The following is a 72,089-nucleotide window of genomic DNA, read 5'->3' as shown; positions in this document are numbered from 1 at the left end:
CTGGTTAGGATGAGCTATTTCTATTGATGTCGCATTTGGAAAAATGATTGTCCCATTGGTTGGCGTTAAGGACGTAATGTAAATTATTTTTACTTATTTTTTTTAATATTTTGGGGGCTGCCATTAAATTAGCCCCCTTTTTTATCTATTATTGGTCACATAACAATCTGGTTAGGAAAAACTATTTCTATTGATGTCGCATTTGACGAAATGATTGTCGCATTGGTCCACGTTAACGACGTAATTTATTTTTAACTCTTATTAATCTTACTTATTTATGAATGGTTTGAAACGAATTGAATTTCTTATTTTTTGACTGGTTCGATAATTTTAAAATTTGAACAATTAAAAAAAAATGAGCTTTGAAAACATCAGATCAAAAAACTTAAATTTATTGAATTATATAATCGAAATGCAACGTATTTGATAGTTTGCTTTTGAATTCACATCTGCGATCACACCAGCAAGGGAAGACATTGGTCTGTCATTCGTTTAAATCCGTTGAGTCCTTGCCAGTCACACGAAAATTAGAATTTTCTTAGTTTACTACCGGTGTTGGAAGAATGGTATTTTAAGTATTTATGGCTTAAACTATAAAACTTAAATAAACCTGTATTAAAAATAGCCAATGAGTATTAATTTCGCAAAAAATAATGTTTCGTAATGTTAATCAGTTATCAAAAACGTTTAAAGCTTATTTATGCTAATCTTAATCACCAAAATAATTTAACTAAATTACGATAATATATTCAAGTTTCTTTCGATTCTGAAATTGAACTAAAATTAAGAGCTTTTATCGGTCAGAAAATAAATGAAATTTAACCAACGTTGAGCAGAATTGCTACACGGTATGCTATACTGTATTTATAAAACGGTTAAGCCTTGCAGATGACTGAGAAAATATTTTAAATTAAAATAATTATTTTCCATCGAAGAAAAAATATTGAAGATCAACTAAGGGTTTTAAAATTGAATTTAAAAAAAAATTACGTCATAGGGACCGTCCTAGAGGAAGATTCTTAGCGGAAAATGAAAAATAATTGAGTTGGCAAAGAAATTTGGTAGTCAAAGACGCGCTTCATTTGATGCAGATCAGCGCTAAGGATCGACCAAAAGTCTCCTGGGATGAAGGTTTCGAGTCGTACTAAGCGACGTCTTTTAACTGAACTCTAAGATCAAACATTTAGGACTATATATTTGAAAATTTCCGAAAATCATTGTTATATCTTTCAAATACCTTTTTTTTTGCACATTATGCACCTTAAGATTTCCAATAGCTTTACTAAAATTGCAGTAAGAAGCGAGCTACATGAATGTTATTTTATATGATGATGTAAAGGATTTCCATTTTAGCAAAACTACTAAATTTGTTCCAAAACATTTTAAAATCTTGTCGGATTACGTTTATTTGTGTGATCTCAACGCTTATTTTAAAGATCTATCGGATAAATAAATTTGTATGTGTTAAAATTTTAATTTTTTCCAGATTTTCAATTAAAATTTCTTGATTTGATACTGTAAAAATGACGGTGAACATAACCCCAAACGAAATAAGACTATCAGCATTTCCGGTAAGTATTTTGGGAACGATAATGGAACTTAATATGTCAAAGATGAGTAAATTCGTACGTAACGCCCCAAATGCACCAAGTCTTAGAAATTCTTTTAGTTGCCATCTTTCCAATATCTCGATATTAAGTTGACTTATTTCGTTAAACACTTCGTCAAACGATTTATTTTGAATAATAAAGGAATAATGAAGATCCACTACAAGAGTGACTACATTATTAATCATAAAGGTTTTAATGGTATTAAAAGTCAATTTTTATTTGATATAATTCATAATTTATTTACTGATTTCAAACTGGGGTTCTACATATCGAGCTACCAGGAATTGCTAAGTACTACACACTTGCATCATTTCAGCGAGAGGATTGAGAGAATCGAACGAAGATAGATATGAACTTTTCTAGCAAACCACCGCATAAAAGAGAATATTGTCTCTTTAAAAATGGTTATTCGTAAAAAAAATTATAGTGCAGAAAGATATAATTAACAAGCTGTCGTGGACAATTCAAGAATTACATTCCCTTGCATAATAAATTTAAAATAAGCTTAATAATAATAATAACAATAATAATAATAATAACAATAATAGTAGTAGTCGTCAGTAGAAGTATACGCGTCGCTTTTCGCTCCGCGTTTTTTAGTACTTATACCTAGTTTTTCTCTGTGTACAGTGCCGGATTTTATATCTTTTGAAAGAGGAAACTTCCGTGCTTTCGGAGCATGTATTTTTCATCGTGTTCCGTTATATTTTGAGTAACTATCATTAACTTTACAGTTGTTAGGTTTTCCGTTTTTTCCCCTTTTTAGGCCCGAAGGCTTTTGAAAAGTCGGTTTTTTTTATCTCGCGAGTGCGCGGGCGCGAGAATTGATTTTTCAATTATCGCGCTAGTGTCGTCTTTTGTCCGCGGTTTTTTTTAATTTTAATAAAGTGCTACTGGTTACGTGACGGCGTATTTCTCAACTTTGGACTATTATGGCTTCGCATTCCGATACCACCAAATCTTCTGGTGCCTTTCCACAGTTCACCAACAGTGGACAACACTATCCTCCACAACATTTCACCGATATGACTACACTTAATTTCAACAATAAACCTTATCACAACATTACCCAGAAGCCTTATAACTACTTTCAAAACAAACAACGACCACAGTTCAACAACAACGTTATTCCTAATAAAATTCCTCAACCTCAAGCAACCTCTCGCCGCCAGGCCGTGGTATTTGAAGGTGTTCCTCAAATTCCCAAAATTGACTACTACCGTGCCATTAACTCAACGCTACAAACTCCAAACGCTGCTGTCTTTATTCAAAAGCATTCGAACAACAAAGTTTGGGCCTATCTAAAAGATGAATCTCTCGTCACTGAGTTGGTTGCTTCGGGTTTTGATGTCCACGGCATACATACATCGTGCCGCAGCCTAGTCAGAACCTCCACCAAACTCACCATAAGTGGTCTCTGCCCAGAAGTACCCCACGATTTTATTACACCAATGCTCGAGCGCCACGGAAAACTCACATCGGATATTATTTATATCGCTTCTACCTCTGACGTCCCTGGTGAATTTTTTTACACGGGCAATCGCCAGGCCTTCTTCATTCCTGATCAAGACAATCGTTTACCCACAAATATCGCCTTCGAATACGATAAAATTCCATATACAATGTTCCTTCTCTTGGGAGAAGAGAAGTGCGACAAATGCAACCGCAGGGGTCACACTGCGGAAAGATGCCACTCTAAATTACCTAACATTGCTGATCACGATGGTAATACATCGGTAAAAAGAATAGCTTCCAACCCGGCGGATGAACCTTCCATCATTCCCGAGCCTCAATTACCTACTGACGGGGAACTCGGGACTTCTTCAGCCGAAAATGCCGACAGTACATGGATCACAGTACCATTTCGCGAAAACCAAAAATCTCGGTTGATAACTCGTCCGACCGTTGTTCAAAATATAACGCAAAATCCGTTTGCGCCTCTCAATAACGCCCCCTACGACACAGACACGGATCTCTCCGTCCAACCTATTGACTCCAAGTATCCCCAACCAACCGACACCAAACCTACCGAACGTACAACCAGTACTATTGAACTCAAAAACAAAAATACCGAACCTAAAACTGGAACCACTGTACCCGAACCCAAGACTAACGAACCTGAAGCCAAGACTAACGAACCTGAAGCCAAGACTAACGAACCTGAAGCCAAGACTAACGAACCTGAAGCCAAGACTAACGAACCCGGAAACAATACGTACGAACCCGCATGCAATACTAAAGAACTCGACACCCAGACCACCGACCCCGAAATCAACACCTCCGACCCCGAAACCAAGACCACCGACTCTAAAACCAAGCCCACCGAAACCGAATCCATCGAGTCATCGCTCAGTACAACTCATTTTCAACTCTCCGCTTCACAATCAACCACACAGGACGGTCAACTACCTCGAGCCCCGGAAAATCCAACTTCGGCTGACGATATGCCGCCCTCATCAAGGATATCGCGCTCCACCCGGCATCCCTTAACTAAGGAACGCCTCGTCGATTTCCTGGAGAAGAAAGTTGAACCATCACTCGATTCCTCGTGCCCTCAACTATCTCTATCTCAGACCCAACCACCCTCAACGTCGGATACGCCAATCTCGGCACCGACCTCCTCGAAGAACAACATTGCGGATACTTCGCCTCCTGGGAATTTCATCGCGAAAAAGAACGCTCTAGACCCTGAAACTCTCGAGGAATTTCTCAACACGATCAAAGGAAAAAATAAGAACTTTCGCGATTTGGTTCTTACATACACCAAGAACATCCCCGGTTTACTACTCCAACTGGAGGAAAAACGAAAAACTGTTTCCCCCTACGATTCAAGGAGACTAGCGACCTTGATTGAGAACATCAAAAATAAGTATTAACTTTAAGCTCTTCATCTCAACCTCTCTTTCTTTACTTTTACACGAAATTTATCTCAATTTTACTTTATTAAATTTTAATGAACTTTAGTATAGCCACACACAACGTTCGGGGTCTACGAAACCCCATCGAATTTATTAAAGAAATCAACTTTCTAAAACTTCACAACATAAACGTAGCTTGTTGTCAAGAAACCTATATTACAAATAACTGCACAAATATATTCCATTTAAGCCACCCATACATCCTGACCTACTCCTGCAACAGCAACCACCAGGCTGGTGTTGCAACCTTTGTAAGAGGCCTCTCAAACGGTACATTCACTGTGACGGACTTCTTGGATGTTTCCCGTGGATACGTCCAAAGGTCCATAATAAATTTCCCCACCTCCAATCTCGCTGTAGCCCTCTACAATGTTTATATAAGTCAGTCTGACAAACAAGCTATATCTGCCCTTCAATTGATTATGTCCGATATTCGGGACAACCATTTTAATAACTACATAATTCTTGGCGATTTTAACTGTGTCCTAGATGCTGTGAATGACCGTGTGAACTTGGTGGAGCATCGCTCCAAACTCTCACGTGAACTCTCTGCCCTCATTAAATCCCTAAATCTTATTGACATCTCGTCCACCCAACGCGATCTATATATGACTTGGACAAACCCAGCAAATGTCTCTATGAAAGCTCGACTCGACCGTATCTATGTCTCCTCGTCTCTTGTACCCTTTGTTCACGAGATTAGGACTCTGGATGGAGGTTCAAACTCAGACCATAAACCTGTCGTTCTTACATTAAAAATTCCTAACCTCACCCAAGATTTTAAAAATGTCTCAGATCTTTGGGTTTTCAATAACTCTCTCTTAAAAGATGATACTTTCCAACGCCTATTTAACCAATTTATAATCTCTGAGTCTCAAACTTTCCCTGGACTTTGCCAGGAAAGTTTACACTGGTGGGATGTGCTCAAATCGAAAATTAAAATGTTTGTCAAAGAATACTCGTTTAAGTCCAGTCAGAACGATACTAATGATTTGATAATCATCCAAAACAAACTTCTAAACCCAAACATATCTATTAACGAACGAACCAAACTAGAAACACAACTTCGCTCTCTTGAAACCAAAAAATCCGAGGCTTGTCTCATTCGCTGTAAAATAAATCATCAAACACTCTCCAACACACCATCCAGTTACCTTTTTAATCTCGAACACTCTAAAAAAAGTATTAACAACATACAATCCATCCGCAAACCAAATGGGAACCTAACATCCAACCCACTAGAACTACTACAGGAAGCCTCAAAATTTTACGCCAACCTCTTTGAAAAATCAGACATAAGCGATACGCTCGTTACAAATTACATAAACATTCTCCCTAAGATTAATAATATTAATCAAATAGATAGTAACAAGGACTTAACTCTAGAAGAAATGGATAACGTTGTCAAATCGTTAGAACTAAACAAATCACCTGGTTCGGATGGAATCACGAATGAACTCTTAAGATTTATGTGGCCAAACATTCGACTAATTTTCTACACAATTTTCCAGGCTTCTATTAAATTTAACAAACTCCCAGAAAGCTTTACAACCTCAGTTATCACACTAATTTACAAAAAGGGAGACCCCCATAATCTACAAAATTTCCGCCCAATTTATTTACAAAATAATGATAGTAAACTGCTCTCTAAGTGCTTCTCCAATAAATTATCACCAAGCCTACACAAATCATACATGAAAATCAAACTTATTCACTACCCAATAGAACCATTCATAGTAACATAAATAGCATGAGAGACATTCTTGATTATATATCAGACAATCCAAATCAAGAGTTGGCCGTTGTCTCGCTCGATCAAGCGAAAGCATTCGATCGAGTAGACCACGGATATCTCCTCAGTATTCTCTCTCATATTGGAATCACCGGACATCTCCTCCAATACATACAAATGAGCTACAACAGCGCGGCGGCGCGTCTTAAAATAAATGGTTCGCTTACCTCTAAATTTCCAGTTAAATCGGGAATTAGACAAGGAGACCCTCTCTCTAGCCTACTATTTATACTTTCTTTAGAACCTTTCTTGTGCCACTGTAGAGAAACCCTAGCCGATTTCAGCTTTAGACCTCCAATACTATCCACTGCTCTCGTCTACCTTGGCTTCGCCGATGATCTAAACATCTTTATATCTAAGAATGAAGGCTTTACCATTCTTAAGAATGAGATCTCACGTTACTGCAACGTCAGTAATGCGCGTTTTAACATGCAAAAGAGCAACGGATTATGGCTGGGAGGTTGGTTTAATAGAACCGACACACCGTTAGATCTCATTTGGTCCAATGAAAAATTAAAAATCTTAGGAATTGAATTTGCACCATTTAAAAATTGGCAAGAAAATATAATCTTAACTTTCCTCGACAACCTAAAAACCAACTTAATGGCGAAATCCAACATCGTTGAGAATCTTTCCTATAAGAGTAGAGCACTTCTATGCAATAATGAACTTTCGAAATTATGGTACTTCCTACCATGTATCTTTCTTCCACATTCTTTCGAAACTAAAATAATTTCAACCTGTAGCAAATTTATATGGAATGATAAAAAACATTGGCTACCCTTAAACGTAATTTGCCAACCGAGCAAAAACGGTGGAATCGGACTATCAGACTTACCAGCCCAAAAACACAAATTTCACCTTCAAACAATAAAACGTATCCTTTCTACTCAGTACCAAGCCGAAACCGAATTATTCATGTACAACGTAAAACAAAGCAACCCCCATCGCTACGACATTGAAGCCCTACTTTATAAAATGCCTCTCAACAAAACAAACACTCAAAAATTCTATTGCTCTATCTTAAATACCTGGAGAACCCTTGGACCAATCACGCGACCCCCAAACACCTTCGATGAAATACTAAAAGAACCGCTCTTCAATAACCCATATATTGAGATAAACCTCGGTATAAGCTGGTCAGAAGCAAACATACGCCATGTATCAGACATTATAAACCACTCTGAACGACGCATAAAATCTGCTGAAGAGATATTTCCTAACACCTCACATAAGACCAGAAGCGCCAATGCGCAGCTAGTTACTATAGCCGCACAGCTAAACCGCCTCTGTCCCTCTATCAACACTAAGCTCAGAACCCAAATTCTCTCAAATCAAAAAATAAATATTCACAATCGTATTTTTCACGAAAAAACAGACCACACACTTATCCCATTTCTCACTACCTCAAAATCCCAAATTTCTAAATCATGTTCAAAAAATTCCCCAACCTTTGACAAAATCCCCAAGATAGTACATATCGAAGAATCAGATTCTATAAATTGGTTTATAAGCTGGCTCAATACCTTTAACTCGCAGGAAAACAATCTAATTTATAGACTTTTCTTTGGAAAAGTCATTACCCCAAACTCGGCCTCCCATTTCTTTACTGACTTCTTAAAACATTGTCCACTTTGCGAAGATTGCGTAGCAGACTTCGAACATATTTACTTCAAATGTAAAACAACTATAAAATTTCTCAACTACATTGAAACAATAATACGAAAATTTGATACTAGCTTCTATCTAAATGAAAAAAATTACTGGCTTTTAGACAACCGAAAAGACGATAAATTTATCATTAAATGCCTAATTCTAACCACCGCAAAACTCACAATCTACTCCCTCTCTCTATGTAATGAAACACTAGCTAACCCAATTCACTCACTTAAAAATAGATACAAAAACAAAATCGATCACTTTGTCATATCGGAACTATACAAAAAGAACCTTAATCTAAAAAATGCTTTTCACGAACTAAACCGTCTAGGATACGATGAAATTGATCCTGGATAAGGATCAACTCAGACAACCTAAAAATCGCTTCATTAACCTTTCTAAATGAAATAAGTCTCTCAATCAAAATATTTTAATCCTTTATTAAGTATGTAGTATAAGAATCTTAGACGTGGAATATTAACTTGAAATGTGTAAAAATATTAACTTAAACGATGTAAAACAATTTAAACTTTAAACTTAGAAAATGTAAAACTTTAAACTTAAAATATGTAAAACTTTAATCTTAAAATATGTAAAAATGTAATCTTCAAAAATGTAAAACTTTGAATTTGTAAAGTGTAAAAATTTTACTTAAAAAGTGTAAAACTTTAAATTTTAAACTTTAAATTTGAAAAGTGTAAAACTTTAAACTCAAAATATGTAAATCTTGAATTTTAAAATGAGTAAATATTGAACCTCAGTGTGTTAACATTTAATATGTGAATAACGAAATTGTAAACTCAATATGAAAAACTACAAACCTTGAATATGTTTAGGTTTATAATTTAATAATACGAACTGTAAATATGCACCTCTCCAACACTCAATAAATGTAAAGCCCCCAAATTGAAATAAAAGACGTCATAACCTGAAAAAAAAAATAATAATAATAATAACAATAATAATAATTATAATAATAGTAATAATTATAGTATTCATTTGGCAAAGAAACAAAACCCGGCAGACAACCACGGAGGCAAGGCCTATACGTGGTGGTTAGAATGATTAGAAAGCCAAATTTAAAAAAAAGAATTCCCACACAAGCGAACTAAATAGCGGAATTGATATCAGAGCCGCATTTTCTCGGATGTCCAGGTTCTAGCGCTGCGGATGAAAAATGAGTGCTCCAAAGCCAAACATCTCGCAAACTTGATATAGTACGTAGGGCAAGACTGCCGTGTACTAACGGTCAAACAATCGCTGAGGTTGAACGTCTCCGCCCTGGTCAATTTCAAGAGCGTAGCCATATCACAAACTTCGCAGCGAACAGATAGTGGTAAAAGAGGAATGTACGCCAGTCGTTGATCATATGAGACATGGCCGGGTAAGTTTGCTTGCGGTGACCTCGGGTAAAATCTAGGGAACTAACGCTGAACACGTTCCAACGCAGCGACGTCCTTTCTGAGATAAGGATTCCAAACTGGTGAGGCGAAGTCCAGGACATCGAACGACAAAGCGTGACGGATGCGAGAGTAGAACCAGAAGTTCAACGAATAAGACCACTTAAGCAACGGGCTCGATTACAAGCATGGCTAACGTGAGACGCCCATCTAAGGTCCATCGAGACAAAAACGCCGAGGTTCTTCATAGTATAAACACGAGTAATAGCACGCCATTGATCTCATAGAAGACGTTTACGTGAGATTTCCTTCTCGTAATTACCATAAAGTTGCATTTCATGATGCTCAGGGAAATGCTATTGGCAACTCCCCATTTGAAGACACGAGAGACATTATCTTGCATCGAAGACGTGTATATAAAACGAACGTTTATTTAGTTAATTAGCACATTATAACAACCTTGATGAAAATTTCACCAAAATAAGCTTTATTTAAGAAAATTATGCAACATAATAACAAAAAACTTACTTAGAAAAAGTAAATATCACGCGATTTGCACCAATATTTTAAACTCAGTGGAAGGGCATAAGAGATAAAAAATAAATCACAAAAATGGAGCAGCCTCGGACAGGCCATACACTCCTTCGCTTCTAAATCATTAAAGTGTTGGTTGCACAAAATTTTAGCTATGGCTAATTACTGATTCATTAGAAAGAGCAAACATTTTTTAGCAAGTACAGAAAATTTCATCAAAATTGGTTAAGCGGTCTTTGATTTATTGTAAAAAGAAGTCAAAATGGTGGAAATCGAGTTTTCCGGCGAATTTCCAGACTTTTAAAATTCTTATCGGCACCGATGACGAAGCATATCATTGGCTAATTGTCTGTAATACATTTCTTTACATCTGGGATTAAAAGCAGGTTGATTTAACACCCAGGAATAAAATCCTACGCAGTAGTAATTGAAATAGGCATACACAAGGCTACGTAGTAAACAAGACGTACGACGGTCAGAATACACACAATCCTTCTAATGTGTTAAGTTTGTTTGAGTTATTCAGAGCAGCCTGCAACGCCGATATCACAATCAATATATATCCATACCTATTTACTTATTTGTTACTTCTATTCATAATTTGAAAGCATCGAAGATTTCTTTTACTTCTGATAACACTTATTTTTTACTTTCGATCACACTTATTTGTTACTTTGGATCACACTTATTTGTTACTTTGGATCACACTTAATTGTTACTTTGGATCATACTTATTTGTTACTTCAGGTCATACGTTGTAAGCATCACGTATTACTCCGATAAGTGTCACACTTCTTTGTTACTTTTGGTCATATTAGAACGGCCTCCGATAAGTGTCACACTTATTTGTAACTTTTGGTCATATTAGAACGGCCTGCGATAAGTGTCACACTTATTTGTTACTTTTGGCTATATTAGAAAATATCTACCACATAAAGGAAATCACCGAAAATAGTAAATGCCCAACTTCTTGGGCTTCGATTTCAAAAATATATGAAAGGATATCAATGGCGATGCATGTACATTCGAACGAGATATCATTGACTCTTCTAGCCCTAACCATTGAAGAGATATGCGCGACACGGCGCCATCGGCGGCATCGGCATCGGTAACGGCTACACTGTACGTGAGACTAATACACACAAATCCTTAGGATTGTGTAAAAAACGATATGAAACCGGAGGCTCCTCGCGCCGCGCCGCGTGATTTTAATAGATAAACGTTGTGTCGAGCGCGCGTAAAAAAATATATATTTCGATAATAAGCCTAATATTACGGAGGATAAAAATTTTGGGGAGCGAAAAAAGTCAGTTTCGGACTCAAAATTAGTATGTCAACACTTATTCTTGGAAATTTGTTTCGACAATGACATTTTTGGAAAGAGAACGTCTACGGCTTCTAAACAAGCCCGCATTCATTCGTTTTCATTACTATCAAATTTTCGTGCAACCAACACTTTAATTATTTTCTAAAACGTTCCTAATCTGCGTATACAGTATATTTTGACCTTGAACGACCTCTGGTGGCTCATTCGGAGCGCCACACTTTCGCCTTATAAATCTGCATTTATTTAATGTCTTTGGAATATATTTTAAGGAAATACAAAACTCTAATGTTTGCATATCTTTTAAGATACGAGATGTAACTGACACTGTGCATGCTACTTAATGAATTGGTGTAAATACACACTTAAAGGGTTAAGGCGGATGATTATGTTCATTGAAGTTATAAAGCTTAGATTTTTTATTTTTTATTCCTAAGTGTGATAAATTAAAAACCAAATACGATTATAATATATTTTAGTAGGATTAAACTCGATTAAACGGTTCCGCATGTCATCGCAAAATTTTCTTCGTTCAAACATAGTAGGCTATGGCACGCCAAACGGGACAAAATTATAAACCGCCTGGTGGAGAGATGCTTTTCTCTCGTGGGGAGATGTCTAAGTCTCGTGGGGAGATGTCTTAGTCTCGTGGGGAGATGTTTTAGTCTCGTGGGGAGATGTTTTAGTCTCGTGGGGATATGTTTTAGTCTCGTGGGGAGATGTCATAGTCTCGTGGGGAGATGTCTAAGTCTCGTGGGGAGATGTCTTAGTCTCGTGGGGAGATGTTTTAGTCTCGTGGGGATATGTTTTAGTCTCGTGGGGAGATGTCTTAGTCTCGTGGGGAGATGTCTTAGTCTCGTGGGGAGATGTCTTTGTCTCGTGGGGAGATGTCTTTGTCTCGTGGGGAGATGTTTTAGTCTCGTGGGGAGATGTTTTAGTCTCGTGGAGAGATGTTTTAGTCTCGTGGGGAGATGTTGAAGTCTCGTGGGGAGATGTCATAGTCTCGTGGGGAGATGTCGAAGTCTCGTGGGGAGATGTCGAAGTCTCGTGAGTAGTAGAGAATAACTAAATATGAACCCTTTTTTCCAAGATGGCCGCCAAGATGGCCACCAAAACAACCCCCCCACACCCCCAAAATATTTTCCAAAAATTTTTGTCCTTGGAAAAATCGAAAATATTTTTGTTTTCAAATTTCACCTTGAAGATAATCTTTGACCTCGACGCCTGACACCTGTACACAACCACTAAGCCTCGGTCTATCAAATCAACAAGTTTGGTCACGATCGGGAACCCTTTTTTCCAAGATGGCCGCCAAGATGGCCACCAAAACAACCCCCCCACACCCCAAAAATATTTTCAAAAATTAAAAAATTTTTGTCCTTGGAAAAATCGAAAATATTTTTGTTTTCAAATTTCACCTTGAAGATAATCTTTGACCTCGACGCCTGACACCTGTCAACAACCACTAAGCCTCGGTCTATCAAATCAACAAGTTTGGTCACGATCGGACAAGGTCGAACCGAGATATGGTTGGTAATATGTGACCCCCACGATTACGTCAACTTATTTACTTTTGGTGTCATTTTTTTCGTTTTTTCGTTTTTTCGTTTTTTCGCCGTTTAAAATGCTAATTAGTTATTTGCGAGATGGGGAAACGAATTCGCGACCTTCGCTTTATACCCTTGGCAACTTTTGGCCACAGCCAATCACGTGATATCCAACTTACCCCTGTTGAAAATTAAACTTTATTTACTTTTTGGAAATAAATAAATAAACAATCAATACATAGTTTGCATCCCTACGTCATCAATGACGCAGTTCCAAGTATAGATATAAGAACCAAGAATAAATATTTAATTTGAGCTAGAATGAACTATGCCTCCATTTTGCCGGTGTAGATTTCTTAGTAAATCGGGAGGGTTAACAGTTTCAATCGTCTGTTTGCGGATTTTAATTATTTTCAAATGATTAAGAAATTAGTTTCTGCCTGGTTAAAAATTGTTCGAGTAGTTCAATTACCAAGGGGAGCGAAAATTGTTTATTTTATTCGATAGCGAAGGTAATTGTAAAAAGGATGACCGCAAAGGCCTAACTTTGATAAGCTTTGTCAACTTCTTTTCGTAGATATTTCTGTCGTAATTTGATATTTTATTTAAATAACCCGGCCTTAGAATCTTATCTGACTTTGTTTAGGGCCCATTTAAAATTTGAAAGCATAAATCTAATTAGTTTTGTCGCTTTGACGAGATTACCAACAAAATGGCTACCTATTTAGTAGCTACGCGCGAAATGGTTTGAATTTTTGATCACCCTCCCAGTTTCCTTGGAGACCATAGGCCCCTCCCTTCGGTGCAAACTATGTATACACATTTTAAAACAAATTACAATGGAGCTGGTCAATATCCGCCCGAGATATAGCCCCTTATGTATAACCCCGGTCGAAATAAAATACAATTTAGCTTACCCCTGTCGAAATAAAATACATATTTTAAAACACAACAAATAGGTCTGATTGGTCAATATCCGCCCAATAACTTATGTTTTACCCCTGTTGAAATGAAACTTTATTTACTTTTGGAGATAAATAAATAATACAATAACGACATAATAAACAATCAATACATATTTTAAAAACACAACAAATTACAATGAATAAAAGCGGTATTTTTTTAAGTAATTGATGGTTTTTATTTAAATAATAGGCTTATTCACTTTCAATTATTTAAACATTTTGCAATTTTTATTAAACTATTAGTTATTTAAATAAATATTGAAATATAGCCGAGCTTATTTTATTCATGGATTAATCTACTGCCGAGCACTAACTTTTGCAACTCGAAAGGCTATAATTTTACCCAAATAGATGTCTGATTAATTTTTAATAGTAAAATAATATATTCTAAAGTTGGAAAAACATTTTTAAGTTACATAATCAATAAAAATTCCAAGAACCATTTATTGAAAATAAATAAAAAATAATTAACTTTTTTAAATTAAAAATAGCAACATTGTAGATAGAATTTTCTCTGACTATACACAGTAAACGAACGGCTGATTATTGGTGACTATATTAAAACAAAATTAAATTTATTAATTTGAATTATTTTCAAAATTAAACATTACTTACATTGATTGATAATTTTAACTTTCTGCTGAAACACGTTACCAGAAACACGGTCTATGAAATTCTGCCGGATTGCGAGCTATATCTTTAAATTCATAAATAAAAAACTACCTCTAGGATATAACTGGTTCAACATTGTAACCTTGTAAAACTGATTTGATACCCACCCTTAATTATCGTCACGTGTAAACGTTATCAACTACAGTTACAGCCTTCTAAAACTAGTTTGGATTTTTCAACAATTGACTAATTATATCAATTAAACGCAAAAATGTTTATTAACATCTGGTATTATTGATCCTACTCTATTTTTTCCCAACTTTCGCATTTCCGCGCCAGATTGAATTAATCAATAAAATTATAAACGCAGATCACGTTTTGCCAGGAGACATTCCACAGAGCCAGTGAGAAAAAAAAACTGGTTGCTCTAACAAACGTTGTATATATTTAATGTGAATTAAAAAACGGTTTTTTTCAAAAAATTCAATTTTATTTTGTATTGCTCTGTTGTTTATATAACTTTTCTCTATATAATACAAGAAATATTTATAAAAAAAAGATTTATTTCATTTTATACACAGTGTTTTTTTTAGATCGAGGATAAATACATACCGAACTATATTCAGATTCTATACAATCTGTATCTCTCGAACGTCTTCTATTTCCTCTTACACCACATATTATACAAATTAAATGTTGAGGAAAGATTAATAATGCATCCGATGGAATTCTCATTGATAAACAATTGCCTTGTCTAAAAACAACAGGTTTGTAGTAAAATCGACATTGTTTATTCCAACAATAATACAGGAGTCCACCATATGTTTCTAACGACTCAGTATATCCAAAACAATAAGGACAACAAATAAAACCATCTTTTTGTGCTTTAACAGAACCTCTTTCTAACAAATTTTTGCAAGAACTCTCGTCCACTGTATAAAATGAAGAAATAATTAAAAATATAATTAAAGAATATTAAAATTACTAAATAACATACTTTTATCTCCAAAATTGAAGAAAAACTGTATTTCTTAATATTCAACTCTCTCGTTTACACGGCGAATATATTTCTAATGATTAAAGGTATAATTCAAGTTTTTATACAAATTATGTATGTGTAGATATTAGTATTATCATAAATTAAAAACCCCGAAGATTTCAGGTTATATAAAAATAAGTCAAGGTAAAATCTTTTTTCATAATATAGTATATTTAAAATCACCTTTAGAAATAATTAATCAAATAATTATGTTTCAAAAATAATTTATATTTTGTAATTATTTTCAACCTTATTAAACGATAATTATAATACAAATTTATCGTAAATACATGTACTTTTTATATATTAAAAAGGGTGTTCGTATCGTTGGAATGTGCTTTCCCCCATCAATACACAAACCTGCTAACCTTGAGGAATTTAATATTTTTCAAAATATAAGTTATTTGTTGAGTTGTATAATATCACTGTAAAACCTAATTGCGAGTAAATTTTTTTTATTATATCACAGTTGAAATGGGAAAACGCGAGATGTCTCAAAAATCGCCCTCTTTAAAAGTTAAAAAAAAATGAAGTTATTTATGGGGAAACTAGAAATTAAATGGTTTCGATTTCCTCAGATTTGCAATTCAATCGGAAAATTTAGAACATCCAATTAACATTAAATTTATTAAAATTGATCAGTTAACTGTTTAGACGACATGTTCTACAACCTGTGTCATATAACCGTTTTATTTATGGATTTCAGTTTAAACACAAAGACAATTCAACTGTTAAGTACATAGAATTCAAAATAGAAATATTAATTGCAGAAGCATGTTCCTTAAAAAAAGAGGATATTTAAATCGATTATTTTTTTAATTTTAAACCGTTATTAACGTTTCATTATTAATTCTGTTAAATTCACAATGCGCTTCGGATTTCATCTGTTAGTTATTAAAAATTTAAATATTCGGTTTTTATGTTTGCAGAGCGAATTTTACATTTTCAACTAATGTTAAATATGTTAGGAATTCTATTTATAAAAATATTTTAAAAATTAATTTAAATTTTATTTTTAATATTTGTAAAAAAAAATTCAAAACAACCATTTACTTTCATTGAAGATATTCAATAATAATTATAATTTATATTAACCAAAACGAACTTTGCAGATAAAAAAGGATGTTTATATATGTTGGTAAACAAGACAGCACAAACAAATATACTAAATTAATATTGAGTTAATTAAAAAATAAAATTAAATTAAACCAAAAACAAAAATAATAATAATAATTTAATAGAAAAAATAATCAAAAGATTCATTAAAAATAAGTTTGAGCTATAATTAAAGAAAAATTAATTAGTTTATATCAATTTAAATAACAATGTTATAAATTCCTCTATCCGTAAATAATATTTGTATCTGTTGTCAAATAGTTGAGATTGAAATTTAAAAAAAATAAGTTTGATATTTTGAAACAAATGTTAGGTTGATGGATAAAAATCATTAAACAATCGCTTATAAACCCAATATCATTTTTCTTTATATGTGCACGGTAACTTTCCACAAACTATTTTAATTTCTATTACAAACATTGAAGCTTTAAACAACATTAGCAATTGGTGGCTCAAGGTTTTAACATAAATAAATAAATAAATAATAATCAGCTAGGCTAATACCCAAGGCACCACCCTAGGCCTAAGTCATCGAGCGACTTTTAAAGCCTTTAATTCAGGTGTCCGGGTTACAATGCGTAGGAGGGTGGTGGCCAGCCCTTCACGCGAACCAACAGCTCCCTACACTAACTATTACCGTTAACCTCAACATTACAACCATTTTTCGTTCCGAATACAAGATCTTTACGACGTTCTAATTCTATAATAAAGAAAATCTACAATTAACGTGGAAATTGTAGATATCCTTTCCAGTACCAAGATCCACATTTGGAAAAATTATAATTTTATTTAAAATCTATTTTTTTTGGACAAATATTGATGTTTAGTGTTATTTAAAACTTTGAATGCTTGAATTAGTAAAATATTTCAAACCAGGCAAGAATAAGTTCCACTTAACCGAGCGAAGAGTATATGAATCGCAAAACACATTCTAGCCGGGGGCCACACTATTAATGGATAGGTAATTAACTTCTAGTAGTTTTACCTGTGGGTAAAAGTGATGAAAATGGAGTCAATCGAACCTGTGGTAAAACTGGGGTGTTATCATGTTGCCGAGCTTGTTCACCTTGGTATTAGGTATTATTTTTACGGTCTGTTATTGAACGTTCACAATTCACTTCTCTGTGATTCAATAGGATTTATTGACCATCACCTTGATTAATGTGTTACAATTATTACAATCAGTTTAATTTATTCCGATAGTTGGATTTACCACATACTATACAAATAATCCTTTAAAGTTGATCATAGCAAATTTAACATATTAATAATGGTGTCCTAGGTAAAATATTTACATGCCAAAAGAACATTATTAGATAAATAGACCGAGCTTAAAGACCATTTTCAATATAATAATATATCAAATGGGCTTTGAATTTTAAAATGTAAAATATATTATAACAGATTTGACATACTATGAATTACATTATTTTTGCGGTATTTATGAAGATTATAGTAGAATATCGCATTAGGAAACATTTCCATAATTTTAGTTTTAATGTAGTATGCAATTGTCAATTTAAAAGTAACAGTCCATCAGTTTGATATTTAAGAACATTTTGCAAATTATGTGATTATTAAATTTTAGAATCATTCCAGGTGAGATAATATTAAATTATTTTAGAATAAAGTCTTTATCTTTCAAGATTTACTGGTTCTATTAAATAACATGGAACAATGACAACATTTTTATCATCAGAGTAAATCAATCCTATTTCTTTTGAACGAAATTGTGCACCGTTTTTGCAAAATAGCGCAAATTAATGTATCTTTTGTTGCGATAAATTCTATATTATTAGTGATTTGAAGAAAAAACCCATGGACAATTTCATATAAAATGGGTAAATTTGAATACATTTCGGCTAAATCATATTAAATTGGGTAAGTTCTTATATTATTGGATTAACTGAAATTATTATGATTGACTTGATAATAAATTGAAAACATACATTTTGGTAAATGCTTGTATCTTGGGTTAATTGAAATAAATAAATTTAGTAGAAACAACATTGTCTACATTTATATAAATTTTAAGAAATTCAAATGTTATTTTTTATTTGAATAATTTTTGGTAAATTCCAATGATATTGCGTAATTAATATCATTTTGTTTAGTTTTTTAATTTTGACTAAGTTCAATTTACTAAGTGTAAGTTCATTTATCATTGGGTGGTGCCTCAGGTATTAACTTAGGTGATTATTATTATTAATGGGAATAATATCGATACATTTATTATCTAATTAAAATAAATATTGGGTAAATTTATGTAATGTTTTTGTAAATAGATGATTGCTTGCAACGAACAAATAGACCGAATTATTGAAGAATAACTACGGATTTTATCGGAACATGAGGTATTTGGTGGCAGGTGTTTTGAAAACAAATGGCATTAACTAGCTCAAAAACAGGTAGCTGATTTAAACAGTCCTATAATATTACAAATCTTTGTAAAACTTTAGTTTTGGGAAATACCGCTAGAAGACGCCAGTCACATTTAACCATCATGTGACTACAGCAACTTTTTCTTGATTTTTATAATCATCCAGCATTTATCAACGAATCTTTTCCGATGACTGACAGTCAGTAAAATACGTAAAAAATACATTTTGAAAGTAAAAGGATAAAGAGTTTCAACTCAAATTTTAAGGCAACCCTTTTTAAATGTAAACGAGTTGGCAGTTGTAGAAAGGGTGATCATCCTTTACTAATTCATATACAGCGGTATCCGAATTGCAAATATGTTCAGGATGAATCTACAGAAAATGTTCCCGTGCTACGCATAACGAACAATCCTTGGGAATTTAAGCCCAATGCGATCTGAATTCGTACGAATACAATCGTTTAAAAATTTCCCGCAAAATATTACCCGAGATGTAAATTTGTTTTAAAGCAGAACTGTGGTAATATACCGGGCGAGTATCGTTCAAATCAAAAACCCTATTCTAGCTTAAACGAGAAGGTTTTGGTCTATTGTTTAATTAATAATTTAATTAACAGTCTAGATCGAAGGAAATCTAAACCATTTTGTAGCATTTTATAATGAATTTTTTAGCAAAATATCGGTCGATCGAGTACTATAAAAAATATTATTTAGTTAACATTTAAATTAAAACAAAAGATAAAATAAATATTAAATTGTTTGTAATTTAGACTAAAAATATTACGTTGAATAATAAAAAAAAGGTAGTATGAGTTTGAAAGACTTTTATTTTTGAACATGTTTTCAATACTTATAATTGTTTCTAAAACACTTTTTAAATATTGTACGTCATTTAAACAATGATCCATTAATTCCCTTACGTCAAATGGGCAATAACCTATAAATTGATCCAAAAAATCTTCTTCCTCTTGATAATCCTGTGAAATACGAAAGGCAGCGTAGATTTCTACGAAATCACAGAGTGCTTCTCGCTAATATAAATCAAAACAAATTAACGATGTTTCGTGTAATGAAATTGATTTCTTACTATTTTGTATGATCGCTTAAATGTATCGGCTCTTTCCGAAAAAATTGATACTGTTACAACTAGTCGACTGTCCGACCTAAATTTTAAAGATACTACAACAACAAAAAAAACAATTTTAAAACAATATAAGTTATTTTAAAAATACACAATTTTTGCCGAGTTAATTAGAAATTCAACGTAACGGCTATAAAACACAGTAAATTTAGTTCTAGCTAGATCGAATAAAACGTGTAGGAATGTTTTAATAGAGAGCGTTTCTCACCGTTCTTCCTTATCGTAAGGTTTTTTCTCCCGGTATACCCTGGAGTTGGTGCGCGTAACGTTTTCCCTCACGCTAAGATAGCCCGCCGGCTAAGACAGTTTGGGGAAACTCCGCCTTGATGAGGGTTGTTTTATCTGATTGTTTAGTATGTAATAGTATTATGTAAATTTATAACATAAAACTCAAAAATGAATAATACAATGTTATAAAATAATTTTCAACTCTGAACCTGAAATTAAATATGTTTGTAAAAAATTGTTATAATTTGTTTTTAAATTATCTTACATCCTTCTAGCTGTCACACTCTAAAATAAAAACTCTGATTTAAAATTAAAAACTTTTATTAATATTTTACAACATTTTTTGTTGACACAAAGGAACTATCGTTAACAACATTTAACACGCTATCTATAAAAACCACTAAATCGTCTATCACCTTTAAGAACCCAGTTTTTGGGGCTCCTTCCAAAAGCATTTCGTGATAATTATGCTCTTTTTGAAAATATATCATTCTTTGTGCAATTAAATCCATTTCAAGATTTCGATTTAGATTTTTCAATTCTTTATTTAAATGTTTAATCAGTTCATAATCCTTAAACGGTTCCTTATTTTCTTTATAAGTCATTATTCGCCAACAAAAATCAAAGCGAAACTAGTTTGTATAGAAAGCGATGTGGTTTGTTTTTTCTAACAGACCACGTAATATAAACTACATTAACAACCCCGATTTTAAACAGGTTACACAAAAATATTTTATCGTTACACCTTGAAATAAAAATTATAAATAAAAAATTTTTTAACTTTTTTTTGTGATATTATTTTACATTTCCAATTTGGCAAGAATAAATGGACACAAATGAATCTGATTACCGCGAACTATTAACGGTACATCACAATCTTTCCGTCTTTCAACAATTAAACCGTAGAAAGGGCGAAAAAGCTCCAGGTGGATAATTCATCTTAACTCAATAATCTTTTTCTTCCGAAATCCTTTGCAAATATTCGTTAGATAGGTTCCTTTCGTATGAAAGGTAACAAACTTTCAAGGAGTATTCTCTCTGCTATATATTCCGCTTGAAGTTTTCGTTTCTGTTTTTTCAATTCTATAATTGTATGTTGTAGTGACAACAATTCATTCTCCTTACACAATTCCTTATTTTGTTCAGCACTCATTTTTTTCGACTGTCGTCAACAGATTTTATTCTGTTATGTGTCAAAAGTAATGAAATAGGCAAAATCCATAAAAATCAAAATTCTTGGTATTTGTTCATAGAGTGCCGGTTTTAAATAAAATTCTTTTTTTAATCATCACACTAACATCATTATGGAAAGCACGTGCCAGTTCTATTATTCCCGCCCTTTATTTCGTTTTCCATGAAACCTAACGATCGTTTTGTCGTTATAAAATACCAACGAGCTTGTGAAAATGATAAATTGACTAATCTAAGTTATATATATATTATATTTGCTGTTGCCAATAACTAAATCTTTAAACCGATCTTGTGACGTATACGCTAAAATATAAAATAATAATAGATGTCTGTATGTATTAAAAATGCAATATACATACATTTTTGTAACGAAATTTTCCATTATTTAATATTTGTACCCAATTAAATTAATTATAAATATAATTAAAATGAAGCATAAGCAAGCAACAATAAAAACCATTGACTGTACGCTTAATAAAGAAACCATTCAAATTAAAAATACAGCCCTCTAGAAATTATAATAGTGGTAATAATAAATGTAATTATAAATGTATTTCATAGTTTACACATAATATAGGTTGTTTACATTAAAAGACGGGAGATAAATAACTCCATATGTCATCTTCAAAACTTATTGTAGCCTATTGAACCAGAAAACGTACAAATACAATAAACAGACTAAGATACGATAAGAACGATTTATTCTTAATTTGTTACGTTTATTCAATACACGAAGATAAACGTTCACGAATGCAAATTTTTTCACGCGGACAAATACATGAAATTAAGTTTTAATACGCTTATAGTAGTTAAGATACCTAAAAATTCCAGATAATAAGACGTACGTAAATTCTGGTACCTTTTAATATTCATTTACCTAATTTTAAGTTTAATTTACGCTTAGATTTATCTTTGTTGTCAACTTATTTCAGAAAATTCAAACTGATCCCAGTTTTTTACAAACTCAGTTAAATATTTCATGCTTCACATTTATAATTTTTAAAGCTTTTAAATAATTTTGTGTGGCAATATAAATTTAGTTTGAGGTCGATGCTATCAATTGTTAATAAAAATTATACGTTATTGAGTTTTTATTACTAAACTTGGAGATACTTATTTTATCAATAATTATATTCATCAAACAATCATAGTAGGGATGATCTGATTTAGAAAGAATTGGTCATATATACCCAGTTAATTTTTTAATCGGAATTGTATTTATACATTGTTGTTTTCTTGTAATAAAATTATATTAACTCTATCTTAACAAATTCTATATATAATCATATATACCAATATTTGTTTATATAAAAAATTAAATAAAACATTTTTTAACTGTTGGTTAAATATTTATTTAATTATTTTACATAAATTAAATTATAAACATTAAGTTGTGTTAGTTGGTTGAACCGAACCCATGACATCCTCTTTCCGTTTCTTTAAATTTCTGTTTAATAACAAGAAATAGTATATTATGTCAAAACTTTAGGTAAAGTCTTGGTTAAACATACTTCACACTCTACTACTGATGGATAAAATATTCTCTCACAAATCAATTGCGCTATTTTATCACCTCTTAAAATTTTATAATCAACTTTCCCATGATTGATTAAAACAATACCAATTGGTCCAGTATAGTCTATGTCAATAACTCCGGCTAAAACATCAATTCCGTAATGAAGGGCCAAACCACTGCGAGGAGCTTTTTAAACATGGTAAATTAAGAACTCATTTCTTAAATTTTTACAACATTTTGAAAAATTTTACCAATACGACCATAGGTGTTTTCGGGAAGTAAAATTTTTAAATCTGTTTCTATTAACATCCTGTTTCCAGAAACCAATATATAATCATATGCAGATTTTAAATCTAAGCCTGCTGAAAATTTGGTTGCGCGAACTGGATCGAAAGCATTCTTTGATATTTTTACAAATTTTATTTCCATTTAAATCTAGTTCACTTTTATGTAAGAAAAATGTTCAAACACTTGTCTTATTTGAACTACGTCCCCGGAACGAAACAAATTTGTCAGTCAGTGTGCTTTCCTACCATGGAAAATGTCACCTTTTTATACAGAATGTGACTGTATGTGTAATACTATTAACCGTAATTTTTTTAATCTGACAACGCCCTATTTTTATAGAAAAGAATACGCATATCTAAAAAAGATAATTAACATTTAACTATACTTAATGTATAATATATCCAAGGTTAGTTTTATAATTTAAAAAATAAGTATAGTTCATTTTTGTTTTAAATTTGAAATCACCCTTTTAATATGTTTAAAGGATATGTATTTACGAGAATGATGAATTATAATTTACGTTTGATATTAAGTTAGAAGGTTACACCTATTATTTATAATTATAATTAATTATTTTTGAGACATAGATATTTGATTAATCATTTCTAGAAATGTTTTTTAAATATGTTACAGTATTAAAAAACTGCACCTTGACACAAATTAGATCAATATTTTTATCTCTCAGCATTCTAATTTAAATTCTTTACTAATTTATATATTTATATTTATCTCACAAAATAAATAAAAACTTGAGAATTTATCTTCAATTAGTTAATAGCAAGATATTTTTGGTTAAAACAGTTATAAGTAAATAGATATATTACCTCATTTTTTAGTTAAGAAGAAAAACTTCTACGAAATAATGTAATTATAAATATTTTTAATTATATCGTTATAATATTTCTAGTTTTTTACAACCATTATTTTTTTCATATTCCTAATAATTGGATGGTTTATTTTGTACAGATTTTTGGAATTGAATTATTATTAAAATCTTTATAAATTGTATAATTTATTTTGTAATTCTTCGCAAAAAATGATTTTATTCGAGTAAAATTTTATTTATTTTAATCTAATTAAGTGGTTTGTACTAGGATGGTATTCGTTACATACAGACTTTCTGTGGTCGCCTACAAATTTTGTCTTTGGCAAAATAAATATTATTAAATATTATAAAAAATTGTATCTTCAAAAGTAAATTGTTATTGAATTTTGTTTGATGTAAGAGGAAATAGAAGACGTTCGAGAGATACAGATTGTATAGAATCTGAATATAGTTCGGTATGTATTTATCCTCGATCTAAAAAAACCACTGTGTATAAAATGAAATAAATCTTTTTTTTATAAATATTTCTTGTATTATATAGAGAAAAGTTACATAAACAACAGAGCAATACAAAATAAAATTGAATTTTTTGAAAAAAACCGTTTTTTAATTCACATTAAATATATACAACGTTTGTTAGAGCAACCAGTTTTTTTTCTCACTGGCTCTGTGGAATGTCTCCTGGCAAAACGTGATCTGCGTTTATAATTTTATTGATTAATTCAATCTGGCGCGGAAATGCGAAAGTTGGGAAAAAATAGAGTAGGATCAATAATACCAGATGTTAATAAACATTTTTGCGTTTAATTGATATAATTAGTCAATTGTTGAAAAATCCAAACTAGTTTTCCAAGGCTGTAACTGTAGTTGATAACGTTTACACGTGACGATAATTAAGGGTGGGTATCAAATTACCTGTTCTATCCTAGAGGTAATTTTTTAATTTATGAATTTAAAGATATATAGATATTTTTTATAGTTCACAATGCGGCAGAGTTTCATAGAGCATGTTTCTGGTAACGCTGTTCAGCAGAAAAATAAACTTATAAATCAAAGTAAGTAATGTTTAATTTTGAAAATAATTCAAATTAATAAATTTAATTTTGTTTTAATATAGTCACCAATAATCAGCCGTTCGTTTACTGTGTATAGTCAGAGAAAATTCTATCTACAATGTTGCTATTTTTAATTTAAAAAAGTTAATTATTTTTTATTTATTTTCAATAAATGGTTCTTGGAATTTTTATTGATTATGTAACTTAAAAATGTTTTTCCAACTTTAGAATATATTATTTTACTATTAAAAATTAACCAGACATCTATTTGGGTAAAATTATAGCCTTTCGAGTTGCAAAAGTTAGTGCTCGGCAGTCGATTAATCCATGAATAAAATAAGCTCGGCTATATTTCAATATTTATTTAAATAACTAATAGTTTAATAAAAATTGCAAAATGTTTAAATAATTGAAAGTGAATAAGCCTATTATTTAAATAAAAACAAACAATTACTTAAAAAAATACCGCTTTTATTCATTGTAATTTGTTGTGTTTTTAAAATATGTATTGATTGTTTATTATGTCGTTATTGTATTATTTATTTATCTCCAAAAGTAAATAAAGTTTCATTTCAACAGGGGTAAAACATAAGTTATTGGGCGGATATTGACCAATCAGACCTATTTGTTGTGTTTTAAAATATGTATTTTATTTCGACAGGGGTAAGCTAAATTGTATTTTATTTCGACCGGGGTTATACATAAGGGGCTATATCTCGGGCGGATATTGACCAGCTCCATTGTAATTTGTTTTAAAATGTGTATACATAGTTTGCACCGAAGGGAGGGGCCTATGGTCTCCAAGGAAACTGGGAGGGTGATCAAAAATTCAAACCATTTCGCGCGTAGCTACTAAATAGGTAGCCATTTTGTTGGTAATCTCGTCAAAGCGACAAAACTAATTAGATTTATGCTTTAAAATTTTAAATGGGCCCTAAACAAAGTCAGATAAGATTCTAAGGCCGGGTTATTTAAATAAAATATCAAATTACGACAGAAATATCTACGAAAAGAAGTTGACAAAGCTTATCAAAGTTAGGCCTTTGCGATCATCCTTTTTACAATTACCTTCGCTATCGAATAAAATAAACAATTTTCGCTCCCCTTGGTAATTGAACTACTCGAACAATTTTTAACCAGGCAGAAACTAATTTCTTAATCATTTGAAAATAATTAAAATCCGCAAACAGACGATTGAAACTGTTAACCCTCCCGATTTACTAAGAAATCTACACCGGCAAAATGGAGGCATAGTTCATTCTAGCTCAAATTAAATATTTATTCTTGGTTCTTATATCTATACTTGGAACTGCGTCATTGATGACGTAGGGATGCAAACTATGTATTGATTGTTTATTTATTTATTTCCAAAAAGTAAATAAAGTTTAATTTTCAACAGGGGTAAGTTGGATATCACGTGATTGGCTGTGGCCAAAAGTTGCCAAGGGTATAAAGCGAAGGTCGCGAATTCGTTTCCCCATCTCGCAAATAACTAATTAGCATTTTAAACGGCGAAAAAACGAAAAAACGAAAAAACGAAAAAAATGACACCAAAAGTAAATAAGTTGACGTAATCGTGGGGGTCACATATTACCAACCATATCTCGGTTCGACCTTGTCCGATCGTGACCAAACTTGTTGATTTGATAGACCGAGGCTTAGTGGTTGTTGACAGGTGTCAGGCGTCGAGGTCAAAGATTATCTTCAAGGTGAAATTTGAAAACAAAAATATTTTCGATTTTTCCAAGGACAAAAATTTTTTAATTTTTGAAAATATTTTTGGGGTGTGGGGGGGTTGTTTTGGTGGCCATCTTGGCGGCCATCTTGGAAATTGTCCGATCGTGACCAAACTTGTTGATTTGATAGACCGAGGCTTAGTGGTTGTTGACAGGTGTCAGGCGTCGAGGTCAAAGATTATCTTCAAGGTGAAATTTGAAAACAAAAATATTTTCGATTTTTCCAAGGACAAAAATTTTTGGAAAATATTTTGGGGGTGTGGGGGGGTTGTTTTGGCGGCCATCTTGGCGGCCATCTTGGAAAAAAAGGGTTCATATTTAGTTACTCTCTACTCTCGTGGGGATATGTTTTAGTCTCGTGGGGAGATGTTTTAGTCTCGTGGGGAGATGTTGAAGTCTCGTGGGGAGATGTTTTAGTCTCGTGGGGAGATGTTTTAGTCTCGTGGGGATATGTTTTAGTCTCGTGGAGAGATGTTTTAGTCTCGTGGGGAGATGTTGAAGTCTCGTGGGGAGATGTTTTAGTCTCGTGGGGAGATGTTTTAGTCTCGTGGGGAGATGTTTTAGTCTCGTGGGGAGATGTTGAAGTCTCGTGGGGAGATGTTTTAGTCTCGTGGGGAGATGTTTTAGTCTCGTGGGGAGATGTTTTAGTCTCGTGGAGAGATGTTTTAGTCTCGTGGGGAGATGTTGAAGTCTCGTGGGGAGATGTCATAGTCTCGTGGGGAGATGTCGAAGTCTCGTGGGGAGATGTCGAAGTCTCGTGGGGAGATGTTTTAGTCTCGTGGGGAGATGTTGAAGTCTCGTGGGGAGATGTTTTAGTCTCGTGGGGAGATGTCGAAGTCTCGTGGGGAGATGTTTTATTGTCTCGTGGAGAAATATATTTTTTCTCGTGGATAAATATATTTTGTCTCGTGGGGAAATATATTTTGTCTCGTGGGGAAATATATTTTGTCTAGTGGGGAAATATATTTTGTCTCGTGGGGAAATATATTTTGTCTCGTGGGGAAATATATTTGGTCTCGTGGAGAAACATATTCTGTCTCGTGGAGAAATATATTTTGTCTCGTGGAGAAATATATTCTGTCTCGTGGGGAAATACTTTAATGTTTAGTTTTAAATTTCGAATTTGCCGCGCCGAGAGCGCATGACTATTCCCCACGAGAACTTTCAAACATCTCTCTCTGTAACTTCGAAAAGTTTCTCTCTGTAACGTTTTAAAATTTCTCTCCACAACGTGCGTATTTTTCATACCCCCACGAGACAGCGTAAGCTTTACCCGAGGCCTTCACCCACCGTGCCTCTCTCCGTGTCTCTGGGTGGGGGTAGGAAAAATACGTTCGTTGTGGAGATATTTTGAAGTTTCGTGGGGAGATATTTTGAAGTTTCGTGTAGAGATGTTTGAAAGTACACGTGCACTCTCGTGGCGCCAATTTCAAACACAAATAAGGAATTTCCTCATTATTCGCTTTTATTACAATAGTTTAATTCCAAAACGTTTTTTTCGGGAATTTTTTTTCAATTTAATCGAAACTCATCGACTGGGATCCCGTTGGGGCTTCAAGGCCCCCACTGAGTGGCGTAACGACAAATTTTGGGCCCCCCGCGGGATATCAAAAGGGCCCTTTATAAAAGAGTTTTTAATCGTTCTGATATGTAAAATGTGCCGATATAATATATTTGGGCAGTGGTGGACTGGGTTTAGAAATATTGGTTGTCAGATTGTCATGTGGAACACGTTCTCTTATATTTAAGAGGAAGGGGCATTCCATGGGAGCCAATATGGCCCACTTGTCATCGAGCAGGCTGAGGGTGTCCACCGCTGTATTTGAGCTTTTTTTCCAAAATATATTTTGTTTATTAACAATTGGTACAATTGGAGGTTTTTTATGACAATATTCAAACAAGGAGAAACTTAACAAACTTCAAAGTATATACACCAAATGTTATGTTATTCAATTTATAAGATTCATAAAATATTTTTTAGATTTTATAGAAATATTAATGATAATAATAAATTAGCTTTAACTGGATATTCCTATATTATTACGCTTTGTAAATAAAATTGATGATCCTATTTTCTCCGACTCAGATATTAATTAGTATTTTAATATTGTTGCGTTGTCTCCTTTTTCAATGCGTAATATAAAATATAATACTGTAGGACTCGTGAAGAACGCACTAACATTTAAGAGTAAACTAACAATTCAGAGCTGCCAGTCAAATACTAGAACATTTATACATCACTTAACTTCACGCTCGCCATCTATCTGTAATAAATGGAAAATCTTTAAATTCAAGAATAAATACGAGGATGACGTTGTCAAGATCAAGGATGTATTTATTTAAAATTAAGGTGAATAACCAAATCGAGATGATTTCTAGCCTTTCTCTCACGGCTCCCCGTCCCAGCTTTGGGGACCCTGAACCAACACTGTTCTTCAAATTCAGTCTATCAATGGCTCGACTCAGCTGAACATCGTTAGGGGCCTAACCCAACAATTTTATTATAAAATCGCTATTTGACCTGTCAACTATGTGTGAAAAAATATCCGACCACATTTGGAGTTTAATATTTCTAGGCTGAAACTTTGAGCAGAAACGTTTACAAATTTAATTTCATACTCGATTATGTTTTCCAAAGCACTACTTTCTGATTGGAAGTTAGAATATCTTATCTCCGTGGCAAAACCTTCGTCGTCTGCTAATCTCAGTTTTGGGTAAAGTTTTAAAATAATTCATACTTGAGTTTAAGCGGGAAAACTTTAATAAAATAATTTTCAGACTTTTTTTCAAGTAGAAATCGATAGAAAGCAAGTTATTTACCGATTTCAGTATCCCTTTAAAATGAAATTAAAAAATTAGAGTGGGTTGATCATAGAAATCAGAAAGTAACTAGAACGATTTTTGCCATGGTTTACCACGCCCCTAGCGCTTCTAGCACAAAACAGATAAACTGCAATATTCTGTATCCGATCAGTCTGCAGATTATCGATTTTTTTTTAACAATTTACAGATAACAGTTACCAGTTAGTGCTTATCTGAACAATTTTACGTCATTCGATTGGTATCTGTTTTTTAATTTGTATCTGTTTTAAAAATCGGTAACTTTTCCGATAGATAATTCAGATAAAGAAACAGGATCATACCCTATCAGATAAACTAAGGGGCAGATAAGCCACAAACCCCCTTCGATTAAATTAATAAATTGGTCCGGAAAAGTTTGAAACTGGTCATTCTCCCATTGCCACGCCCGATTTCTTAACGATTTTAAGAGGCGCCGATAACACGAATTTAAAACTCCGATAATATATTTTTAGGGTTGATTGGAAGCGCCCAAGGTTTCGTTTGGGGTCGCTGAGTATTCCCTCGCGTCGCCTGGTCTATAGGGCCTGAGGCACATGCGTTTTTAAATATTATATCACCCCTAATATTTACAAAAAAAATGCCATCGGTTTGCCCCACTGCCTTTAGTTTCCTCTGAACACTACTTTGAAGACAAACGAGGAAGAAACACGTGCAGGAGCTCAAAAAATGGCTTAATCCGGCCCTGCAAAACAGGCATTGTCTGCTTACGACTTGCGCAGTCACTAACCGAGTAGATAAAGTATTATCACATATGCCAATTCAACAAAAACCTCCAGTGGCGGATTTAGAATGGAGGCGAAGGGGTGCCCCCCCCCCCTTGACGCGAGTTTTTCTTAGGCTTTGTATATGACTTGATGATTTGCTATTACACCCATAACATAATAGCGCCCCCCTATGAGTTTTGTATGTATCCGCTACTGCGGCCCTCAAGGGGTCGGAGTGTGCAATAACTGGTGGCTTTACCGGGGAGTCGGGGTCCGGCTCTTGTAACCCATAAGGGCGGTGGCGCACTGGGAGATGTTAGCTCCGTCCAAAGGTCCTATCTCAACCTCCGACTTCGGTCAGGTGTGGGCTGGATACTGGGCTTCGGCCCAGGCTAACGGAGAGGGGCTGGGCAACCTGGCCGCCTCGGCGGATTGAGTAGCCTGCTGTAGGGCTGCGGGCCTCCGTATGAGGTCACGGCGGACCCATCTCCCGGCCTTTTGGAGTTCCGCCGGGATATCCGGTGCCAGCTGTGCCGGGTTATGCGGGCTGCCGTGTGCCCGCCGCTCCCCTCTAGGAGCTCTCTCCAAAGGGCTTGGCTCTCTAACTTTCTCGGTAGGGTGTCGGCTTGCGTTGCTAGAGCATCCGTTCTCTATCCCACTGCTGTGCGCGAAGTGGCGAGCTGGTCGACCCATTGCTATACGCCTTCTGCTGGGATGAGCGGCTTGCGTCGAGGGTGCGACCATCAGTAGTGGGGTTCTGCTACCGATGCTGGTTTTGTCACCTGTCCGGGCTTGTGGACGCTGGTGTAGGGCATTCTGATGAGACCACCGGTGTAGTAGGCTGTTTGATCGCTTGGAGCACCGGTATATAAATTTCTGACCCCGTGTATCCGCTACTGCAAAAACGTCACGATACTTAAAATTTTTGCGGAATAAAATTTTATTAAAGCTGGAGATTTTTGGTTTATTGGCTTCGCTTCAAGATCATCCCCATATAAATCAGAAGGTTCCATTGTCGGAATACCCACCGATTTGACTTTACTAAAACTTAGTGGAATCCGCCGGGGTCGGCCTCTCCCATTAGTTTTGTAACTTGGGGGGGGGGGGTCAATAACTGGTAAAATGTCAAAAGCACAGCCGAAAGCAATTAAATAAAGCTCTGGTAGGAAGTCTGCCGCATCCGAGCCGTTCGTTACGAATAAAGTATATTGTTAATAGACGGCAGTGGCGTACACAAGGGGGAGGGACACGGCGCACGGCCCCCTCCAGCAAGAAGAAATTATCATATATGTCAGATTTAGCGACGGACGGAAGAACGTTGAAGTTGACTATCTAAACAAGTTTTGGAACTCACCCCCCCCCCCCCCACTGATAGACGGCGTTACTGCCTAATACGCCAGTTTCCAAAACGTCGTTGGTAAAAGTCATTTCATTTCACAGACAGCCACAGTACTATTGCGAAACCGGTCTACTGTTGGATGATTTGGCTTTATACTAATTTTTAATGTTTTTACTCAGAGTTTCGCGCATTGATTTTTAGTTCAAAGACCTATCGGTCCCAATACGTCGCATCCTTTTATAATGTTTCCAAATTTGTTAGGATTTAACTTTATAGCCCCCAATTTTGATGGACGTTTTATAATTTTTTTTTACCAAATAGCAGTCCATCGGTCGTTTGTATCCACTTTTATTCAAATATATATAGGTTTAGTGCGTTGTAGAAATTTTGGGGAGACGTAACGACGTCTACCAATCGAGTTTGAAATTAAATTTGTAAACGTTTCTGCTCAAAGTTTCAGCCTAGAAATATTAAACTCCAAATGTGGTCGGATATTTTTTCACACATAGTTGACAGGTCAAATAGCGATTTAATAATAAAATTGTTGGGTTTGAACTCGTACCTTGACAGAAATGTAAAAAAATAATAATTTAATTTAGAAAATAAATAAATATAAATTGGTTAGGCCCCTAACGATGTTCAGCTGAGTCGAGCCATTGATAGACTGAATTTGAAGAACAGTGTTGGTTCAGGGTCCCCAAAGCTGGGACGGGGAGCCGTGAGAGAAAGGCTAGAAATCATCTCGATTTGGTTATTCACCTTAATTTTAAATAAATACATCCTTGATCTTGACAACGTCATCCTCGTATTTATTCTTGAATTTAAAGATTTTCCATTTATTACAGATAGATGGCGAGCGTGAAGTTAAGTGATGTATAAATGTTCTAGTATTTGACTGGCAGCTCTGAATTGTTAGTTTACTCTTAAATGTTAGTGCGTTCTTCACGAGTCCTACAGTATTATATTTTATATTACGCATTGAAAAAGGAGACAACGCAACAATATTAAAATACTAATTAATATCTGAGTCGGAGAAAATAGGATCATCAATTTTATTTACAAAGCGTAATAATAGAGGAATATTCAGTTAAAGCTTATTTATTATTATCATTAATATTTCTATAAAATCTAAAAAATATTTTATGAATCTTATAAATTGAATAACATAACATTTGGTGTATATACTTTGAAGTTTGTTAAGTTTCTCCTTGTTTGAATATTGTCATAAAAAACCTCCAATTGTACTAATTGTTAATAAACAAAATATATTTTGGAAAAAAAGCTCAAATACAGCGGTGGACACCCTCAGCCTGCTCGATGACAAGTGGGCCATATTGGCTCCCATGGAATGCCCCTTCCTCTGGCGCACGGGAAAACGACTGTACACACGGACAAAATTTGCCGGATTTTTCCACCGTCAGCGCTGCCGGTAAACGAGAAAACGGAGAAAAAAATGTTGAAATATCTCTCCTTTTTTTCCCGGTTTTCTGGAGCACTTTGAGCTCGACTAATCAGCGAGCGTTTCGCTGTCACGGGATTTTGAAATTCTTTAAAAATAGGCTTAAGAATTTTTGCGTCTACCACGTGACGGCATAACGCTCGCTGACTGGTCGAGCCCAACGCCCCTCAAAAAAAGGTTATCCGTTTAATCATTCCCCGGCAGCGCTCGCTGTGATAAAATCCGTTTAATTTTGTCCGTGTGTACAGTCCAGAACAACGGAAAAAGGTGGTAAAACGAGAAAATTGAGAAAATCAGGAAAACAATGCCCGTGTGAACCAGCCTTAAGAATCACTGGTAAGTAACTGCACTATGTAAATAAAATTACTCATAATAACAATCATCAAAATATTTTACAGAGTACTCCAGTGTCGAAATTGTCAAGTTTTTACTTGAAAAAGGAGCTTTATTTATCTTAACCGCAAAATTAAACCAAGAGTTAATAGAAAACTACTTTGGCAGACAAAGAGGGTGTTGTGGTTCCGGAGAAAACCCAACCGTTAGTCAGTATGGCCAATCAACTAAAAGACTTAAACTAATGAAATCTTTAATACCGAAAGTACAAAATGGAAACTGTACAAAAGAAAAGAGAGCTTGGAGGAGAAAAGCAGTTAGAGATAAAATTAAAAACCCCTCAAATAAACACCTTTTTAAACTGTCTTTGTTTTTTTTTACTACTTTTCGTCTGTGTTAAAACTTTAAGTAATTTTCTCTCACCGCTACTTGCTAGGCTGTCCTTTTTAATCATTTGAAATTTTTGTTTTAAATTCATCGTTAAGCCCTTTAAATTACAATTAATCAATATCTGGTAATATTTAAGCTTCGCACATTGGGAATTTTCATTTTCATTTCCCCACAAATGGTGCCACATTTCATTTATGAAATTGACTTTCTCTAAAGCGTCAATAATGCCACTATTTCTTGTTTCGTTGGCTTTTAAGGGTACATCTAGTTTCATAAAGCGGATAATTACACCGCAAACTTTCTCAAAAAATTTCAAAGCTTCATTTGTAAGAAAAAGGCAACCCCCTCTATCTTGCTTAACGGTCCATTTATGAAATTCTTGATTGGCCTTTTCCTTACTAATTAAACAGTTTCTGGAAAATGTTGAACACTCATAAAGGCCTATTATTTGGTTAATTGTGTAACCAGCAATTTGATGTATGGTGTTGAGCTCCTTCATTTTTATTTCTTCTGGGCTTAACACGTCCTTATTTTTTTTTCAATTTTAGAAGAAGCTACCTTAGCTGTTTTAAGCACTTTGCCCAAACAGTAAGACTTAATTTCCTTAAACAGGCGTTGACAAAAAACTGTTGTTAATAAATCTTGTGCGCTGCGGGTTAAAGCTTTAAAAGGGTTAATAACACTTAGTGATTCTTTAATTTCCCCTTTAAATTGGTTATTAATTAAAAGCCGATGTATCTTTATCGTGAAACTCTTATGGTCGAGGAGTTCTGTTTTTTCTTCAGCAAAAACCGACAACTAATCCACTGCTTCTTCAGTGATGTTTTTTATCTTGTTATTTATCCTATGTACTTACAATAACTTCTTTTGGTTTTCCAATGTATGTAACCTTATACAAATTTGAGGTTTTAGAAAGTATTTCGGGTAAATGTTTTAATAGAAATTTCTTGTTAAAACCAATACGAGAAGCAATAAAGTTAAGATTAGCTATGACCATCATAGAAATGTTTTGCGACAAGGCTTAACAATTTTTCTTACCCCTTTTCGTTTTGCTGTGTTGTGCCTGTTGGCAGCTTTTTTATTGTCTTTTTAATTTTATGGTAGTTATGATCCATAATTAAATTTTCAATAGGAACTTATACCGATAAATAAATATCAAGTGCTCGAAATGGTCAGTTAAGTCCCCGTCCGGTCATAATCGTAGTCGTTTTTAAAATATATTGGTTATAGTTATAGTTTCTCACGAAAGATGACGATAAGTACAGTTCCATAAAGTGCATGTGACAAATATTTTGCATGGGTACCCCTATCTTTCTGTCCCCCAATTCTCACGATTGTTGGTGGAAACCTTTTGGTTGGAGAGCTAAGCGTGCCCCTTTTTCCCCTCCATGGTCATTGTTACATGACTATTCCACAAGCGGATCGAAGTTTTGTTATTATTTTTCTGAAATACCAAATAATGAATTTCAGAAAACCGAGTATTTTATTTAAACATTTTTACTACTTGATTTTGTAAAAGTTAAAAAAGTATTTGGAACAATGGTTACAATTTATCTGTTCACACTATACAATTTTCTTGCTCACAATTAGTTGGTTTCAATTATGTGGCCCAATTAATTGTATAGTGTGAACTGGGCTTAAGTCTTTGGAATTTGTATTGTATTTTCTTACAAATCGGCCATATATTCAGTTATTTTCCTTTAGTTTAGCCCTTTCAAATAATTCGTTATCTACTAAATAATAAATACACGGAAGCTGTTTTTTACTATCTATTTGGAAACTACGCCAACCCGAAATATCTGAAGACAAAGTATTTCAGTCTTCTTTATTTGAAAAATATATTTATTTCAAATGATTTAATAAAACAGATATTTTGACCTTTTTGTTTATAAACTTATTTTATTAAAAAATATTTTCGAACATTTATTTCAATATTTTTCTCTAAATAAATTAATTGTAACGTTATTTATAAATAACAACTGACACGAAAAAAAATTATTCGTAATTCGCCAACTGATTTTTGCCCATCTCTGTGTAGCGGACGGTAGTTTTATTGAACCTCATTTAAAATAAGACGCGTTAATTCTGGAAATCTACTATGTAAATTGAATTTTCTCTAAAAAAATATTAAAAATGTTTTTTTTTTATCTTTACAAACATATGATCATTTCAAATTAGATAGGTTTCTCTTTCTTTTTCATGAGACGTATAAGCCTTTTTTGGGTAGTACCAAATTTTTTTCATGACGTATTTTTTCAATGAAAAATTGTACTTTTTGACCAAACATTATAGGTTTTCGAGTACGCTGTACAACTTTTTTATTGAAAATTTTCGTCTACCACCTATCGTTAAAAAAATTAAAATTTCAAAACGGTGAACAATTTCACGATTTTTTGAAAATTCCAAAAGAAAAGGGTCCTCCCCGAGAGAGTATATCCTGATAATTTCACATTTCTAGCAACTATAGTTTTGAGAAAAATGCCTGGGCCGAACAAATTAAGACACCCTGTATATGCTTTATTAGATATATTTCGATATTTATTTAGAAGGTTGTATTTATATATATTTATATATAAGTATAAAATCACTCTTTTTATAACAGATTACATATTTCCATACGAGTCTCAGGTTTGGGTTTTATTTTCCATTTGCACAGTGGAATATTTCTTCTTCGTATATATTTTTTCTTAAGAACTTAATATTTTTATCATTTTTATCTATTAAGGGGTATGTTTCAAAGTGGAACAAACCTGTATTTGAAAAATTTAACACACATGGTGTTTATTACACCAACTTCCAAAGCAGTTACGATGCCCAACGGATGTTTGCGGAAGGAAAAGGGGCTCTGTTCTATCAATTGCCGTTGAAATACTGGCCTAGTGGATACAAAGCTGTCAGCGATATATTAAAGAAAAACCAAAACAAGGTGTATCTAGGAAAAAAGACTTTTGAATCTGTCGCTTATCATCTTCTATTAAACAAGAAACTTGATAAGAAATTATTACAATTTATTGACGAACGGTGAGTAATCTAAATCAAATTACGCCAGATCTTGCTGAAAACCCATAGTTTTATTTCATTTTTTTTTACGAGAACTTTAAATGCGATCAAAATAATATTTTGTTTCATATATTATTTTTATTTTGCAAAGAAACAATTAACCCTTTGCAAATTGCCTAAGAAATCTTTAAAAATTCCTAGAGTGCTTAAAGTAGTTTAAGGGGGTTTGAATGTTGGGAAACATTATCTTTTGAACTCTTGGGAAAGTTAAAGGGAAGTTATGAGAGAAATCACGTTGGAATATATTGGTTAAATATTACTGAATGAATATTTTGAGAGATAACTTTAAAGGAAACATTTGGAAATTTGGTCTGTGGGAAACGTAAGAACAAAAATTGAATTTTAGAAACAAATTTGGTTTTATTGGAATAATAGTCCAAAGAACTGTACACATAATTAAAGGGAAGTTTTAGAAGAATTTTAGTTGATTGTATTACTTTTTTCGAAAGACATGGGCCCTAAGTTTTTAAGACAAAACCAAAATTTACCCACCCAAATATACCCAGATCTTGTTATATAAATAATAAAATATGGGGTTTAAATATTTATTAATCATTTAAAAACTTACGAAAAACATTTGATATCAATTACCAGTTAGTAGAAGGAAAGTGAGGGCGAGGCTCCGAACCCGGGTTCGGGTTTGGGTTCGGGATCGAAATCCGGGATTTAAGGGATGAAATGGGGGTAAAATCATCGAAAAGTCAATGTATTTAGGGTATTTCTCGCGACGATTTGTTTTCCCGTATATCAACATATTGTGTCCAGGCCAACTTGTTCATTTATCTACGCTTATCTCGAAAGATACTTGAACGTATATCTTATCGCGTTTTATCGTACGGAATAAGTTGAAATGATGTAAAAATTGATAACCTAGGCGGCGCGTGCGCAGATTCCCCGGGAGGCGCGGTTAATTTGAATTTAAGAGTTTTTTGACGTGATGGAATATGGGACGCGGTTAACGTGCGCGGATTGGGGCGCGGTTAATTTGAATTTAAAACATGGATTTGAGTGTTTTGACGTCATGGAATATTCGTTGTTAAAATGAAGTAGAATGGAAATATTTTTAAACTTAATTTTAATATCATTGTAGTACTTAAATATGCTTGACACTTGAACCTTTCTCACGAGTATTTCAAACGAATATCTAAAGTTTAAGTATGAGAAACGTATCGTTCTCAAGTATTGTAATTGTACACGTGATTCCGTATGAGGACCGGGTAAATTCCTATATACGTAACGCGATACACTTCAAAATGCGTATACGTAGAATGGAATTAATTTTAAACTCCATTTTAATAAATAAGATATCGAAGATAAATAATTTCAGAGTATAAAAAGGGAAAACCGTATAATAGTAAGACCATATTTAGAAAGTTCACCATCTGAATTGTATTAGAAGTGACTCCGAGGAACCTTAAAATGTAAGTAGGAATACTCAGTGATAATTCTTAACTTTGTCTTAATGTATTTATTTTATAGGAATTGTTCATTTCCTGTGTCTGCTGACAAAGGGTTAATCGTTTATGCAGATGAAACCATCCACTGCGGTCTATTAGATTTAACAAAGGGTATCAAACTAACAGAAGCGGAACTGCAAGAGCTATGGACAAAGAAAGATGCCATTGAAGCTTATTTCAATAACGAAGCTGAAACTTCGTGGGTTTTCACAGGTTCTGAAACCAAACGGTTTTCGGTTCATAGATTTGCCGAACAAAAGGTTTTAGATGTTAGACAAATGTACCATGGTTATGGAGTAAACTATGGAAAACTGTTACCGACTAAAGAGGGGGTAGCTTTCGCTCAATCTTCTTGGTTGAATTTCCTCGACCAGTACGAGTCGATTCAGAAGTGTTTAAAGAAAATCAAGGAAATAAAGGAGGCGATGACTAACGTTGTAATTAAACAATTACACGAAGCTCTGAAGAAAGCGTGCAATGGCTGTCAAATTGATCATCCATCTCAACTCCAGCATGATTGTATCATGACGGATTATTCTAAGCGTGTAGATTTGCATTTTTATGAAATAATTATGTCGGTAGATTGTGAAAATATTATTGAAATGTTTACTATTCGCTGTGAATTGTCGAAAGAAATTTTAAATAATATAATGTCACTAATAATATGCAATGCTAAAAACTTGTTAAAAAACTAATAAAATTGATTGCACTAATGTTCCGATTCTCATTAACCATTATGGATTTAAGCTTACAACATCCAATGAATGGGCTTGTAGCCGGGTCCACCCAATGCGGAAAGTCATTCCTGGTGGGACGGTTGATTCAACATAAGAAGACCTGCATATCCCCTCCTCCGGAGAAGATAATATGGTGTTATACCGAGTATCAGCCGAAACTATTTCAATCAATATTAGAACACACACCTTCAGTCGAGTTTCACGAAGGGTTACTCGATGTTAATATATTAAACCCGCAAATTAGGAATTTAGTTATTTTAGACGATTTGTTATGCGAGATATCTAATAATAAAGATGTAACTAATTTATTTATTCGTGGATCTCATCACAGAAACACCTCCGTACTAATTTTAATGCAAAACCTTTATTACCCCGGAAAAGAAATAAGAACTTTGAATTTAAATGCTCATTATCTATTTATTTTTAAATCACCACGAGATAAATCAACAATTTATCATCTCGCGAGGCAGATATCTCCAACCAATAGCAAATACGTTATTGATGCGTTTCAACAAGCTACGTCACGGAAATTTGGGTATTTATTAGTTGACTTGAAACCTCACACCCCAGATCAGTATTTACTACGAACAGGTTTAATACCGGGTGAAGAATCGGCTGTCTTTATTCCAAAATGAAGTGTATTATAGAAGGGAATTTTTTTAGGGTTAATCGAGAGTGGATTATTAAAGAATTAGCTTACGTAGTATTAGAAACTGAAGAATCGGAAGTGTTTACTTTCAAATCTCCATACCCTTTCAAAGAGCTTTCAAAAGAAGATAAAAGACAATGCAGATGGATATCTCATAACATTTGTCATCTTCGATGGAATGACGGCGAACGTCCTTACAGAACGAGACGTGACATTTGCAATCAGATAGCGGAAAAAGCTACTTCGTTTTTCACCAAAGGTTTAGAAAAAGCTGCAGTATTATCGACACTCCTCGGTGTTCCAGTAACTAACATCGAAGATATCGGCTGTCCTAAATTATCAGAACTAGAAGACGTTGAATTAAACTGCCCTTTTCATTCCTAAACTGTTCATTGCGCTTTAAGAAAGGCTAAGAAAATCTCTAAATGGATGTCTCAAAACGAGTAAAGGAAAACCTAGACTTTCTACGTTTCCTGACATCCTGTAATCTAAATCAAAGAAAGACAGCTATTAAATACGCTAGCAAGGAAGCTATACTGGCTCTCGTTGAATGTTGTATAAATGTATTACACGGAACAATTGAACTGTCAGAACGTCATCGTAAGCGGTTAAAGAAACATAGCGCGGTTATACGAAACGTGTCGAAGAAGAACCCTATATCAAAACGACGAAAGATACTGGTACAAAAAGGTGGTTTTCTTCCATTTTTATTAGCGCCACTGCTATCTATCGTTAGCTCAGTCGCCGGAAGTGCAATAAGCCGAGCTATAAACCGATGATGGCTCGAAAAATGCTTCTAGTACCTGAAGATGTAATGGAGAGATTAAGAAACACTACACCTTCCAAAACAGAAGAAACACCTGAACTTCAAAAAGAGAAGACACTCGATGATGAAATGAAATCTATTCTAGATAATCCAGATTTAAACGAATCAGAGAAATTAGCATTATACAATCAAACTCTCCAACGACGGTTAACTTACGTACGTAAAGAGAAAATCTCTCCCGTTATTGAAAACTCTGAACGGCCTAAAACCTGGTTCGCGCAAATATCTTATTCTCTACCTTCAACTTATGTTAGTGATGCGATTTCATTATACCGAGCGACTACGGAAGATCCGAGATATATTAGATGGGCTAACTCAGGAGAGCTTTCTATTCGAGGACAAGTGATTGGAGGATCTAATATAATCGATCTTTTGTATGACGCTGTGAGAAAAACGCCTGGAACAGCGATTGATCCTATAGGAGTTACAGAGTTTTACGAGGGCATTCATAAGTCGAATATTTCAAAACGTTTAATTAAAAATCCTGTAAGATTGACACTGTTAAAAACATTCGCTGTATTTCATACACCGCCAAGTAGTTCAATGTTATCATCATCTTCACCTAGTCCTCTAAGATCTTGGATACATACTAAATAAAATATATTAAAATGATAATTTTGTTCTCATTTCATAGTATAAGCCTACAATGGAAGGTTGTACAGAAACGGTCTCTTTAGGACTTTTAGCCTATTTATCACAATCATTTTCAAAATCACCGAAAATTATCACAGCTGTATTAATTATCATAGTTATTATAATATTAGAATTATTTAATTTCCTTTTTTGGCGTTACATGCCATTACATCAAAATATTACCCAATATGGAGAAAGAACTTGAGCAGATCTATACTAACCCCGCAGACCCAGGGTCATTCGCTGGAGTTCGAGCGCTCTATAATTCAGCTCGACATAAAGGTTTAAAGGTTTCATTGGAAAAAGTAAAACAATTTCTAGTAAAGCAGGATACATATACGCTGCATAAACCTGCTAGAAGACGATTCAAACGAAATCGAACTATTGTTTATGGAATTGACGAACAGTGGCAAGCGGACTTGGCAGATTTTCAGAAGCTGTCTAAATATAATTCAGGATCTCGCTACGTATTATGTATTATCGACATATTTAGCAAATACGCTATGGCTGTAGCGGTTAAAAATAAGAAAGGTGTAACAATTTTAGAAGCGTTACGTAACGTTTTTGAAAAAGGCCGTCAACCGAAAAGAATTCAAAGTGATCATGGAAACGAATTTGTCTGTCAAGAAGTGCAGAGTGAATTACAACGAAGGAACATTAAATTTTTCGCTACCCGATCGGAAATGAAAGCGTCCATTATTGAAAGATTCATTAGAAGTTTTAAATCTCGTTTATATCGCTATTTCACGCAGAATAACACCCTTAAATATATCGACGTTTTAGATGATATTATAAACGCTTATAACAATAGTTATCACAGATCAATTAAATGTAAACCCGCGGAAGTTACTCTAGATAACTCTGCTAAAATATGGAAAAATCTTTACGGTTCGGTAAATTTTTCTCCTCCGTTAACATACGCGTTTGAAATTGGAGATATTTGTAGAATAAGTAGAAATTTATCAATTTTCGATAAGAAATATAACCCGAATTTTACTACAGAATTGTTTAAAATAGCTGAGAGACTACCACGTGACCCACCTGTATATAAGCTGATGGATTTAAATTCTAACCCCATTTTAGGAGTATTCTATCGAGAGGAGGTTCAGATTGTTGGTCGAGATTTAAAAGACTGTTACTTCATAATCGAAAAAGTAATAAAAAAGAGGAAAAAATCGGACGGCCGCGTAGAACTGTATGTCAAGTGGCAAGATTACGACCCTACATTTAATTCTTGGATACAAGAAGTGGATTTAAAATGAGTTTTTACGTAACGCTACCTTCAGATTCCTCGTCATTATATTACCAAGATAATAGCGTTGGTAAATTTCGAACGTATTTAGCTGAACCGTTAAGATTTGAGGAACAGTACGAAGTTGGGTTAGCGGAAATAAGCTATCCTCGGACATGGCATAACGTTCGAAAACCTAATCTATTGGTTATTAAAGACCCTCTCGAATATGATAAAATGACTGATAACCCTCTAGTTAAAGACCCTCTCGAATATGATAAAATAATTGAAGTTCCCGCGGGTTTTTATAAAACTCCGGAAGAACTATTACATGTTATGAACGTCCACAACCAAGAAGAAGAACAAGTTACATTCGCTTATTTAAATTATTCTAATCGAATTAAAGTTAAATTGCAACCGAAAATCAGGGCTGTAATTGGCCCCGATCTATCGATTTTACTAGGTTTTAAGGATAGAAGAGATAATGATTTCACCATTTTAAATTCAATGATAACCCCCTACCCAGTTGATATGAACGCTGGGTTACATTCCTTATTCGTTTATTCTGATCTGGTTGAAAATAGCGTTGTTGGGGATAGTTTAGCACCTCTATTAAGAATCATAAGCGTCGAAGAGAAAGCCGAGTCTAATGGGAAAACAACTACAAAAATATTTTCACAACCTCATTACCTACCAGTCGTGTGTAATAATATTAAGACTATAGAGATTAATATAACAGATGATTTAGGTGAGCCAATACAGTTTCATAGTGGAAAAGCTCACGTTGTATTACATTTTAAACCCCGTAAAATGTGGACTTCACTATAAACCTTTAATCATTCAGGACACACCTTCATTCTAGCTTAAGAGAGCGAACAGTTAACATCATGAGGTCTGAATATTCACCTTCAAGAACTGATTATGAAAGTTACTATTTAAACCAGGTTGGTTTCGGTGGAATACCTGTATATAGAGGTTTAGCCGTGCAAAGAGGACATGGACTAGGAAATATATTATCTTCAGCGTTTAGATTCGCGGTACCTTTACTGAAGAAAGGCGCTACTTACTTGGGAAAAAAACTTTTAAGTACCGGAGCGAAAGTAGCGACCGATGTTGTTAGCGGAGTCCCAATTAAAACAGCGCTTAAATCGCATTCTATTAACGCTGGAAGGGAAACTTTAGCTTCAGCAGCTGATGAAGCCATGAGACTAACATCTTCAGCTACGGATCATATTAAAAGAATGACGGGTTCTGGAAATAAAAGGAAACGAACTCAGTCGAAAAGCGCCATTTCAACAGCAGGCAGGATAGCGAAAGGACGGTTCCCTAAACGTTCCGATATATTCTCATAATGTCCCTTTTACACCCGCACTCAGTTGAGTGTATAAATTCCGAGCTAGATTTGTTTCAAGTACCTATGACACAATCTTCGATTATTGGTGGAGAATGGGTTGAGTATAATCCAATATCAAATATAGTTGATAACGCCTCAATTACATTTTCTATCAACGGTAACTCTGAAACGTATATAGACCTTTCACAAACTTTGCTGCACGTTCGAGTTAAGGTAACTAAAGATAATGGTCAACTACCGCAACCCGCGGTTCCAGGTGTTGCGGGTGGGGCCGCCGGAACTCCAGCCGACAATATCGCCCCCGAGAATTTGTTTCTTCATTCGCTTTTTAGCGACGTCCACGTATTTCTTAATGAAAGATCAGTAACACCTTCCAGTCAAAATTACGCTTATAAAAGTATGATACAAACTTTATTAACGTTCGGAGATTCTGCGAAAAAAAGTTATTTAACGAGTTCACTTTTCTATCGGGATACGCCTGGAAAGTTCGATTCATTTTTCGATAACGATGGTTTCTCTAAACGAGCGAGTTTAGCGCAAAAAGGGGCGATTGACTTGTTAGGCGTAGTCCATACTGATTTATGTCAACAACCACGCTTTTTATTAAATATGGTTGATTTGAAATTTAAATTCGATAAAAATAGAGCAGCTTTTTGCGTTCATTCCGACGTAAAATGTAAAGTGGAGATTTTATCAGCTTCAATATTTATCTGAGGAAAGTTAAAGTGATACCGGAACTATCGCTCGCTCAAGCCAAGGCGTTACAATATGGAACCGCTAAATATCCTGTAACTCGTTCGGAGTGCACCTCATTTTCTATACCCGCTGGTCTTATGGCTAGTGTGCAAGATCATTTATTTACCGGACAAGCACCCAAGAAAGTTGTTATCGGGTTTGTGGAACAAAAAGCGTTTCTAGGAGATTTGAAAAAATCCCCGTACAACTTTCAACATTTCGATTTATCAAGCATTGGATTGTACATTGACGGTAGCAGCGTCCCTCATAAAGCGTTATCTCTAAACTTTGAGGAGAATCAATATATTCAAGCGTATTGCAATCTTTTCATTCAAACTAATCAGTGGAACGTAGATGAAGGGAATCAGATAAGTCGGGAAGATTACCCTAACGGAAATTGTTTATTCGCGTACAATTTAACCTCGGATCTTAATAACAACGCTAATCACTTGCATCTTGTAAAAAACAGTAACCTGAGATTAGAATTAAAATTTGCAAAACCGTTACCGGAGACGATTTCCATTCTAATTTACGCTGAGTTTCAAAATTTGATTGAAATTGATAAAAATCGAACCGTGATTTTCGATTACAGTAATTAATGGATTCGCTACAGATAACTAAAATTCTTGAAAAAGATTTAAGTACTAAAAGTATATTTCAAGGCGTGTTCGCGGCTGACAAGCTACCTAAATACGTAAAAATATTCCATTCTCTATTTATTGTAAATACCGATACGAGTGCTGAACCTGGAGAACACTGGGTTCTAATATATTTTTCTAAACATAAAAATTGTGAATTCATGGATTCCTTTGGAAACCCGCCAGATTATTTTAAATTTAATGACTTTATTGAACGAAACAGTAAAACTGTAACTTTTAATTCTAATCAATTACAGAGTAATTCTAGTAATACGTGTGGAGCATTCTGTATCTATTTTGCTATAAACAGGTGTAAAGGAATAGAAATGTATAACATTGTGTCTAGGTTTAAGAAAGATAAATATGTAAACGATAAAATGATTAAAGAGTTCATGTGCAAAATGTATTCAATAAAATAATTTTTTTACAATTTATAGCAATAGCAGTTTTTTTTTATATATATATACATAAATACAAGCATTCATTATAATTTTTCAATATCTTTATGACCGTGCGCTAATGTACGAACCCCGCAGGGTAGAATGTATCTCTTATCATCATTTGGTGATAAACAAAGTTTTCTAGTATTTAAAGTAAATAGTTCATGCTTGAAACTAGCTATACGCATCATCTCGGCTGACATGGTTTCTTGATTAAAAAGACAACGTTCATAGTCTTCGTGGCGGATGACGTTTCTAATAACGTTCATGGCAACGCCCTTACAAACCTTTTTATGGTTTAAAATTGACTCTAAAGATTTCCCCAATCGCAACTCCTTTTCTATCTCTTCAGCGGTCTTAGACTCCCCGTACAATTTAATAGAATAAAGCTTTGGACGAAGTCCTACAAAGCTTTGAATTAACTGCGAATTTGTCTCGTCTTTAAAATAACCGAGAGCTTTTTTATTCTGATTAGAATGAAGGAAATGCGAAGGTGGATAATCAGAGAAGTCAAAGCGGTTTTTATGAACTTCAAAGTCTTTATAAACATCATCCGTCTTAATGTTGTACGTTAGACTGTCTGTAAATATTTTATATATTAGTACTATTTAAATAAAAAAATGCATATTATATTAAATTACCAGTGTCTGTAAATAATAGTGATGCTTTGTCCCCGTACGTATTTTTTATGAATCCATAATGGAACCGATACATGAGCTCCTTGGATAAATCTAGAATGGTGAATCCGGTAAATATAGGCCGGTTAAGAACAATTTTAGCTCTCTTCTTATGAGCGCCGGCTAACTCTTCATTAAAGATGGTAAAGTGTTCAAACTGCGGGGAACTTGTAACTTTTAACATTCTTTCTGGTTTATGAATCAACTCGAAATTTATATGCTTCCGTAAATTTTCCATTGTTTTTCTAAAGAATTAAATGAAGTAAGGGAAAAAACAGCAATAAATTATTTAAATTGATTTACCCGAAAACAGAGTTAACCATTAGTTTCCAGAAATTCTTTTCAAATGAACTCTTGGATAATTTCCTCTGTTCAGTGTTGAATCTAACATATTTTTCTAACCATTTTCCTTGAGTGAAGGTTAGAGCTCGATGAACCTTGGTTATTTTCAAACCTAATTCTACATAATATTTTAAATTGCGGTAATGTACTATGTATTTCTCTTTATTATTTAAATTAGGAAGAAGTTTTGGTAGACTTTGATTCTCCTTAATATTTAATTTTCCTAAGAGATCTTTGGAGTATGGAGATAGCATATCATGTGTAATAACTTTAGATTCCGCCGCTACTGGGAGATCGTTATGTAAGTCATGCAACTCTGGAGGATATTCAAGATCCACCTGCAAAGGAAACAATTCTTTAAAAATATAATTCAATAATTATAACACTTGTTATTTACCTCTAAAATGTATCCGTTTTCAACGTTATTGGGAATACTCAGAATATTTTCACAGAGTGTTTGCAAATCATCCTCCTGAACCCACTGGAAGTCGCCTAGCGGTAGTGGTTCACACATAACAGCACCGTACAAATTATTCGCATCTTCAATTAAGTTAAATTAATATAATTAAAATAAAAAAAAATAAAATTAAAAAAAAATTAAAAAAAAAATATATATTTTTTTTTTAATGTAAATTACCTAAATAGCATATATAACTGCTCTCTTTAGACGAATCATATGTGTCGGGCATATATTTGTTATTCGCTTCAGAATAACGAGTTGAGATCATTGAAACACCGCCTCGAATACCTAAAAATTCAATGTAAATACAATAATATTTAAAATATCAAAAAGCGTTACCCTTTTCAATAAATAAGTGTTGATCTATATCAAGTATGAGATCGAGGCGAACATCGGTCATCTTCAAAGCTGCTTGCCAGGCTAAACCTGGTGCGGTGTAAGCGTGAGCGGGATCTAATTTATAATGAGTTATAGATAATGTTCTAAAATTTTCAAAAACGTCGGCTAAGAGCAACGCATCGCTTTTCACATAGAGGTCGGTGTATTCCCCTACGAAAACCGAGGTTAAGAGATTTGAAATATTTATACTATAGTAATTTTACCTAATGTTTGAATATTAAACGCTGTCCAAACATTTTGGGCGTGTAAATAATCAGATTCTAAAATATTTTGATTTTTCAATGAACTGAAAAACGCTTCTCTAGGTGGCAGCATCGTCTCGTCAAATTTCTTTTCATCGTCCATATACTCGTACGGGTAGACTCCCTTCCGCAAAAGCAGTTGAACTTTATCACTTTCAAAATATTTCTTAACAATCTGAAATTTACTGGCTCCTTCCAAAACGAGATTAGATACTAGAGCATCGAGGCTATCGCTTAGAAATCGATAAGAGTCTAAAAACCTAAATCTCCCTAAAAATAATAATAAAATTACTGTTAAGGTTTAATTCATAATTAAATATATTTAACCTAGTTTGAGTGAAATATAATTTTCGCTAGTGGAAGGAATACAGTCAAGTGCCTGTTCCTTAAAATGACCAATCTCCTGACATATAAGATGTAAATCGTATCTATGAAGATTTATTATTATTAGGTTTATTTCCTGGTTAATTAACTTAATAAAGTCACCTGCTAAGGTTATGAAGGAAAACAGGGATAAATTCTGGAACTTTCTTTTGAAGATTACAGAGGTTATGCGCTGGCCCCCTATATTTACCGCTGAAATGACAATGATCTCGAACAGCGGGCATATTTCCCTGATTTAGCTGCTTCTGACAAATGTAGCAATGCGTAGCAGCTTGAAACTGTTCCTCCTCCTCCAGGGTAATAATCATTGGTACATTGGTCTCAATGAGTTCCATCAACTCCGTCTCTAATTCCAGAATAGACTCCAGAAATCTTCGAGTTGCATCTTGACCTCGATAGCAATCGGTTCGAACAGGTACACCTATAAGTATTCTCTTATAATATATCTAAAAGGGAATTTTACCAAATAACTTACCGTTAGGTCCAACAAGCACCCACGAATACGCGCAGCTGATGTGCATGTTTACTTTGCTGGTATTTAAATCGGGATCTAGATCACATCCTTGAACTCTCGGTAGGATTGCTTCAAAATCGGCGTAAAATACATACTGCACCTAATAATTTCATTTCATTAAGAGTTAAATTAAATAATTTTTATTTTTACTTTTTCCGTCCACTCATATTTATCAAAATAAAGCGTCTTCTTCTTGGTAGGGAAAACTGTTTTTTGGACGCCGTGGGTGGCGCATTCTTCGATATGCGCATCACGTCTCTGTTCAGCGTTGTTTCCGCTGAATCGGTGAAGACACATTCTAATACAGAAAATAATTAGTAGATTGCAAACTAATATATTGGAAATTAAATTACCTGCAGTAATAACTTGTATTTCTGTGTTTTGTTAGATGCTGTAACAGTTTTCCTAGGTCTCGTATAAGACAGTAATGTCTATTCCCATCGTCAATATCTTTAGTTTCATCGGTGATGTATAGCAAATCAACCTCCCTTTCCTTACCACACTTGTTGGAGCTTACGTAAAGAGGGAATATATCTCCCGAGAAGCCGAACACAGATATTGATAAATTATTCATTAATTCAAATTTTTTAAGTTCCGTAGCGTTTAATTTGAAAGGAAAAGATATATCAGTGGTATCAAGTTCGTTTTCATAAGGTGTATATTTGGAAACACTGTTAGGGTGATGAAACTTAGAAACTGGGTGAAGTTTAGCTAGAATTGACCAGAGAAAACATTTCTCATCATTTTCGTTTCTAATATTAAGAATCGCGTGACGTCGAGATAGTTTTTCAGGTAGTTCCATATACGATGACCCCCGCAACGATTGGTAAGATGCTACATTTAATTCTACATACAGAACACGGTCAATTACCCAACCCGATCCTATCAAAAATATAATGTTTTAGTTCAAAATATAACTTTTATATTTAGTACATACCTGTCGCTTCAAAGTTTTCCGCTGCTGACTGTATTGTTTCAAGACATTCATTCAGCTGGCTTTCAATGACATCGGGCGTTAATGTTGTTTGCATAGTGCTCCGGAAATAGGGTCGTACTTCCGCTCTTTGTTCCTCACCCCCTAAAGGTCTCATATAAACAGATCTTACGAGTAGGAACCATTTAATTCCACGTTTACTGGTGAGTCTTTCCATTAGAAATTTACTGAAAGCGGCTCGGTAACGTCCGATAAACATCCCCGCATCAATATCATAGTCTTCAGCATTGTAACGGATAGATGCTAACGTATCATTCAAGGCCTGGACCATACTTGGAGATGCTGGTGGTGTTTCATCAAGTATTGATGAGGCGGGAACAGGTGATGGCGTTGGGTTGTTGGGTAAATCCGCTGTAGATGGTTGTGTATGGGTAGATTCCAGTTGAATTTCTTGAAGCAGACTAGGTGAAGGTGGACGGTATGGCGATGGTGGACGGAAAGATGCTAGCGAACGTTGCATTGGTGACGGTGTGCGAGACAGGTCCATGGGTTCGGAAGGGCCGGGTGCGTTCAAGTCATGAGTTCGTTGATGGCTCTTGAAATGTTCCAATCTAGCAACATTCTTACCACATACTTCACAGACAAACGTATGTCTATCACCGTGTACTTCTCTAACATGCCGATTTAAGGAGGACTTGGTAGCGAAACTTTTCGCGCACGTAGGGCAAATATGTTGGGCTTTAGGCATCTTGAATATAGCTACCGCAGTTAACCGTGGAATGACCTCCTACAACGCTATACAACCTCTTTTATAGTATATTCAAGTATCATTTGAGAACAATACGTTTCTCATACTTAAAATATTCGTTTGAAATACTCGTGAGATAGGTTCAAGTGTTAAGTATATTTAAGTACTACTTACGCGTTAATGCTATTAAAATGAAGTTTAAAAATATTTCCATTCTACTTTAACAACAAATATTCCATGACGTCAAAACACTCTTAAATTCAAATTAACCGCGCCTCCCGGGGAATCTGCGCACGTGCCGCCTAGGTTATCAATTTTTACATCATTTCAACTTATTCCGTACGATAAAACGCGATCGAGATATTCGTTTTAAGAAATACTCGTGAGATTGGTTCAAGTGTCAAGCATATTTAAGTACTACAATGATATTAAAATGAAGTTTAAAAATATTTCCATTCTACTTTAACAACGAATATTCCATGACGTCAAAACACTCTTAAATTCAAATTAACCGCGTCCCCCGGGGTAATCTGCGCACGCGTCGCCTAGGTTATCAATTTTTACATCATTTCAACTTATTCCGTACGATAAAACTTGATAAGATATACGTTCAAGTATCTTTCGAGATAAGCGTAGATAAATGAACAAGTTGGCCTGGACACAATATGTTGATATACGGGAAAACAAATCGTCGCGAGAAATACCCTAAATACATTGACTTTTCGATGATTTTACCCCCATTTCATCCCTTAAATCCCGGATTTCGATCCCGAACCCAAACCCGAACCCGGGTTCGGAGCCTCGCCCTCACTTTCCTTCTACTCCAGTTGATCGAGTTTTCATATTTACAATGAAAATTAACTATATTTGAAAATGTCAAATCGAAAAAGATTATCAAATATTTGGACATTTCGCATAAACATCATTTATTTATCATTAATTTATGTCTAAAATTCTTTAGAAAATGTTTAGGGATTCTCTGGGAAATGTTAAGAGCATCTGATGGTATTCTTTCGAATGTGTGTTTTATAAAATACATTCTAAAGGTTTCTTAAAAATTTGTTTAAAATATTTTGAAGTAACTTTTAAGAACGTTCTTGGGGAAAAGAGACCAATTTTCGCCACAATTCCCAAGGGAATTCCTTAAGAAATTTTAATGATTTCAGTTAAAAAGTCTTAAGATTTATTTAGGAAAAGATACTTTAACGAGAAGATTATTTCAAATCTTTTTAAATAAATCAAAATTTGGGATTGTGTCGCTTCAACGTCTTAAGCTTCGTATAGCAGCTTAGATCATACCCAAGGTCGTATTCTCAGTGGGGAATAGTTTTTAAAAGAAATCAGCTCGAATCAAAGTGCCAGATGGGGCTTTTAATTGGTTTAAAATAATAAAGCAAATTCTTTAACATTGTTAATATCCTTAATTTTAGCTTTTTGACGTTCAAGGAGACCAATCAAGAAGAACGTGTACAGCGCTACCAACACTTTACTCAAAGGCAATATTTGTTTTCAGTCGGGGATGCTCGCCCAGTGTATGCCAGAGCCTCGACAATGGAATTTCTGTGGCGAATCTTTACTATGTACTACTACGGAATAGCCGCATCTGTATTGGCCCTCATTGTAGAGGTCATTGTTAATCTGGTTCAGTCTCGTAACTCGGAGAAACAAGTAACTCGTGAAGGATGCGCGCGACAAATTTCTCATTAACTATTATCTCTAGATAAATACTACAGTGCTACCCGTAGTGTATTTTTTTCGAAATCCAGAAAAAGGGATTGCACATGGGATACTTAAAGAACACGGTTTATTTTTATTTAAATATAGTTTGGAATAAAATATAGTTTTTTTTTGTAAATTTAACAATTGCACATCCATTTAAAGTATACTGTTACAGTATTCGTCTTAAAACACTTTGATGTTCATTGTACTACTAAGGCACTTTTCCGTTTTTAATAATACCAAAAAAATAATAATAAAAATTACCAGCTAGGCTTATAACCCAAGTCATTGAGCAACTTTTTAATGTCGTTACAATGCGATAGAGGGTGGTACAAAATACTTTGTAAGATATTCACTAAAATGAAGTTTGTGTAATACACTTGATAGTAGCTGTATTAATAAATGCACTTGAAAAAAAAACAAAAGAGTTAATACCATTGGATTATATTTGATCTTTTGAGTGCAATTGATAAAATCGGATGTTGCATTGTTAAATAATTCCCACCTAAAAATGAAATTATGTATTTTGAATAAGCTTGCCCACTGTATTATTTAAAACACTTAATAATGAAAATGTTAGAATGCTATATGTTTTCTCGATATTTGCGTTTTTTACATTATTGCAATTAAATAAGGATTGGATTTGGTTATAACAATTTGTTTAATCATTAGTGTTTTAACTTTTTTTAAATATTAATCACGGGACATTTAATATCTTGAGAAGAATATGTATTAAAACAAGATATGAAATTGTTTTATTAAGAATTTTAAGTCAAGAATGTTTGGCAAATCTGGAGAAGAGGAAGCGTTATTTTCTTCTTACGGGATGACTTGTTCTGGCTTTTTAGGTGTACGATATATAATAAGAATTCATGCTTGTTATGAGTGTATTCATTTCTAATAATATTTATATAATTTAAGAGCAAGAAAATATAGCTGATCGTTGGTTTTACTATTTAGAGTTAATATTATAATTAGGGAAGAATAAATTTACAGCACCTTTTACATGGCTCATTGTTTTGTAAACAAAACTTTCGTACATTGTAATAGCTGCAAATATGACACAAGCCATAGTTTCAACGTTCCAAGGCGCGGTTAATTTTTATCTTCATTTGATGGAAAATGTTTAATATCCAATTTTTTTTGCTTTTAATCAGTTCAATGACACTCACCATCAACTCACTTAAGTGAATAGTATGAATTTTGTGAGCCTAAGCTCTCAACACGAAATCAGCTGATTTGTTCGAATCAGCCGATCCATAGCTAAAATTTGTTTAGATTTATAAGAATAACCTTTGCATTTACTTTTTAGACTGAATCTCTTGGCTAAACATTTTACAGACCCATTAAAAATGAAAAATAATATTATAAATATTTAAAGCGAAATCACGACCTCAACCGACGAAACCGCCTTCGGCGGCTGCGGTATTGAGAAACGCTTCCACCTGTGACGTGGACAAACGACGCGTTGAAAAAGCCACGCCGCTTTCGCCGTCTGTGTTTTTCCGTCTCTGGTGAGTTTGTTTTAGTTCCTAAATGTTCCTAGATTCTCGTTTTTTTATAGCTTTCTGAGTTCTTTTCGCTAATGCTCGACCGCTTTAAATTAAGCTTTTAGCTTACTCCTGCTGCTCGCGTGGCTGCCAAGGCTTAGCCCTTATCTTCTTTTAACTTCGGGGGGGGGGGGGAAGCTCCCTCCCGCGTTGACGTCATCGCTCAGAAATGTTGCGAAACCAACCCCTCTCGCAGAATGTGGCCGCGAACGGTTCTCTCTCTCAGCCGGCCGCCGCCACGCAAACTGGGGATGGGAAAGTTCCCCCCTCTGTAGCGAAGCTCCTCTGGTTCTCCCGCCGGCGCCCGTGCTGCATTGTCACGTTGATTGTCCGCTCGGAAGAAAAAATGCATCCTCAGAAAAGATGCTTTTTTACACGTACTGTCACGGCTGGTTTCACATGGTTTGCAGTCAAACGTCAACGATCTCTGGGCTGTGAAAATCTGCCCTTCTTCCTATACAAAAAGCTCCTTACCGTGGAAAAGCACCAAACTGCTTTGCTCAAACGGGTCAAATCCCTCGAAGCCGAGAATACAGAGCTACGTCGAAAAATCTCCTCCTTACCACTCACCCCTCTTGTTTGGCCACGGCTGATTTGCATCTCGGACCAGAGCAGGCACCCTGGAGCTTTTTATCCGACCCTCAGCAACACTCTGCTACTGCTGTGAAGAAGCTACTTCCGCCTCAGGAACCCTCTTCCTCTCGCCCATCAGCCCAGCCGGGTATCCGTGACGTGACCCGTGATAAGGTTGCAGACGAGTCGCCCAGTGAACGGCACCAGAAACGTCGTCGAAAGCCTGCACCAGCCAAAAAACGCAAAAGTACCATCATTGGATTAGCAACCGAGGGACTTCCTAGTGGCCTTCTTGCCGCGGACTCTCGTCTGTACAAAGCAATTAAAAATCGCGACCTGGACGCTTATTTCAAGGGTTTGGGTATCACTCCGTCTGGCAACCAGCTGATAACCCTGGACATAGAAGACTTCCAGACAGCGTTCCTTGATGTCGATCCAAAGGATGAGGCCATTATCCTTGATCCATCGCATTGGCCTGTCGGGGTCATTGTCTCGCCCAGCGAAAAGGCCAAGTCCAGTCGCCCTGTGGCTAAATTGGGCATGAGAGACGATCCAGCGTGGTCTGATCTAGCCGCTGAACTCAACAAAACCCTCCTCGTATCGAAGGCTCACGTGACAGCCAGGGCCGCCCTCGTCGAGGACCATCTGTTTAAGCTTGGGCTTCACCCACTTTCCGTCTCAGAGGGGGGGGCCAGGAGGTCCGCCGGGTGCCCATACCTGATAATTGGGCCAAAAGCATCACAGGTGCCTTCTAGCTCGCCAGCAATCAGCCTGACTTGCCCAAGGCCCGCCCACAAGAGTGACTTGCGACAACTGGGATCACCCTTTTTTACACTATGCTGTGTTTTCTCACAAATAAGCATCTCGCCTTCCGGGCCTCCACTGACACTCTCCAACCCTCTATACTTGCCCTCACTAAGACGCCCCTGGACACCTCATTATCTTCCCTTGAGCTTTTTGGCCCTACGTTCAACGTTTTCAGAAAGGACAGAAACAAAAACGGCGCGTGGTTTGCGTCGACATTGACAGTAGGTTACGCTCCTTCCCACTTGATCTCCACACGGAAGTCGAGGCTGTGGCTGCCAGGATTACTGTAGGCTCCTCCTGCCTCCGGGTCTACTGTATCTACCAGCCGCCATCAGCTAAACCTGCTTATAAGAGACGCATCCATAATCTCATCACTCGTCTCTATGATGCCGAATCGGACCTCATTATAGTCGGCGATTTCAACTATCCTAAAATTGACTGGACATCCCTCACTAGTCCCGCCGCGGAAGACACGAACTTCCTTTACGCCATGCTGTCCGCCAATCTGACGCAGTGTGTCTTGGAGCCCACGCGCGACAACATAAACGGTGGGAATATGCTCGATCTTATCCTTGTCTCGAACCCAGGCCATCGGTGGGCAGTCACTCACCTTCCGGGTATTAGCGACCATAACTTTCTCCTCTGCCCTATCCGGGGGGTGAAACCCCTAGCTCGGGTACCGCCTCGCTCGGTCTTGGACCTTAACCGTGCCGACTTCACGGCTATCTCCGCTCAACTCTCAGTCATTCAGTTCGCTCCTGCGGTCCAGGAAGCTTGGAGCACCCTACGGTCAGTTATTGAGGCTGCCACGGCGGCTCATGTGCCCGTAAAAAAATATCATCGCGCCAAAGCTTGCCCTGGGTGGGGCCTTCATTTCGCCACTCCTCTTCATTATATACATCAAAGACATTGGCGACAATGTAGTCTCCACCTTCTTCATATTTTCCGACGACGTGGCTCTTTCCCGGGCGATCCTGTCGCGTAACGACTGTGAGCTGCTGCAAGGGGATATCAATGCCTGGAGTGTGCAGTGGAAACTTCCCTTGAACACTGCCAAATGCGCCACAATTTCACTTCGACGCTCTGGTCAACCACCAGTAGTGCCCGACTATCGCATTGACGGTGTCGCTCTCAAGGTCGTCACTTCCCAGAAATATCTCGGAGTCACCATCATGGACACGCTGGAGTGGTCTACCCACATTGCCCGGGTGAATTCACAGGCCGCGCGTGCATTGGGTTTTGTCAAACGACATCTGGCCCCCTGCTCTTTCAGCACTAAGTCTCTTGGAATCAAAACCTACGTTCTCCCAATCTTGGAGTACTGCTCGGCCGTTTGGGCACCCGCCACGGCTAGCGGTATACATTCAATTGAGGCTGTCCAGAGACGGGCTCTTCGGTTCGCGGCTAGCATCGGCTTTTCGTGGAGCACCTGTATGACCAATGTTCTCACTAACTTCAAGTGGAACACGTACGTTGGCCTATCGTCGCCGTTTTTAACACCTTGTCATAGAAAACACGGTCTTTCACCGCAAAGGAGGCGCCCTGGCGCCTCTTTCCGCTGTTGTTTCTCAGTGATTCCGAGATCCCCGTGGTCAACGTACGGCGTCTTTGGCAATTAAAGAGTTGAGCAACGTCATTGAATAATTTATTACAGATTTATAACACAACGTAAAAGGAATCAATAACACAGCGGCAACGAATCAAAGTCCTAAAACCGCGCTCCCGGTTCCATTCCCGACAAAATATAGTTCACAAAATTAAAAAACAAAGTTCAATAGAAAATATTCACAGCTATTGTATTCTTCCGTTTAGTAAAAAAAACCCGCCTTTTCATAATGGTTCCTTTACTTTAATATTGATCCTAATGAATTCAATGGCTCGGCGGTGAACTATCCACATGGAAAAAATGCGAGCCGAGTTGAATTCCTGATCACGATCAAATTTTACATTAAAATACTTAAATATTTAATGAAATATAAGATTAATATAATTTATAAATATTTAAAATGATGCAGAATAAGTTATAGTACCTAACGTTATAACTTCGTAAAGGACATTCGCCAAAGCTGTTTTTTTAGAAAAACACAGTATCTAAACAAGCGTTGGTGGCTGAGTGGGTAGAGTAAATCTCTTGCACACAGCAAACCCAGGTTCGATTCCCGGCTGGCGCCAATAAATCGCAAGTTAGTACTAAGACGAATGCCGTGTACAATTGTTGAAAATCCTGCCATTGGACGTTGAGAGGCTGCACTCAGCACTCGGTCCGTCCCAAAAGTCAATAAGAAGAAGTTGGGGAGAAACGCCCGTACGGTCAAAACAAACACAATCACAACAGACTCAACAAACACAAACACAACAAACCCAACACCCACAATCACACAAACTCGACATTAACACCGTACACATGTAAACATTAAAATTACGAAATATCCAATCAAACTGAGTAACTGTCGCGACGGTGAGCGTTATCGAAAAAAAACCATCCAAACCAAACCCAATCGCGGCCGGATTGCGGGTTTCTTCCTGTTCTTTTATTTCACAAGCTGACGGGGGCGTAGGTACTTTGGGTTTTCTGTCTGAAACGTCTGTTTAGGCGAGGGAATCGGTCTCGGTCATCTGGTTTTCTTCCTTCGGAATGTCTAGATTTTGGGTGATCAACAGGTGATTCGAGGGTGTTGAGGGCATTACGCTTCTCAGACTTATTACTGCTCGGCTTATAATTTTCCGGTCGGATTGTCCTGGATGTAGGTCATTTAGGCAGTCAGTGACGGTTGTTTCGGTCATAAGGGCTGCATTGAGGGTTAGTTAATATCTAAGCGCGATTTCATCGCACATTATTCTATATTTATCTCTACATGGTCTTTCTCTCGTCCAAGAAGCAGAGTTCTGGCACAAGCCGAACTCTCTCCAGTTCTTTCAAGTTCTCTCGAGTTCGGAATTTTGTCTTTTTGGGGCTCTGTCTCTTGGTTTTGTTCCGTTGATTTTAGGGTGAAGTTGAAAAATAGAAAGTAATGCTGACCTCCCATTTTATTTGGGTCATTGGTGCACCTAAGACTCGTGTCCTGTCATGGGATGTAAGACGTTGTCTGACCCGCGAAAGATCCCTTGAGGTTGGATCCGCGTGATTGCTGGGGTCTCAGTATTTTTGGGGGAAGAAGGTGCCAGGAAATCACTAGGTAATATTTATTTTGTTGTCAAGCGAAAATGTCCAGGCACCCTTTTGACCTATGACCTGGCCTTGGAAAACGTGCGCTTTTTGTTGGATCTGGATTACCTGATAGTGGGCTAGAGGCCCGCTAACATGACAAAGTTTCCATGGGATCGCTGTGTGTTGAGGGAATATTACTGGTTTAGTACGACAAAGCTTCTGAGAAAATTTGGGTGGGGGAAACTCGAAAAGTATTGTACCACGGTTATAAAACGAGGAAAAAGACTCCAATTATCTCCATATGTCTAGGGCTCTAATTTTTTGTATTGCTGAAGGCAGGGATTTAGTTTATAATTTTTATTAAGTACCCTGTTTTAATAATCCTCTCAAATTTATATTTTATAGTGGGGGTTCATTGAGTTCTATCAGATTTATAAACTATATTTAATTTGAATGTATGGTTCAAAGGTTATTCAAGTTTTTAGTTTATCATTAAACTTAATTTATTTTTAACACTGATTAGTTTCATTAAATAGAGCTCGGAATTCCTAGAAATTTGACATATGGGGCTTTACGAATACTTAACAATAACTGTCAAGTTAGAAAGTCAAGAGTGCGGGGGAAAATGTAACAGCAAAAGTAAATAACACAACAAAAAATTTAAGTATGCTGGGGAAAATGAACCTCAAGGGTTACAAATGTTACTTTTACCGGTTATAGTTAAAGTAGGGTAATTAATGACATTCAACGTTACTTTATTTCAAACAATAATTTTTGTTAGTTTTATTTTGGGAAGATGAGGTTTATATTTTTAGTTCGTGTTATTTCGATAAAGGATTATGTTTCTTAAGGTGTTAAAGCAAATGCCATTCTTAGAGGCAGAAACAAAATGGCAGTGCATTCTGAATAAGACTTACATTGTCAGTTTACTTTGGTCAATGTATCCAAACTTAGTTATTCGTATATTGAATTAAAAATGAGAAAATAACATCTAATGGGTATAAACGCTTAAAAAGAGGGAAGTTAAATTATAACAGTATATTTTCAGTACAAACGCAAGAAGCCTGTTTTATTGACTGTAGTATCATTAAATTTCCATAAATCAAATATATAAGAAAATTGTGAACTATAAAAATTATAAAGTTTCAAGCGTTGATACAAATCTTGAGCATAATAGCCCACTTTTACTCAATATTTGTTCCTTAAACTCAAGAAACAGTTCCACAAACTTAATAAGACCTCTTCCTCCTATCATTTTATTACCCTTATAATTTTGGATTTTTTTGTTCTTTTTAGTACACTTACATTGTTAATTTAAGAGATGAAATCGTTTTTGCTAGCACAAGGCTTATTAGTTTTGAGCATTACCAATATGAACAATCTTCGTTTATAACTTTTAAGAACTTTTGTATTTCATCTATATAGCAAACTGCCACATTGGAACTGCACTAAGCCTAGCCCTCCCAATTTGGAAAACTTTTTAATCTTTCGATGGTTCAACATCGGAAACCCAAAATTTGCACATTGATAACCTAGTTATATTCCATTCCCCTTATTAGCTTTTATAATCACAATTCGAACATTTTGATGTGTCATTCGCCCTATTACCCTTTCATTCTGTTTATCAGCGTGCCCCTTTTCTACTTACATTTTTTTTGGGATCATGGAGCAATCTCTGAATAAAAATATGTTTTTATCACCACATTTTAATAATAACTTCAGAACGGACATAGATAGTGTGAACTTGTGTGAAAGAATTTGTTTTACCTCGAAAGGAATTCTCGGATAAGGTCATAGTGTCGTTTAATGTTTTCTACTCTTTTGCGAAAAAACCGTGACTAATATTTGATTATTCCATAAAATATGTTAAATTCGCCTTATAAGTCTTACTATTCATCGATAAAACTAATATTGGCAGCTATTCCCTTAAAATATTTTACATACGTGCGATTTGGAAAGTCCTGAATTTAAATAATTTAGCATCTAAGATCAAAGCAAGTTTTCTTTTGTCATTTCTCAGCATCAAAGTCAACAGAAGTAATATGTTGCTCAGTCAAATGCTATTGCTACAAATTTACTTGGCAAATAAAATAACACGTTATCGCGTTGTCTGATAATCTTCTTCGCACCTTATATTTTGACTTTTTCGCTTTCATTTATAGACGTTTTGGTTTAGGGCCTTCAATTAAAAAATGTTAGAAAAACTTTGGCGACGTTTATGACATCGGTTATAAAAACTGCCTTTAAATAATTTATAAATTGTGCGATATTTAATATAACTGATAAAAAGCTATTCACAAGATTGCTTAGGGAGTAGGAGTTTTTATCAGACGGCGACTAAAATGCGTGCGTTACTTTTTAAATATCTGCCGCTTCAAAACTACCCGATATGGTTTACTCATATTTAATCATTGGTCTTCTCTTGGCCACCAGTTACAGTGTGTTAAATTTCAATAAGATCCATTGACCATTTTGAGTTATACATCTTTAATTCTGTATTGGTTTGTTAAGGGTTTATACCGATTTTTTATGTACACATTCACAGACGTATAAGGTCTCCAATGGATTTATATACACGTTTTCTTCAAATATAACATTCCTAACTGATTGTTATTTGGGACCGGACAAGACGAACAATGCTTCAAGATTTGTCTAACAATATTTTAGTTGCCAAAGTCTTCATAAAGAAGGAACAGCCATGGAGATACTGGCGAAGGCAGTCAAGAGCTCGGTGGGCCTTCGAAACAACCCACGAATTATGGACATTTCAGGAAAGTAAGCGAGTTAGAATGACAACCGGGTACCGCAGCAACCCGGTACCCATACTTATGGGGTTAGGTTCATTCGTCGATGTAGGCTGAGGATCTTGCATTTTTAGGGTTCATTTTAAGTTTCCAGTGGAAACTCCCACACACTAATTAATCCAGATCCGTTTCGAGAGTGGCTTGGCTGCCCGAGCAGCAGATCGAGAAAGCAACACTATCAACGTTAATGGAGTGCTGAGTAGAACCTTGGTGTGTGCTCAAGGTGAATAGGTAAAAATTAGAGTCCACACCTGCCATAACCCCTTAAATCACACTATCACAACTGAGTAGGAACACGTACACTGTAGCTAAAAAAGAAAACCAATTTTGTTCAAAATACACTATAGATTTCTATATTAGGCCTTACTTTTTTCACGCTTCTTTCTACTATACTAATAATCAAACAAACTATTTGTATAATCATAAAGAAACATGCAATCGTCACATATCAATGATTGCCATTTACAATAATATCAATTTTAGTAATTTACACTTACTTAAAAATTTGTGTTCCTTCAATGCTCGTTTAACCTCGCGTTTAAGTTACTACATGAACAGCGTTTTAGGAAGTGCAGCAGACGCCGTGACGTCATTGGGATAACTAGCAGCGCACTCAAGTGGAAATCGTTTGCGTCCTTAAATGGTCCAAAATAAATAGTGAAAAATTGAGCGCGCATGGGCTTTGTATAAGTTAGTTGGCTATGATTGAGATCAAGATACACGGCAGAACTGCGAGATTATAAAACTAAATTTCCTTCTGTGCAACTTAACTGCCAACAAAAGCTACTTGGATAGGTTTTTTTATTAAATGGTTAATATTTTCACAATTACATTCTGTGTTTATAGAATTTTGGTATTTGAACGCAATGTGATAATGTAGTATTGAATAAAAATAGAGAATGAATACCCTTGCAAGAACGCTTATCTAATAATTACCATTTATGTACAATGATGCGACAGAAAGCTTGTAATTTTTTTATCCAAGATACAAGCAGGCCAGCGAAATATTTCTGAAACCCACATCTCAACTGATCAAGTGATTATCTTTCCCATAGCCCACGAGATAGGTCATACTCATTTTTATCTTTGAGGCGTAAATTTCAAATGTTAATAAACAATGATTAAAATACTTAGTAATAATAACAGAAATACATGAACCGAAATTATCAGCGACTGCTTTTTTATTCTGAGGCGTTTTCCCACAGCGCTAGGGGAGGGTGACAAGGAAGCATTCAAATATTTCAACCCACCCGCGGCCAAGGTATATTTTTGAGTGCATGCCGGGTAGAGTATTATGCCATCTAGTGAGTGAAAAATGAAATAGTTCCAGTTGAACGAAGGTCAAATTATCGAACGTATTATGGTCAAAGGCTTAACAGTCTTAGTTTGTGATGTTGTAAATTATTTTGAATTTATATTACTTTTAATCAAATTACAAACCAACGATTTATCCTTCACTTTAGGCTTGTTAATTAGAAACATATTGCACTGGGTAAAAGCCTCCTTAATTGACATTTTGACGTTTTAATTTGAACTAAATTGATATCTGATATAATGGTAGCTGTAATTCTTTACACTGACTGAAAAAGGTACTTTTTATGTATTTTTTTAGTCCGTGTTTTTTTAAAGTTTCTCACGGCGGCCACCAGGGTGAGTATTCAAATCTGTACCACGGACCCGTAGAGGATTGCATTCCGCGGAGGGAGGGACTACAACCGAGTAAAGAGAGGGGGAGACGGGGAAAACGCCTTTAGTATAAGCGGGATAGGTCGCTGATAATTTGGGCCATGTATTTCTGATAATAATTGATACTATATAATTAATTTACTGGGAATTTTTGATACTCCAGCTCTAACCGTGTTACATTCATGCGTGCTTAGGCATAAGTTTTTAAAAGTGAAATAAAATTAATTTAAATAGATAATGGTTATTTTTATATTTTAATAAACAATGTACACATTATAAAAAGCTGTTCAACCAAATGAACCATTAACAATAATAAAAAGGTTAAGTAATAATAGTTAGAACTATGTGAGAGCTTACATTAAATATGTTAAAACTAATCGATCCAGAATGATTAATGATAATATAAGAAAGTTATTACGTACAGGCGTGCAAAGGCTTCAGTTCTTAAATGTTGATTACAATTAATTTAAACAAGATTATGGTTATTTTTTTAAATAATTATTAATGCATAATTAAATGCACCACTAGCAAATTTATTTACAAATAACACGTTTATTTACACTGAAAATCTTTAAAACTTTTATGGCTGCACCGACCAAATCTTTTATTTTCTAACTTTGGAACATGGCTGCTCATAAACTTCCAACCGATAAGTTAAGCCGTCGTTTCAAAAATGTTTTAATAAAGCAAAGTCATTGGTAGGCTAGTACCTACTGTCGAGTAAACCATGTAATGTATTGAGATTTTATTTTAGTTGGCAGTAATAACAAAGCCGTGTAGCTATCGCTAGCCTCCCTAATACTGAACCTTGGGCATAAAAATCGCTTAAAATTTTAAAAGTGAAAAAAAAGCTTACGTTTTTGATAGCAATCAATATGTTAATTATAATCTTTTTTTAAATAATCGAAACTTATAAATTTTACAAATCTGGAGGTAACATAAGATTATTTGTTGTTGACGAAAAGAATCTACTTGGACATAAAATGAAAACAGTGATTTATTTAGCAAAGTGATTGAAAAGGTAAATATTTTACCAAGCACGAGTTTAGAACGATTCATATAACACTGTTGCAAACTTAAATATAATTTTTAATGTCGCGTTGCAAGTATTTAAAAGCTTACAAGCAATATTTGTTACAAATTTATGGATAATAACACGTACCATCAAGTGTTTTAAATAAATTAATTTGAATAAGTCTTTAAATAAATGAACTGATAAAAAATGGGAATAAGGTTTTGTACACATTAATGGTGATCAAAATTGGAACATGACTAACATTTGAGAGGATGAAAGTGTTACCGAGAGTAAAAAGTGTCCTTTTATGATTAAATCGTTTTGCTTCCATGCATTAACTCCGAAATAAATATTAAATTAAACACTGATCATTATCACATGAAGCAGTACAGGATGCAAAAGCACTTTTCCCACACGCTTTAAGCTAATTTCAGTGTAATTACACTTTTTTGATACATTAACTAAGAGCTAGGAGACAAGCCCTTAAACCATTTTAACGAAATGTAATCAGTTTTAATTAAGTTTAACTCTCTTTTCACTCAATTAACCACCGACGTGTAAAATTGTTTTTCAGTCGTTCCACTTTCAATCAGAAACTACCACTTAAACATCAAATCTTTTACCGTCTTCGTTTTAACAACATAAATGATCTACAACGTACAATAATCTTGAGAAACTTCCAAGTAGAGGTGGATCGTTTTTTGCAAGATATTTATAATTTACTTCTGATATTATTATTTATATGTTGACCAAAGCAGGTAAATTTTATCCAAAAATACCTATGACCTAAAGATATTTTATTTTCCTATAACGCCCTGCTCAAGAGAATCACAATCTTATGTGATTGCTACTCTTTTTACGTTGAAATTTTAACGGCATTTTAACCAAATCTACGTTAAAAGGGCAAATCAGTTTAGTAGAGTAGGGAGAACCTTGCTTTGTGATTTTCCCTTACAATATAATGCTACACTTTAAAGGAAAGTTGTTGCTTTCAACTTTTTGACCCAGCCAATATCTATAAATTGTTATTGTACAATTAATTATAAACCAAAAAGTAAAAAAATAAGCGAGAACTAAATTTGTATTCCATAAAACCAGACATACATGTAAGTTCATTAGAGTAGGAAGGAGAAGTGACTTATACTCAAAATTAAGTTTAAAAACACAAACAACTTTAAAGCTGTGATTAATTTATCTCTCAATGGCTCACGTAACAATGATTTTGCATTTGGAATGCAAATTTGGGACCTAGTTTTAACTCATTTTTCTTTAAAATACTCAATTGTCGTAGTTTCAGTGAAATCATGATATTTTCTCAGAGCAATCGTTCGTTTATAGAGTTTTGGCCCTTTAGTTTTTCGGATCAGATTTCGAAAACTTTTAATAATTTTCGATAAATAATTTTCAGAGGTTATTTGAGAACCAGATTTACAACACTGGACCAGATAAACGAGGACCTCGAGGGCGAAGGTCAATAAAGATGCCACTATTCCGCAGTAGTACAGAGAAAAGACGCGTGATAGGAATTTCATGGACAAGGCTGTCGCATCCGTTTGAGAGTAATCGGCCGCTGAAAAAAAATATCTCCTTTGATGAAATTCTTCGTAGAATTCGCTTCGTCCTAGTTTTGTTTCGTCGAAGCTGAGAATGCTAAAAGAAAAATAAACACTTACAATAAGCTGTGTAAATTTCAAATCGAGTAATTTGACGTTTATCGTTAAAAACATCCGGTGAAAACCATCACATAATGTTACTTTGACCAATGTTCGTGAAAATAGTTTGCGGTGTTAGGATATTAGACGCTATTTAGTCAGGGAAATCGAAAAATTAGCAACTATTAATTATTTTCGTTAAGTACTAGTTTTCACATTAGGTTTTTTGGCTTATAATTAATAACGAAATACAGGATGTAATGTTGTAATAAGAAAGTGTTACCTGTCTTGAAACGTTAAGTTTCAAATAAATATTATTGGAAAGCTATTTTAATTTCTTTGTCTTAAAAGCTTAGTTTAAGAATGCTATTTTGCACGAAATGATTTAATTTACTAACCGTTCATCTATTTTTTGTAATAATTTCCTTGCAAGTTTCTTGTTGAAGAAGAGGTGTCCAGAATGGGTTTCGAAAGCCTTCATTCCCGTATGCACCTTGTTTTTGTTATTTTTAAGAATATTTTTTATAGCTGGCGTATTTACAAATAAGTATTTTAAAGGTAATTCCAAGAAAATAGCCCCCTTTCCTTCCGCAAAAATCCTAAAACTGTCAGAGTCTATTTCATTTACGTTAACAAATATTCCTTGTTTCTTAATTTTTTCGAGAAATGGTGTGTTCCATTGTGAAGCAAAGTTCTGAAAAAGAAAGGAAAGACCAAATAAATGGTAAACTTTTTTTTTAATTATTGCACAACCTTCTCACGTCCAAAGCACATGTCAAACTTGCGACCTATGGGTAGAATTTCCAAAGCCCTTTTTCTGGACAAATTATGTTCCGTTTTTGCCAAAAATAAATATTTTCAGAAAGCGAATGCTTCCGGAAACATTTTCGCGTAACATAATGCTTTAATAATATTATAAACAATAATTTAAGCGTGTAACCACAAAAAAATTGTACAAACTCATATTAGTGTCAGAAAAGCTATAATTTATTCGATGTGGGCATTAATTTAGATCTAACAAAGGGCAGCCCTTCTAACATTAAAACACGCCGACACTCTCGGTAAACGCTAAAACGGTGGGCGGGTTTATAAAGAAGCGAGAAAATCCAAAGAAGCTTGTGCATGAAGCTCAAAGTTGATCGACGCTATCGGAAAATTTTTTCGGAGTCTGCCTATGCGCAGTAAGCTACTGTTTACAAAAGCGCTTGTCGTGCTGAGCCCGTTCCTGAAATTGACGTGATCACGTGGTTTTTTTATTATAAATGGCGGCTACGAATGAAAGTCTAAATATTGTCGTGCTGAATTCAATTTTTTTATTATTGCTCCAAAAACGAAAATTGCTAATTTAAAAAAAATTAAATAAAAAGATGCAAGAAATCCACGAAGTTTATAGAAAGGCTTGCCTTATTATTGGTTAAATACGACCACGTGATTTCACGCGAGAGCCGAGACTCCAGAAAAACATGTGAAAATATCACACGGAGTTTGATGCCGCCAGCGTCGAAATTCGGCGTAAGCTGTCTGCTACAGCAAGTAGGAAATAAGCTCTTGCTTTTTTGTAAACGCTTACGCGAGAGTCGACGCCGACGATATAGTTTCAGTTTCTACAAAAAGCGTCGGCTTTTCGCTCGCTTATAAACCCACCTTTACGGTAAAGATTTTTGTAAAGGCTGGCTTTTAGGCTATCGACACGAATCTATAATACCGAAAAATTGACTAATCAAATACCAATAGATAGTCTTAAGGTCAATACTACACTATCGAATATTCGTCAAATAATTGGCCCGAATATTCGTCGAGTATAGGCCCATATATTATTTAAAAAACAGGTTTAATAGTCAAAATATTTTAAATTTTAACATCTTAATGGAAGAACTGAACAATATAATGACGTCATAGATTACTTATGACGTTAATTAAATCAACTTAAACTATCTGTACAAGCAAATAACTATCTGATTAGAGCAAACTGACCAATCACTTACTTTATTTTGAATAGAATTTCCCTATTGATTCTTTTACTTGAATTTTACTGGGCGGCACTGTGCTAGTCGTCAACCGCCAAAAGTCAACCATAGAAATGTCTTCTCCCCCAAAAAAGGTTTTGGCTTCATCCTCCCCATAGACAGCTATGCGGGGGCACAGGCCGATTGGGGGGCGGGAATAAGACATTATATTTTCCGAATATTTACAGAATAATGAAGACCGAATAATAGAAATGTTATTCGATATTCGATCCAATGCCAAAACATTCGTTATTCGTTTCGATATTCGTCCAAATCATTCGGTTAATTTGGTTATTCGCCCAGCCGCAATTTTATACCACAAAATTAGCGACAGTGAAGTTTTTATTAAAACCAATAACGTACTTTAAAGCTAAATTCCACTTTTGAGTTTTCAAGTATTAATGGCCATATTTCTGAATGTCTCACAAGGTCATGTTCGTCTTCGATGTAGACAGAATTCGAAATAATAAATTCTTCCTTCAAATTACTGGAATACCAAATATATAACATTGAAGTACTGATGAACCAAGTGCCGATTAATATCCTGGGAATGCTTGTTTTCGTTAAATCATTCACTGAAAGTAGATGGAACTTTTCAATAAATTAATCTTCAACGATTTGTGGCACTACAAAACAATAGTCACTATTTCAGGGGTAGGCACAACAGGCACCTACCTAAGTCATCCGATTTCTAATCCCCAATTCGGTAGAAACCTTTTTAAGGAAAAAACACCAACTTTCCTCTAGCTAACGATTAGATAAAAAGGATATTTTCTCTCAAATACCAGAGCCCAAAAGTGAGAAATCAGATTTTTCAAAATAATCAATGGATTATTTTTCTCTGTGCGTGGGTTAGAGATGGTTCCAAAAAGGGACAATGCCAGGATGATAAGCGACCAGAGTAGCCAAGTATTTCTTGAAATTCCACCAATTTCCAAATATAAATCAGAGTTGTCCTTTTTCGATTTTACACTAGTTAAAATGTGATAGCCGTGAAGAGAAGTGGCAGGAGTTACGTGGTAATTGAAAGGTTGTTCATGGAATTGTAGGAAATAATCCTTGAGCGATACGTCAATGATCTTAAAAAAAACCATAACATTTCCTTTTGAAGAAAACACATTTTTTGATTAAGAAACAGGGTGTTTCGGATAAGTCTGTCAATATTTCAAGTGTTTATCCTCGGTGTGAATCTGAACCAAAAATGACGAAAGAAATAAAACTCTCGCGTAAACCGTTTTGAGATATGGCATCTTGAAAAGGAGTTTCAAAATACATTAAAAATAATTAAAACTGTGCATTTACAACAAAAAGCCGAATATGGCTTTAATTATTTTGTTTCTAAAATTAAAATAACCTTATTAAAGCCTTTTAGATAAAGCAACGAAAGTTTATCGGAAAATTAGTTTTTAACAAATAATAATATAAACAAGACCAGTAGTAGTTAGTTTCTCACTGTATATTGGACACAACGAATGTTTTCCAATCAAATATTTTCTTTAAAACATTTTTTATTAAATGATGAATATAATCAATTTCTGAAGTTCCACTACTTGCGGCTCAACTTTTTACCTCTCCGAGGGGACAAAGTCCCCTAGGAGGTTTTTTACAATCATCGTGTCTGTGTGTGTGTCTGTGTGTCTGTGAGTCTGTGTGTGTGTGTGAATAGGTTACCGGGGGCAAAGTCCAAAACGCGTTACCGGGGGCAAAGTCCAATACGTGTTACCGGTGAAAAGTCGTGACATCGTTGTTAAAGGTTGGCAAAACCACCGTCTGACGGTGAGCGTTAACGGGTAAAGTTTTTTTCGTTAACGCTCGCCGTTGTTTCGGTTTCGGCTCAGTTGTAATGGGAATTTGTTGCAATGTTTATTTGTAGTGAATGAATGTTGAGTTTGTTTGTTATGGCGTTTGTGAGTGTTGTATTTGTGTAATGGCGGTTGTGAGTGTTGAATTTGCATATGCGTCTTTGCTCTCCAACTATTGAATTTTAGGGTTACGATAAACGTATCAACGTCCAAATGGCAGGGTTCCCACCAATTGTTTACGGTATTCGTCTAAGTACCAATTGGCGATCGCATCAGGCGGGAATTGAACCCGAGACCTCCTGCTTGGCAGGCGGACGTTCTACCACAGAACCACCGACACTTATAACGTTTAATCGAAAATTAGACCCTCAGCTTTATCGGAAGCGTTTATTACAAATTAACAGAGTATTAAATTTTAGTTGTTACTATTCTCTGTTGGTTAAAAACGAAAGCGCCGCCAAGGTTTCGAACCCGAGCCCTCCTGCGTGACAGGCGATTGTTCTACCACAGAACCACCGATACATGTTACTCTTTTTTGAAAATTATAAACTCAGCTTCTCGGAAGAGTATATTAATGGTTTTTAAAGTCTACATTTTTTAAGTATGAAATTTTAAAGGTGAAATCTTGTTTCGGATACGCTTTTTTGTTGTGTTTTTTAACTGATCCCGATTACGTTCTTTTTTGTCTAATCTTTGGTATTGTTGGTTTTTTCTGTCTTATATTTGTATCTACTATTTTTTTATTTTATTTCCTTTTTCCCGCAAAATCGTCCAGTCTTAGAGGAACCTTTCAGAGCATAAGTCGTGCCCAAAAGCTTATCCGGTTTCATTATAATAACGTGAAAAATCGTACTTGTGAATGGTAAGGTGTTGCGCTTCTTGATATTATATTTTCTATTGCTTGATTTCTAAATATTTGAACTTATGTATTGCTCGACTGCGTTATAATATATTTCTATGAATTATTTTGATTCTTAAGTCTGATTGCTTGACTGCGTTATAATATTTTTCTATGAGTTTTGTTTCTGAAGTCTGATTGATTGGGTTGTTATTGTGTATTTTTCTATTCGTTATTTTTATTTTTTGATACTCTAATATTTTAAACTGGATATAGTATAACGTTAATTCTGCGTATTTCGAATGTGCGTGACGTGGAGGGCATTTTCACGTTTTATTAGGATCAGTTTTTTAATTTTAAATATCTTTCGTTTTATTTGTATTTTATTTCGGTTTTCAGTCGTATATTTTTATCGAGTTGTATACATCGTGCACTTACTCTTATGTTGGTCTGGTTTTTAACTGGGTCGTCATTACTTCGTTATTTATTTCAAACGTTTTATCGACTGATTAAGATGTTTAATTTGAAATAAAATGAGCGTTAAAGATGCGGCAAGTATTTCGTAAGCGAGAAAAATACAAATACCCTCTGTAGATATTTCTTTCATTAAAATTGGTTCGTATTATATTTAACTGAATAACTTGTACCGTAAATAGGGTTAAATTCAATTGAGCATTGTTTTAGTACGTCTAACTCGCTGTTGTAACTACTTAATTCTAAATATTCTGAATAAATTATACTCTGTTGTTTCGTCTCAATTATTTTAATTATAATTAAAATTTTATACCGGGCGGGATTGAACTGGGATTACGTTTTTAGTAATTAACTTGAAATTGCGGAGGTATATCTTTAAAAGTCATCTAGAAAAATTATAACCGCTAGGGATAATTCTTCCGAGGAGAGGTATATTTTGGCTTGCCAACTTGTTCGTTATTAAAGCCGATTTTTGAAACTTATTTTCATACATGTATTTAGGTTAGATAAACCTTAAATGTTTGTTTATTTTGTAGGTTATTAGATGCTAGCCCATTTAACTATGTTTTTATATTGATTTGCCCATATGGTTGAAAGTTAACGTAAAAATTATATATATAAGAAAAACAGTTTGATCCAGTTTGGGTTGAACAATTTGTTAGTTAGATAAACCTTAAATGTAGGTTTTTTTGTAGGTTATTTAAATTTCCATATAAAAAGCCCAAGGCAATATTCGACTTATTGCTGTAAATAAATTTTTATTTATTTTTATGCTTTCTGAACTGATATTCAAAGTGTCCTTTATCTCGAAAACGATACAATTTTGAACTGTCTGACTTGAATATTAGACCAATAATTAACTTATCCAAACCACCCTTTAAGATTAAACATAACAGAACCCACATTTTAAACTAATTTTGCAAGTCCCCATTTCTCACTGCTGCACCTAAGTTCCATTCAAGTATCCTTTCAACTGGTATTTTTCTTTCACGAAGTTTGTTTTCTATTTCGTCATACTTAATGTACTTAATCCTGATTTTAAATACAGTGCATAGTTAGCGTTAATATTAAATGCTAAACAGATCAATTGTTTTATAAATTTATAATCTATCGATCTAAAGCGATATCGTAGTGATAAAGAAATAAATCTAAACTGACTTTGGGGAATAAGGTGTCGACTTAAGAATGAAAGCTGAAGTGTTGTGGGATGATAAAGGAGTGATTTTCAAGTTATTTCTTGGCCAGAGTTTTTCTGATTAAAAGTTAAGTAAACTTTAAGTCCCTAGTATTTAAATTTATTGGATATTTTTAATTAACCATATTGTGAGTGTAAGTATATCACATAATCGCAATTTGATTGGTGATCTTTTATGGGGTGTATGTGGATCATTCATTTAAAAGCTTATTATCTCAGCATAAATATTTTATAATTATATTTTACTGTTTTGATAAAAACTCACGAAGATAAACCATTTATTTTAAATTGTAGACACAAGAGTTTAACGGCTCATTAATATTTTTAGAACTAATCATGAGCATTCAACAATTTTACCCATTCGTTTTAAAAGTATAGTTAGCCGTTATTTATCCT

At 34.8% G+C, this 72,089-nt stretch overlaps 3 protein-coding genes across 3 annotated transcripts; 1 reads left to right on the top strand and 2 right to left on the bottom strand.

Moving 5' to 3' along the window:
* The first annotated feature begins 38,425 nt into the window (after positions 1-38,425).
* On the top strand, positions 38,426-39,176 carry LOC149960414 (uncharacterized). Its single transcript, XM_090175308.1, has 2 exons — positions 38,426-38,445; positions 38,504-39,176. Coding segments are annotated over exons 1-2 (675 nt in total). The 5' UTR covers positions 38,426-38,443.
* Positions 39,177-46,998: 7,822 nt separating this feature from the next.
* On the bottom strand, positions 46,999-48,063 carry LOC149960413 (uncharacterized). The gene is made up of 6 exons (XM_090175194.1): positions 47,806-48,063; positions 47,543-47,752; positions 47,381-47,491; positions 47,141-47,283; positions 47,059-47,081; positions 46,999-47,011 (listed from the first exon to the last, which is right to left on the bottom strand). Exons 1-6 carry the CDS (start codon positions 47,945-47,947, stop codon positions 46,999-47,001), a joined length of 642 nt encoding a protein of 213 aa, XP_090031320.1. The 5' UTR covers positions 47,948-48,063.
* A 1,386-nt stretch (positions 48,064-49,449) lies between these two features.
* On the bottom strand, positions 49,450-50,565 carry LOC149960412 (uncharacterized). The gene is made up of 3 exons (XM_090175090.1): positions 49,680-50,565; positions 49,549-49,624; positions 49,450-49,453 (listed from the first exon to the last, which is right to left on the bottom strand). Exons 1-3 carry the CDS (start codon positions 50,422-50,424, stop codon positions 49,450-49,452), a joined length of 825 nt encoding a protein of 274 aa, XP_090031216.1. The 5' UTR covers positions 50,425-50,565.
* Positions 50,566-72,089: the final 21,524 nt, after the last annotated feature.

The sequence above is a fragment of the Leiobunum rupestre genome, chromosome 1, assembly GCF_980474605.1.
Source record: "Leiobunum rupestre chromosome 1, qqLeiRupe1.1.hap1, whole genome shotgun sequence".
In the NCBI taxonomy this organism is placed as follows: domain Eukaryota; kingdom Metazoa; phylum Arthropoda; class Arachnida; order Opiliones; family Sclerosomatidae; genus Leiobunum; species Leiobunum rupestre.
The sequence above is the reverse complement of the archived record's forward strand: the minus strand, read 5'-3'. Positions and strand labels throughout refer to the sequence as shown.

Bases quoted from the DNA above. Each gene is read 5' to 3' on its own strand.
- LOC149960413 (XM_090175194.1), bottom strand. From the start codon at position 47,947: ATGGACGATGAAAAGAAATTTGACGAGACGATGCTGCCACCTAGAGAA. The intron at 47,492-47,542 runs GTAACGCTTTTT...TTGAATTTTTAG, and splicing joins ACACTTATTTATTGAAAAGG to GTATTCGAGGCGGTGTTTCA. The intron at 47,082-47,140 runs GTAAATAACAAG...TTTCCTTTGCAG, and splicing joins AAAACGGATACATTTTAGAG to GTGGATCTTGAATATCCTCC.
- LOC149960412 (XM_090175090.1), bottom strand. From the start codon at position 50,424: ATGCCTAAAGCCCAACATATTTGCCCTACGTGCGCGAAAAGTTTCGCT. The intron at 49,625-49,679 runs GTATGTACTAAA...TATTTTTGATAG, and splicing joins GGAAAACTTTGAAGCGACAG to GATCGGGTTGGGTAATTGAC.